The sequence below is a fragment of the Chlamydotis macqueenii genome, chromosome 1 (assembly GCF_036417535.1).
Source record: "Chlamydotis macqueenii isolate bChlMac1 chromosome 1, bChlMac1.mat, whole genome shotgun sequence".
In the NCBI taxonomy this organism is placed as follows: domain Eukaryota; kingdom Metazoa; phylum Chordata; class Aves; order Otidiformes; family Otididae; genus Chlamydotis; species Chlamydotis macqueenii.
The window spans coordinates 105,433,192-105,505,280 of NC_141556.1; the positions used below are offsets into that span (position 1 = coordinate 105,433,192).

Genomic DNA, 72,089 nt, shown 5'->3' on the forward strand with positions numbered 1-72,089 from the left:
ATTTTCTCTGTCTAAGTCTAGCTGTGAAATAACTGCTCTGGAGAAAACTGCAGCCACTCTCTGCCCTTGCAAAGCTCACCATCAAACAGCTGTTGTTATAGTTGTGCACTGGTCATAGTTAGCACCATATTTTTAGTAGGTTTTATTATCTTCCTCTCAGACAGATATGAACATTGTATATTTGTTCTTTATATGTTGTTTGTGCCTGGAAATCAATAAGAAAGTTCAGACTATGCAGTAGTCTTATTTCCTCAAGTTTTGAAACAAAATATCTTTGTAATGCTTGAAACATCTTCAAATGATGTCTTCTGTCCTGTTTACCTTCTAAGGGCCATAATATGCCATTGATTATTTTCTTTCTTCTTTTTTTTTTCCCCATTCTTTTAAAAGTAGAGCTTCCTACTGAAATCAATGGGGAGTTTGGTTAAAAATCAATAGGATGTTATGGCCCTGAAACTTAAGACAGTAGTGGCTCTTTAATCATATCAGAAAAGATGATTAAGATACCACAAACAAACCACTAATCCACAGACAAAGGAACAGGTGCTAAATTAACAGCAACCATTTTTACCAGAGAATAATTCCATTTAACTTCAGTGGGAGCTTTGCCTGAAAAATGCAGTAGCATCAAGTAAGAAATGTGAATTAATGTCATCAGATTTATTAATCAAACATTTGCTGCTGAGCTAAGGTCACTTACCAAGAGCAGGTTGGTCTTTAAATAAACAACACAGGCAACATCACTGATTTCTTGGTTCAAAGAACTTCTGGTCCTTGGGGACTGGGAAAGCAAGAAATAAAGGTGGATGTTCAGAGCATCAAACTGCCTGTTCCCAAATGAACAGGCTAAACTGATGAAACTATTCCAAGTCTTTCTCAAAAGACCTTTTGGACCTTCAAAAAGCTGACTGGACTTTGACAATGCATAGCAAGGATTCACAGAATTACTCCCATGGGAGCTAAGCAAGTGAAGGTACAGATTGCTCCTGGTTATTCCAAACCTTCTCCTAGTCTTAAGGGATTGCATTTGGATTTTTTTTTTTTTTTTAGTAAGCCGAAAACCAATAAATGTCTTTAACATTTCTTACCAACCTTATTTTCATCTTTTTGCAATCTATAGGTCTGTTCCTTGAAATTTCTGTGAGTTCTACTGTTGTTTTCATTACAGCTTCATATCTCTTGCAGGGGACAAAAGCTAAGAGGACCCTGGCTAGGAATTTTTTTTGGTGACTGAGTAGTAATAAAGTCAATTAGGAACTCTTGATAATAGTTTTGTAAGTAGTATGATGAAGACAGAGCTGGCCATATTTAAAAAAAACTGTAGAAACTGAAGACTATATTGCCCCTTTAAAATGTAGCAATAAATTTATTTACAGTATTAAAGATATTTCTGAGAAAATTAGTCTTGAAGGGAAATGTAGACTGAAACTGTATGTGCATGATTGCTCTTAAAGAGGTGGTACTTCTGTTTTCTCTTATATCTTGTTGTATCCCAGCTCTATGCTTAAGGTTAGAAGACTGGTCACAGAACGAACTTGGTTTTTACTACTTCTCTTGGCCACTTTTACTTCATCCCTAAAAGTGATCTTAAAGAGTTTGCACAGTTTTCAAAGGCTGGAAGAAGAATTTGAATCCAGGTTAGCAGTTTAGTCTGTGAGTCAAGAATGATTTATTTTATAAAAGCTGGTTATATTATTTTGCCAATGAATATTGAAGCAAGGCTTTTTTCACCTTCCACACGTGGTCACTACTGTAAATGAATAAGTTTAATTTGCTTCATAAGCTTGTTACAAGAGGCACAGTGTAGAACGAGTGCTGAAAAGAACCTCCTGCATCCGTGGTTTTATTAAAAACTGTCTTCTCCAGAGAACTCTCAGTCTGTCAGATTAAAAATGTAAAAAGACCTTTTACTCTAACAATCTCACAGTTATCCCCTTAGTAAAGTTTGCTTTTGTGATAATTACATTTTACCATCTGTACCTGTTTACTAAATGAACAGCTTTTCTCCGCTTCTTCAAGGCTTGTAGCCTTTACAGTTTTCCTCTGGTAATTTGTGGTTACAATGAAATATTTAGAAATATGTGTTTGCCTTCTGTTTGTTGTTTTCCTTGTTTTGTTTTGATAGCAAATTATTTTGGTTGTGATTCTGGTGATTATGGACCACAGGACTAGCTTAGAAATTATGCCTGAAGTAATGTAGCATTAACATTGCTATTTGCATTGAGAAGAGAACTGCAGGCTCATTCATTTTCCCTGTTAATAGATAAGGAATCATTGTCTGTTAAGGAGGGAGTTCCCAGCTTCCAGGATGTCCTGAAGAGGCAGGACTTCAGGATAGCATCCTCTCCAACACTAACAGATGTTTTTAATGGAAATATTTCATGCGTGAATGTGTGCATGATCTCACCCTACAAAAATTTTGCATTTTTTCAGCTTTGTAGCAAGTAATGAACCTCTGCTTGCATGTCAAACTATAGAATTATTATTACTATATTGAACCATAAAACTTGTTAATACTGATCATTTTTGATAAAAAAAAAAAATCCAAACTGTTTCCTATGGTAATGGCATCATTATTCTTTGAACAAAGAAGCAGATAAAACTTCAATTAGGTCAATCTAACCAGGCACCTCTATATAAAATACAAATAAATATTTTTCTAATTTTAGTTCAATAAAGTTTTTTTTTATATTAAAGCAGATTTGTTTAGTTTTTGTTTTGCACTCCCGCTGATTCCAAGTAATATTTTAGTATAACTGCTTTACATTGAAAAATATTAATCATAACAAACTTGATACAAACCCACATTCTCTTATAAATCAGGATGACTAACATTTAAAATCTTTGAATGTGAATTAAAAGCCAGCTCTAGATCTCTAATTCTTGTGAATACTTGTGAATGTTGTGAGAATTTCTACTTTACCTCTGACACTTAATCATGTCTGCTAATTTCTGAAAGAAGCTACAGAAAAAGAGCTGATAGAGGATAGAATTAATGGGAAAGCACAACACTGTTGGCTGATTAAAAATAAAGTTGGGATTTGAAATTCTTAAAATAAGTATTTTCCTACCTGCACTTCAAAGAGCAGTCTTCTATTGCTGAATGGAGCTGTGAACCTTCAGCCTGCAAAATTCCTAGAAACCTGGGCTATCAGCCATATAGAGTACTGAGTTAAATTTTCTAAAATGATTTCTGTATTATCCTTGCATTTGCAACTTTGCTATTTCTGCAAATGTAAGTCACAATCGTGGGCATAAAATTCAGGTTGTACTAGTGAATTTGTATACTGGATAAATCTGAGTGTGAAGCTAAAAATATCAGGAAAAAAGCACAGTACAGGCTGAGATCTTTTTTAAAAGTTCAACAGTATGAAAGTCCCAGCTGTCTTAAGAATAGGGCAAAAGGTATTTTTCCTAGCAGTGACATATCTAATTGCTAATGCTCTTGTCATCCATATTATAGCCTTTGTTAGAAAGCACATTAATAATTCAACAGTACTGATAGTTGGGCGAGACACATTTCTTCATCACCTCCCCTCACTTTCTCCCCCTGCCTTCCCTGAGATCTTAGTCTAAATGTACTAGGAAGAGTGAATCAGCCTTGCTGAACTCTGTAAAATGAATTTCAAGGCCAGTTACAGCTGTCCTATGCTATTTGGTGGGGAGAGGCGGGGGTGTCATGTAGGGGAGAACAAAACCATGCTGTCTGTGGCATTTTAAGTCAAGCCCGCAGGCACGACTGCATGGTCGATAAAGACAAATGCTTTCCCTTTGCCACAAGGTTATCGGGCGATTCTACCATTTTCCATGTGAAGTCTCAATATGGACTAATGTGTTCATTCTCCCCATCCTCAAAAATCAGTCACAAATTCTCATGCTGAAAGTGGAAGGTCTGTGCTTGAATCTAGGCTTGTGTTAACAAGGACTCAGGAATCTCAGCCAGACAGTGCACATGCTTTGTCTTTTCTTTTTCTTTCTTTGTAATACAAAAGTAGCTGGCTGGATGAAAGCGTTAGCAGTCTAATAGTTTAAGCCCCTAAGTGGTGACACATTCTGTGCTGAAACAAGGAATATTGTGTTTCTTGTGGCTGCTCTCCGTATTATCACCACTGCATCAAGCAAGAACATAGCGGTGGCAAGTCTACATTAAAATCACATTAACGATGTGCCGAACAAGAAAGCTGGGCAATTTGGAGACAAGGCAGTCTCTAATCCCCTCTGCGGCTGTAAGGATTCTCAGCTGTCAGAAATCAGGAATCCAGGCACAGCGCTGCTTAAATGCCACTGTTAGAGGCTGACAACAGAGTATCTGTAAGCATAGGCAGTGTGGAGCAATTTACTTGCTTTTTAAAAAAGCATTTGAACGTTTTGCACTCACTCAGATAGTGATGAACTTCAATTCATCTATGAAAATAAAAATTCTGAACTATTTTATGAGCAACTGATATCTTTAGCCTGATAAATACTGCAGTACTGTAAGTTAGTGCAGATAACCTCCACCCTAAAAGGGCATGCAGTTTAAACAGACAAAATGAATAAAGGCAAGAAATGCATTGTTATTCTTCCCTTTTTAGAGAAGGGGAAACGAAAGCACTGAAAGGTTAAGTGGCTTGTCTGTGGTCACACAGGGAGCCCGTGGCAGGGCTGTGAATTAAATACCTCTTCTTGTAAGAACTGCGCTGTTTCCTTAGGAAAAATGAATAGCAGAAAGGAGGGAAACTACCTAGCACAAATTTACTGTACGGTACTTGAATAACATGGCAGGTAGCACTGGAACTGAAATAATGAACTAATAGCTGAGAGTGGACAAAAATACATTATAACACTGAAGAATGTAAGAAACTTGGTAATTTCTTCTCCCTCTCTAAAGCCTTTTTCCTTATGGCGACAAAACGTATGTATCTGCTCTGTCAGTCCCTCCACTTGCGACTGATCTTTACACAAAGACAGCATTTCTGAGGCTACCACGTTCCTACACCCATTGTCAAAACTCGCCTCCTGAGCAGGGGAGAGAGCCTGCCTTTTATGTCCAGAAATGCTGCACTGAGAGCTCAGTGGCTACGTGTTCTGCTTGGCTGGCCAAACAGCATGCATGGCTGGCTCTGAGGATACCAAGTTCTGCCTCTTGCTCTGCCTGCTGCTCCTATATGCGGGAAGGGTCTGTGTGCCGGGGTGCTCAGGCAGGGGGATGCCCACAGGCATGGGTGAACGAAGCAGAACTGCAAGAGGTCCCTGCAGATGTGCATGAGAACCCACATGAGTTGTCTGGCACAGAAAGCCTCTTGATGGTGATGGGCTGTGGTCCATAGGTGAAGAATGAACAATCTAAAATAATTTTAACCTGTTCCTTATGGAGTCCATTATTATTTTCTTTTCATATGCTCTAGTTATTTTTTTTTCCTTCCTCTGTTGCCCTAGGCAGTTCAAGTAGTGCTCCTAATTGTTTTCACCTCACACAAATAAAAATTCACAGCTTGACATTGAGGCTTATACTTGGTAGAGTTTGGTTTTATTATTTCAAGCAAGGGAAGTTGGCCTAATTTCAACAGCTGCCAAAGCTACCTGAGCTTCAAAAAAATAATTGTATGACTAGTAATTAGCTAAACCTTGGTAACAAGTAGTTTGATTAGCTAGTGTGAAACAACCATATCAAACCAAATTTTTTCCAAACCATCTAATTGAGCTTAAGGCCATTTAAACTTCAGCAACTCTTCTGGCTTCCTGTAAAAACCCTCAGCTACATCTTTTCATATTAGAGTTGCAAATAATATGTGAAACAATATTTTTGAAGTTTATAGACTAGCCAGCTTCTTATGCAAGAAAACAATGTTTTCTATCCAATGTTTCAAAGATATGGCCTTGAACTTCTCAATTATTTATAAGGCATTTTTTCGCTTTCCATTCAGTTTCTGTAAGTCAGACATTGTACAATATGTACATACTTCTGACATACAGTTCTTTCAAGTCATTTGCACAAAACACATTTTTAATGCAAGCAAGTCTTTGTCTCTCCAGAAAACTTACTGAAATAGCTAGAAGGTTATCAACTTTCCAATAATCATTTTCTTGTCAAGATTTTCTTGTTTGTTTTTCAGCTAGAGAGTCTTCCCTAGAAGACTCTTCAGCTGCTGATTATGATTTATGGACATATTTTAAAGATGTACCTTTCAAGAGCCATGTGTTCATGTGAAAACAAAACAGAGCACCCATCTTTATTAATGAAGAAATTTGAAAAGTCAGGTATTTTGTCTTTTATAATCAATTCCTTCTGTGTACTCGTAAACAACATTTTTCAATATCTTCTACAGAAAAATGTGTGATTTTCCTTCTATATTTATAGTTGTGAAAATGCTTGTTTACCTGCACATTTGTTGTGGGGCTCTTATTCATGCTAAGAGAAAGAAACAAAAGGAAGAAAAAAAGCTGAAAAGAAGATAGTATTTCTTCACAAAAGCAGATAGACTGGGGTAGCTTGAAAAACAAGCTTTTCCTTATGAAAATATTATAAGCAAAGAGGAGTTGGATAATTTGGTGCTTTATCTTTCTGCCTACTGTAACTAAACTAAGAAAAGAATTCAATAGAAAATCAGATATGAAATTGCTCTTCCACTTCTAGTAGTGCGAAAAGAAGAAAAAAAAAGGATATGGCAACTCTTTTTCAAGAAGCAATCTACATGTCAAAAGAAACATTATTCAATTGTTTGATGAACAAGCATCAACCTAAATTCCTGGATCGGGTGTGTGCGACCCAAGCTTTTCCTTGTATCCTGTGTGTGAATGTGTACTGTGGAGGCATTTCTCTACTCTGACACATGCTGGCTGCCTGTTCTTTATTGTATCACTTGTTATGCGGAGAAGCATGGTCGCTTGGAGATGAAGAAATGTTATTACTGCTTGTTACTAAAAGATCATCTCAGAATTTTCTTTAGCTTCTCTGTAATCTACTCTTTGCTTTTTAAATGTCCTGGATTTCTTAGCTTGTTTCAACTCCCCACACTAAAGCTGTAGATGGCTGTGATCAAGAGACTTTCTCTGAGAATATGGGCGAAGGACAGTAGGATTGTGCTGGTACTTTTGGTGCTAGAACTTGGAAATTACTGCTTCGTTTCATCTACCAGTTCTTTCAGTGAAACAAAAAAAAAAAAACCTACTTTCTTTCTTGACGTAAAGCATCAGTATTTTTTCTGGTAGAGAATATATCAGAAGCTGGAAAAAACTTCTGTGAAAGTTGTGCCCCTTACACCTCTGTAACATTTAATTATTGTGATCTTCCATTTTTCAAATTTTGTGTGAATCACACAAAATATCTCTTTCTGTTTAAACAACTTCTTAGTAGCATTTCTACATGCTTTCTTGAGTGCCCACCCTGATTTGTCTTGTTTGTTTTTTTTTGTTTGTTTCATCCTAGGCCACAGGTATATTTTGAAAACTGTTTTGTGGGAAATGCTTTCCACACTTTATATAAAGTGACTCTGGGTGGCATAGCCTCTGTGTTAAAATTGGATGACCTCTTCCATGCTGTTACTTCAGCGCCACTTGACTGCTGCTTTCAGTGATGTCTGAACATACAGTCTCAGACCTTTGTAGTAGCATACTTGGACTGAGAACCTGTCTTTGCATGTGCAAGCCTGCAAGTCAGATCAAATGTCTGTACTTAGTGGAAAATTTTGCTGCTAGACACTTGACACTAGTGAAATACACGGAACATATTTCTACATGCCATGCACTGCTTATGTCTGAGCAAAATAATTAGCTTTCTATTTTTAAGAACGTGCCTACCAAGGGACAGCAGAATGTTCCTGGTTAAAAAAGCACACTGCTCTTTCCTCCAGTTCTGCTTCTGGCTGGCAACTTCCAAAAAATGTTTGAAAAGTTTAAAGAATGGCATACTATTATGCACTACAGAAGTAGTTTATTGGCATGCAACTTTATTTAATGTGCTTATACACATGTATACCTGAATGAGGAAGGTTGGCTTTTGTGAGTTTTGCTTTTAGAGGTGCTGGTACAATATGCTGAGTAGAGAGAGTCTGCAACAGAGAGAAAATTTTTTTTTCCTCCTCTTCTGTTTTCCCCTATAGTATACAGATCTCCTGCTGGTTGAAGTTTGCATCTGAGATGTGCGTGTTCAGATCTCTGCTCTGAACTGGGTGGGAAAAAAGGTTTAGATCCTGGATCTAAATGCTGCAGTGAACTCTGGTCACAGGTCATCTTGGACATGGGACATTTCTCTATGAAATTGTTGTTCAATGTTTTCCATTAGAAATTGTTTTGTTAGAAACTAACAACCCAAAAGAAAGATAAAAAACTCTGTTCTGTAACAGTTCTTGGAAATGGTTGTGAAAAGGATGACCTGACAGTGCATTATAGACAAGGCAAGAAAAATTAATGCAAGGACTCTTGAGACAACTGTCCCATTTAATTTCTGTACATTCCTTTTCTTTTCAGTAATGGTTCCTGATGCTGTAACACTCCTAGCTTTTCTGACAGTATTCAAGGAAATGCTTTTCCTGTCTTAACTAAACTACTACTTCTAACTTTACTAAAATTTTGCATCCTAATGATGATTTTCTTGAAATCAAAACTTGTTTCATAAAAAAGAAATAAAATCATTTTTACTTTCTGCAGCAGATAGGCAGTTCATCCAAATGAAACTAAATAGAGAGGGGATTTTGGGGGATTTTTTTTCTTGGTTTTGCTGTTTGAGTTCTAGCCTAAAGAGAAAGGAAGTCATTTTGCCCTCCCTCCAGTCATGTATATGGCCTTATGTGAAATAATGCATGTAACTTTATTTTAGCTACACCTACTTTCTACTTGTTGCTTTTGACAGTTGATCAAATCTAAGCCTCCACTGACAGAAATAGTTCTTCTAGCTGGCTCCAGTACTTCAAGCAGAGCTATACAGATTGCTCTTTTCAATTGTGAGGAACTTCACTGACCTCCTGTGCTTCAGTGAAGATACGAGAGGAGATAAATTTGGCCTATTCTTTTCCTATTGTCATCTTCTGTGTGCAGAGTTCACATGCTCACTTTGATACAACATCCAAAAAATTTACAATTCAGGATATATAAAATCAGAGACTTTATTCTGATATAGAATCATAGGATCAGGCAGCTCAGAGCCCCGTACAACCTGGCCTTGAATATTTCCAGGGATAGGGCATCCACCACCTCTCTGGGCAACCTGTTCCAGTGTTCTACCACCGTCATTGTAAAAAATGTCTTCCTTACATCCAGTCTGAACCTACCTCCCTCTATTTAAAACCTTTACCCCTCATCCTATCACAACAGGCCCTGCTAAAGAGTTTCTCCCCATCTTTCTTGCAGGCCCCCTTTAGGTACTGGAAGGCCACTATAAGGTCTCCCAGGAGCCCTCTCTTCTCCAGGCTGAACAGGCCTAACTCTCTCAGCCTGTCCTCACAGGATAGGTGCTCCAGCCTTCTGATTATCTTTGTGGCCCTCCTCTGAACTCGCTCCAACAGGTCCATGTCCTTCTTAGGTTGGGGGCTCCAGGGTTGGATGCAGTACTGCAGGTGGCGTCTCATGAAATTGAAGTAGAGGGGCAGAATCACCTCCCTCAACCTGCTGTCCACACTTCTTTTGGTGCAGCCCAGGATGCAGTTGGCTGTCCTCACCTTTGACACCTGCATTCATGCAAGTAGCTTTCAGGCAAGCTCAGTACAGCTAGTAGAGCTCCCACCTGCACCTATCAGTCAGGCATATGCTTTGCTCGCATTTACTAGAGAGGCTTCTGGACAATGTCTCATCCTCACAGATTCTCCTTCTTTAGCACTTCCGAAAAGATTTCCATACTCATTCAGCCCCTCCTCTCAGATACAGCAACATCCCTCACTCTGGCCTTGACAAATAGCATTCTGCTCCACTTGTAGCCACGAAGGATACTGCTGAAAAGACCACTTTCTTTCATTATCCCTCTCTCATATATTTCCTTTTTCTGTGCTGAATCAGAAATAACTGCTTTTGCCTTCCAGGTCCTTTAGAGTCCAACCTTATTGTAGCTATTACCACTCATTCACTGTCAAGATTCTGGCTCTTGCCTTTGATCAACTTATTACAACAGCTTCCGCTGCCTACTTGTTAAATTTTTAAACAGCCACTTGTGTATGTACTCCTGAGCTGCCTGTCATGATTGGAGGAGCTTCTCCATCTGGAAACTTAAACTAAACAGACACTTTCCCTCTTTCTGTTTCTAAACTGTAAGTTCAAAGCCTTAAACATTACAAAGCCCTTGCCTGCTGTCCCTAGCATAAGTAGCTAGATCCCTGAAACACCATAACTCACCGTGGTGGGCATTTAGCACCTGAAGCCCTGCATCGCGGCATGCTCCCTCTGGGGCACCCAGCATAAGGAGCATTCCCTCTTGCATTCCCTGGTGTAGCAAGTAGGCTGGTGCTGTGGGAAATTAAGAAGACCATGGTAAGAAGTTATTTGTCTTCTGATGACACCTTGCAATCACCCATTTAAAGCACATATTCCAGCTCGATGTGTAAAGGAATCTCTTCAACAGGCCTTTGTGAAGAGTGATGTAAAGCTGGGCTATGCTTTCCTGTCTTTCACCAAAAAAAAGGAGATAAATATGACTGTTGTCTCTTTTCCCTTCCACTTTTAGTTGAACGTCTTGCATAGCAAGTGCTGAAAAGAAAATAAGAACATGGCCTAACTTTTTTATATGTGATAGACAGGACAGAGGCAACTCCTTCTCTGTTAGATTTGGGGCAGGGGGGGAAAGAAAAAAAAAAGGAAAGAATTATTAACATGCTTAATTCTTGTTAAAGAAAAATAGGGGTTTGTTTATTTGAATGTTAGTAATTTTGTAATAAATTAATAAAATAAAGCCATTTAATTTTCTAACTAAAAATACTCAACAGAAGGCATATTTTTCCTTAAAATTTTTACTTTAAATATAAAAGAAAATCTCATAGATCAAACTTTTTTTTGGCAGAAAAAGTGTTCAGACCAGCACTTAGTCTCAACTTACAGTCTTTATCCATTATGATGTAAGTTAAAATGTGAAATGCTTGTTAAAATGAAAGTCAATTACTGAACGAAAATAAGTATATGTAGTTCTGTTTATTAACTACAAAGAAGCTATGGCTTCAACCAATAATAGACTTACTTCAAAACTGTATTGTGAACAACTGTAGTTAAGGTTGAATTTTTTTCTTTTGCAAACTTGCAAAAGAAAATGACATTTCCAAAATGGTGTAAGAAAGCTTCGTCCATTGAAAAGGAACAATGTTCCTCATTAAAACCAGTGTAAAACATTTGGAAACCTGGGAAGCTGTTGGAGGAGTGTACATTGCTAATTAGGAATTATAGATGCATATGGAAAAGTTAAAGAGAGTGTAACAATGTGGGGTGAAGAGGAGTAAATTCTTTCAGTGGGGTAGAAACATGGAAGGCTAACAGTGGTGCACAGCTGCTACTAGACAAGGATGGTAAAGCTGTCAAACACAGTGCAGAAAAGGCAAAAGAGCCCAATAAATATTTCTGTTCTGATTTGGAAAGAACCAGTGTGATATACTCAAATCTGACAGTGATAAGGACTACTTTCCATTCGATCAATAAGTCGGGCAATTGTTAAACAGCAGCTGTCAGTGTTAAACAGTTTTTTGAATTTACAGGACCAGAAAACTTGCACTGAAGAGTATTAAAAGAGCTTACTGAGAAACTCTCTGAACCATTAATGCTGATTTTAAAGAAACTGTAGAACAATGAAGAAGTTCCAGAGCACAAAAAAACAAATTCAATGCACCAATATTTATGGGAGTAAATTTATTGCCATAAGTCAAGTTGGCAACCTAATACTAATCTCAGGCTAAAACTCTGAAAAACTGACCTGGAATTCAATCAGTAAAGATAAATACATGTACCCTATTGCTCTGTGTTACAAACTGTTTAACTGGGATGGTGGTGGATGTAAATGTAAAGCAGAAACTGTCATTATTTGCTGCTTCATTCTGTCTGGGTTTTCTCTTGGCCCAGCACTGTTCAGTATTTCTATTAATGCAGCAATAAGCACCACTGGGCAATGCTTCCCACGCCAGGCTGTAGGACGACAGGGAGGGGATCCCAAACTTGTGCTTGGAGAGTAGCTGGAGCAGCTGAGAAGTGCCCTGTTGCATGGGTTTCAGTAGGATGTGTGAGGCTTGAGAAATCACTGAAACTCACAGTTTGCTAAGGACTTCTATTAAACTCATTCAGGGAATTGAAATAATTGGAAGTGCAGCCATTTCACATGATCAGAAAATAAATCCACCTCTCATGCACTTCCCACAAATATGCTTTTCTGAGCTTCAGCTGCAGTGAAATGTTATACAGTGTCTCCCTCTTATATTAACCTTTGTACTCAATCCCCACTGGCTTTACACAAACTATGAAACAACATCCTGCTAACTACCTTCTCCAAACAATTCTTAAGTAGGCTATTAGCTTTCGCTGATGTGGCACCAATTTATCTCAAGTTGATTGTGTATGTTTATTTATCTCAAGTGATTGTGTGTATGTATTTGTATGTGGGATCAGATGTACCCGAAAGGATTAAAAAAGCAAACAAAAGTGCAAATGTGTTTTCTTTTCAGCTCTTGCGTGCACTAGCTTTTCAAAACTATCGCTTCGCCCTGAAGGGGTGAGATGAAGTTTAGGTCACTTGGATGCAGATCCTGAGTCAAGATTACACCTGCTCTCAGGAGTTACACTCCTAATGTGCTTCAGAGCTGCTTGTGCTTCACCCCAGAGAACTCAAATAACGTGGGGTCCTGTAATACATCTTTTTCTATGAGTGATAAAATGCAGATCGAGTGAGAGTGGGAAAGACATGGACGTACCCGCTGCTGACAGAGAGACCTTGTCCCAGTCTGGGGTTTGGACACTGGAATGCCTGACTCCTTTCGCTAACGCTCTGGTGTGGTTGAACATAGGGCCCAATTAGGCCGTAAGTTTTAATTAGATAATATTTTGTAAAGTGCCACTACTACAAATTAGGACATTTTTATGGTGTGCCTACCCAGTACTTTGCATTTCATTCCAGATATGTTATTAATAACAACATGATTTTTTTCTTTTTTTCTCAGAGTTTGGTTCTGGACACTACAGCCTAAGCAGATGAACTGATGCTCAGCCCCAGAAATGATACACACAGAAAGGCAAGTCTTGCAACATATATGGAAAGCTTTTAGTTTTGAAACTGTCAGTGCATCTTCTGTAAAGAAAACAGAAGTATTTTTATGTCAGTAAAGCCTACAGCATGTCTCAGTAGTGGATCAAATATTAAAAGTAATTTTTAATAAGTGTGAATCAAAGAGGGATTAGAAAAACTCAGGGGATTTGGAGATGAGACTTCAGTTCAGGGGATTCCACAGCTCAGGGGCATAACAAGTGAATGCTCTGCTACCCATGGATGAGAGACCCGGCAAGGGGGCTGATGAATTTGAGATTTATTATTAGAAAGTAAGGACTGAGGGTATGTATAGATGCAGACCAATTTTGACAGGTATGAAAGGGAGGTTTCAGAGAGGTAATGAAAGTCTCAGAACAAAATTTTAAAGTCAATGCATTGAGTGATAGGAAACAGGTATAAATCTGCCATAGATGAACTAATGCAATTGGATTTATTGCCATAAGTAAACATATGGAATGCAGCATACTGAACAACGGGGTCATTTGTGAATATTATTCTGTATAGTGTATGCCTATTACCGTAATCCAAAAGCTATACAGATGGGGTTTAGAAAGGGGCAAGCAGCACAGAGAGCAGCAGTAATACCTGCCTTACACCTGCAAAGTGGAAACATGTCACAAGTCACTGCTTTTGAGAAAAGCTTTTGAGAAATTAACAGTAAATTAACTAAGAAACCAAAGAAGGATACACAGTTGAAAGTTTTGCTGGCTTCATCGGATGTACACAACTGCCACCAGATGGGAAAACAGAATATGACAAAGAGTACGTAAATGAAAGATGAAAAGGAGGAGGGTGAATTTGGGGATTTGCTTTCAGAAAGCAGTGTCTTTATGTATCTATCACCAGGAATGCCTTCTCGCTCCTATATGAATGTGCATGCCTTTTCTTCCCTTCCCTCCACCTCCCTCCCTCCTTTGCTTTTTCTTTCAGTGATTGACAGCCCATGGTTTGAAGAGAAGCTCAGAGAGAAATCTATACCTTTTTCATCATACATCGTGAACTGAGTAATCTCTTGAGAAAGAGTTTTAGCATAGTGGGGGCCTGTGAAGAATTTGGAATATGGATCCTCCACAAAAGATTTTTGTACACTGTAGTAGGTAAGAACCAGATAACTTGGGTCATTACTGGAACGGTGTATTGCTTAGAAATAATTTTGAGTTATTACTCTTTGAGTAGTCACTCAGATAACATTTATCTAAAGCTCTAATTTATAGTGTTGTAAGTTCTTGTGCATTTTATTACTATTATTGTTGGCTTCATTCTGTCACTGGATGGAGTTCAATACTAGAGAGTTACAGCTGCCTGCTATCACCACTGCCTCCTCTTCTGAAACCCTTCTGTGCCAGGTTTGTGATCAAAGTGTGCAGCATTTCAAAGTAATAAGGTATTTATTTTTGTGAATAACTCATCTCCTTCATATAAAGACTATAATATTCTTTATCTGTGAAGCCTTATGCACTAGTCAGAATATTTTAACATCAGCTCTTCAAGGATTTTTAGCAATACAGTTTGGTGAACCTGGTATCTCCTGAAATCATGATCGAGTATTACAACGTAATTTGTGCTTGTTCTGGAGCAGGTTGCAAGTGGTGATACCAGATGCCTGATGCATCCATGTCAGGAAGGGATAAACACTGAGCTGTGCTTGGTTGCAATTCTACTGCCTTGACATCCTAGAGATACAGTTTTGATTCTCGTTATTTCAGTGGCCTAAACTAGAGCTAGCAAGGAAGGATGGTCCTGAACAGATGATCTATTTGGTCACAGACACAATAATTCCTAGTTTTAATTTCTTACTTTATATACACTAGCACATTGTGGTTAGTAACTTTAGGAAAGGCAGCATGTTATTTTTTTAATTCCTTCCCAGGGTGAAAAACAATGTCCCCTGAAAATGGTCTGTCTGGCATTTCATTTCCATTATCATGCCATTTCGATGCCCCAGTATCACGCACTAGGGAAGTAAAAACCAGTGATATCTTTGCCAATCATTTTAGATCTCTTGATAGCTTTGTAACTCTGTTAACCAAAAGGGGTTTTATGTCCCAAAGGTAAAATAAACTATTGCATAACATCACTTTGTCTTTCTGTTTATAGGGAAATGAGAGAGCATTGCTAAATCCTGCTGGTATCAGAGAAAGTTGGAAGTCTTAAACACCTTTGAGAAACTAGTTTTAATCACTGTCTTACTACTTCCACACCAGGAAAACCATGCAGCTTATAATAATATTTTGACTTCTTCAGTCATTTTTGATGACATACTGTTGACTGGAACAAACTTTTTTGCATCTTGGAAATTCAACCTCTATTAATACTTGCCAAAATGTTGCTTTTGATTAAATTTCCATTCTTTCTTTCTTTTAAGTTTCCTGATTTTATGAAATAGATGTGGTTATTTAAATAACTTAGATAATTTATCCTACAAAGATATTATTGTACTGGTAAGCCGCTGTTCAACAGCTTTCTTTTTTTCCTGAAAATTGAGAAACTTGCAGTCAGTTTATTTCTTGTCAGCATATTTGTGTCTAAAGCTTAGAATCCCTTCAGAAAAGTATTGAAGAGCTTTGGCCCACTTTTGGGAGCTATGGAGCTCTTTAGGATGTTGCTATTAAATATCACGTTTAGGCTCCTGATTATTTGTGGAACTCCAACAGATGGTGTGAAAGGGCAACTTTTCTTCTTTCTGGAAAACTTACAGTGAAAGAGCTGCTGGAATACAGCAGAGACTTGCAGACTGATGAATGGCTAGGAGAAGACAAGTAAAAATAGATTATTTGCCACCCTGTTTGGTGTGACAACATGGGGACAGTAAGTCAACAGGTACCTGGTTCCAAACAAACAATGTGAGAGAGTGGGAGGTGACGGGGGGAACGCATTTGTAACCCAATCTGCAAACGTGCCCTTATGTTTTGGATAGGTATTTTTGTGCAATTGTTTCATTTTTGTATTCTCTGGATACCTTCCTTTGGCCTATCCTGAGATGGAATGCTAAACCATATGGGGCTTAGATTAGATTTGACTTAGTATGAACCTGTAATGATGTTTTATTAGTACTTTGTGCACAACCCTCCTCAGTTGTTCCCCAGATGTGTGTTACAACTGTAACCTTTGCTAACATTTCTACTCCTTCAGTCAGGATGCAGCACATACCTCACTTGATAATTACTGCTTAGCATCAGAGCAATGTAGCATCCAGAAATGGGAAATATCATTCAGGAACACCAGCACGATGCAGAAAAAAGAATGAAACATCTTGGCCCATGGTGAGAATGCACTGAATACACGTCGGTGTCATGTAGGTTACATATTTTGCTAAAACTCATCACTTTAGGACAAAAGGGGTGGTGACAGATTAATAGTCTGTTGAAGAAAGGGGATGTGCTGTCTGCCTGGTGTTCAAGATTTATTTATTTATTTATTTTCCACTTTTTTCCCCAGAGAGAGAACAGTTAAGCAACTCCTTTTTGCATCGTTTGGGGAACTGTGTGAGCATATTTTTAAACATACTGGTGTATGTGTGTGAGTATATTTGAAATATACAAGTAACTGTCACAGAATGAATACATGTCACAGAGTGAATACACAGAGTCCAATTCTTTGGACTTTAGCACACTGAACTGACACAATGAGGAATTACACATGTAGCTGCATTCTGTGCCATTTGAAGTGTGCAACCACATGGATTTTACAGTTTCATATACTATGTGATAAATCAGGTAATTAGTTATGTTATGAATTCATAGTTCGTATGGCCCAGAAGTGAAGGTCAAATGCAAAAATTTGTTAAAAGTGCCCCCAGTGAAAGGGCACGATCAATTTTTTTTTCACATTTTAATAAGCATTCTTATTAGATGTAGATGGTTCTTTCCCTTTTTTTTCCCAGCCCCCTTATCCAGCACTCGTATTACACAAGACCATTTGCCTAACAGTGCTAGCTATGACCTTCAAAAAAAGTGAAATTATTTATTTCTATTTTTCCTTTCCTTCTTTTTAAGGTATACTATTACAGACATTATTGTACTAAACATTTGAATCTTTTAATAGATTATTTTAACAGCATGAACATTACAGCCATTAGAATAATGTACTAGTTTTCAAAAAAAAAAAGAAAAATCAACAAAAAAATTACTATTCTGATAAACAATTAAGAAAACTGAGTTAGGAAAAACACTGATTTCTATTCAGTTATCTTTTGTTTTAAAATTATAATTGTGTTAAAAACTAGACTTTACTGTAAATGTGTACAGAGCAAGAGTTAATAGATGTTGTCAGCTATATTTGCATTTCTAGGCTGGGTTTCATAGCTTGAGACAATATGGTGCTTTAACCACGGTCATACCAGCAACGGACTGATGCCAATCAGATTTTTGGCTTACCTAGTGGCTCTATCTAAACAGTACAATTTAAGCAGTACAGAACTGGACCCTTGCATCTTAAAAAGGAATATATACATGCTAAATCACTGGAAAAGATATCTGTCCCATCTGATTGATTCATTATTTTATCTATTCTTCCTGACGCTCCTTTGCTCAGCTAAGAAGTTAATCACAGAATGTAACTGTGCATTGTACTCATTTCTTTTGTTGCCTGACTTGAAGAAGGTTTAGCATGGGCCACATCTTTCCAATTAGCATAGAGTAGGAAGGATTTTCTCAAATAAGACATAGGTTCTGTAGCGACAAAAAGCTGGCCAACTATCTAAGTAAGGCATTGCTATAATTAAAGTGAAAAAGCAAATCCATTTTATGAAATGTCAAAGGTTTGAAGCCTATTTCATTTTGAAAAAAAAAATGAATGTGAGACTAGGTTTTCACAGAAGAAGAAAGACTTCACACTGTCTACTACTGAGTATTTAAAGCACAGAATGAGGATGGCTGAACTAGATTTTTTGCTTTGCCTCTTTTGGAGCAGAGATGTTTTATTAATTTTTGCCCATTCTGGTTCAAGCAATTGTTATTTCAGATCTCAGCGATTCTTTCCGCAACTTGTCCTTTCCTAGCTCTCCATCCAAGCCTTCTGTATATAAGAATTCATCCTAGCAAATGTTTAATTGAAATTGGTCCATTTTCACAAAACATTTACCTTCAGCCAAATTGCATTTTTTCCTAGCAGGAAATAAAAAAAAAAAAAAAAAAGATGACAGATTGTAATTATATCCTGTACATAGCCATTGGGAAGAAAGTACAGAAGATCACAGTGGTAAATTAGAGAGTCTGAGTTACAATTTTTTTTTTCACTCTCTGCATATAATAATAGTAAACCTCATCTATCTTAGAAAGACATGGCACACATCCAGACACCAGAGGTGGTTTATGTCTCTACATATAATGGTCACATAGAATGATCAATATTGAAGCTTCAATGGAAACAGATTTCATGCATAGCATAATTAAGTTGCTTAGGTGACCAGGCCTTGGATAAACCGATTTCTATTGAGCAGCGAATTGGTATACTTATTTTTAACTTCTCCAAAATATACATGCCACTTATTTATTACAGCTCACATTTTCTTGTGCCAGGTTAAGTTTTATCCATGGAATATCCCAATGTGAGATTTTAGTGAGGAAAGAAGTTAGGCCAGTGCAGGACCCTTAAAAAAATCTCAGCTATTGGAATGAATGGTTGACATTTTAGTCAATAGATTTGTCTTACTTGGTGGTTTGATTTTTTTAAAAAAAAATTATTTCTCCTTCTCCCAACTACTCCCTCCCTTCTTCACAGGAGACTATGTCTTTTTTCCTGCTCTAGGTACGGATCTTGCTATAGTTATTCCAGTGATGTAGTCTGAGTGGAAAACTGATAGGGCACGTGCCAGTGTCTGAATACAATGCAAAAATGCACTGCTGTACATCATGTGATAGTCTCAGGGTATCTTTTGTCAGAACTAATGACAAAATGGTCTTTGATGAATGAATCAGGTTAACTAAGCTGTAAGAGGGGCTCTGCAAGCCTGGGATTGCTCAGCTGGCTCATTGACCTGGTGAAAAACAAACTGTCTACAGCAACAAGTTTTCTTCCAGATTACTGTCCTGACCTGCCTCCCTGGAGAAAACCCTGCTTCTACACACGAGGCGAGCCGGGGGAGCAAGTCAGCAGAAGCGGGAGGTGGAGGGAGGCAGGTGAGGCTGCCTGACCTTCAGCGGATGGGATTAGGCACACAGGAGACTGTATCTCAAGGTGGTGAACACAAGAAAAAAGTGAGCTGGGACTGGCATTCTGAGCCTCATGTCAAGGTGTCGCAGGCAGTCTGTGAGCTTTCCCTGTACCAAGGTACCTCAGGGGGTTTAGCTCTCTCCTGGTTCTTTCCTGCAGCATCTCCTCCCCTGCCTGCTCTGTGTCAGACCTTAAATTCTAAATATTCTTTTATTTTTCCAACTTCTTTCTGGAAGAGGCTGAGAGTGGTTTCTCTTTTCTGTGCAGAAGTCAGGAACAACATGAAAACATTTAGTCTTTCATGCCATTTCAGCTTTAGCTGTTCTGAGCAGCATCACACGCATGCTCTCTCGTGCCTGCAAAAGCTACCTCAAGTGGGCAACTATCAATAGTACTTTTTCCATGCTCTTTCTGTGAGCATAACATTTCTGAAAATACAATATAAGCTATTATATAATCAGGCAGTCTCCCTTTAAGCCTTCTATTGAATAATTAATTACTCAATATTGAGAAGTTATTCAGTATTCTCATTTTGAGGATGCCAATTTTATGGTGCCAGAAAAAAACTTGAGCTTTGCCACACTGATACTACTTTCTACAGGCTGGTAGAATATAAGTAGTTGAAGCTTGAAGTTTAAAAAACACTTAAAAATCATATTAATATGACTTTCAAATGCATAATAATCAAGTTGCAGTCCACTGTCTGTTCTCACCCCAGCCAAGGTGCCAACTCCAGTGTGTATCAACATTATGTGTAATCTTACATGCTAGAGACTTGCATTTTTAAATACTTCAGCTTCTGGGTAACAAGGAGAATAATCTTAAACCTGTACCTACTCACTATCTCATCAGAGAAGATTCAACACATAAGGGACTCTTATGATCATTGATCTAAATTGCCTTTGAGCATAATGTATTCACATACACAGCATCATTTTCTCCTCTTGTCTTTGCCTCTGTTTTTGTATTGCTACCATTTTATATAATTTTGTCTTTCTGCCTTTTTCCTGTTTGCTAGCTATTTCTGCACCTTTCTGTATTTTTGCATTCTTTTTACTTACTTTTAAAATCTTGATTGCCTGCCCCTTTTCTTCCAAAGCATTTAAGCATTTCTTTCTGTGAGCTGTAGTCTGCCATGTTTTCAATCCAAGGAGAGATACTATTTCCTGAAACAATGCAAACCGCTTTTTAAAGATTTTGTTTTGCAACTAAATCAAATTCACTCATAGTAAGAGTGTTTTCCCCACTGCACAACCTGAGTTTTGTCTCTCCATGTTCAATATGACTCTCTATTTTTCTATCAAAACCATTTAATGAAATACAGGTGATCATATTAAGTTATGTATCGGTGTCTAAATTGTAAGTCATAAAGTTTTTTCATATTCAAGGAGATAAACATAGCCTCTGAATGTGGCTTTCTCTTGAACAGTTCCTGTAAAGGAGCTTTGTTCACTGTGCATATGATGCGTATTTTGTTTCTCTTTAGGTAGTTTCACTTCTTTGACTGCAGGCTTCTACAAAATGTTTTCATTTCAGGTATAATGACCCTATCCAAACGTAGAGTACTGCTCAGGCTTTATTTCCTTGTGAAGACTTTAAGTAACCTTTCATGCTATCTTGTATCAACTTATTTCAGTAGTATTTTGCAGATATCTCTTTTTAGCCTTCAGCTGTTTTCCTTTTCCCTGTTCCATAAGCCCTGATGTTTACGAACCAGGGCCATCAGTTTGTGCCCATCTTTTTATTTTATTCTTTTTATTCTTTATGATACTACCTTCTTTTAATAATTAATTAATTGTTTAATAATTTTATTCATCTTAGTTAAGATCTCCTAGCACTCATTTTCTCAGGTCTTGATTTCTGATACCATTGCTCTTTGAACTTAGATTATGATTTCATAGGCTTTCTAGTTCAACAGGACTGGGACTTTATTTCAGACTTGTTGAAAATGCTTCAGAATTTTCTTCCTCAAGTTTCTTGCTCTCTTGATGTTCTCAGATTAAATTATTCACTTTCCAAAATATTTTTTTATAGGAGAGCAGTATTTTTTAATTTTATAGGCTAAACTGGTAACTGGTTTTCATTTTAATTTATCTACAGACTGCTAAACAACTTTTCAATATCTGAAAGACTATGTTAAGAAAAGACAGTTTTCATTAGTATATCTCCACCTGACTTCATAAGGAGACAAACCTCTTACTTTAGTGTCTTCCTGTTGTCTGCTGTACTTCCTAGATTGTATAGATCTATATTCCCTTCACTCTTCATCTTTCTTTTTTGTTCTACTTTTGGATTTGTTCTTCTGCTCCTTCCTTATATTAGAAGTACCTTTCCAGGGTCTGTAGGGACAGAAGGTCTCAGCTTACAACTGCTAGATGTCTGGTAATACAGGAAGGAGGTAACTATGATGAGGCCCCAAACCAGCAGGCAGAGGTGTCTAGACTTCTTTTTTTTCCCCCAAAAAGTGAATGTTCCAAGGAAGATCAAAAGATTTTTATGTTAAAGAAAATTTGTGGGTTTTTAGACTATAAACTAATTGGTTTAACTTAATAAAGAGAGAGAGCCAGACAAGACGAGTTAAGCGGCAAAGGAGAGTAAAGGCTTTATAGTCAACTTTTTCCCCAACCTCAGTGTCCTTGCAGAATGATTTGTCTTTCCAAGCTAGATTTTAGCCAACTTTGAATTGTAGCAAACCCTACACAGCTTCCTCTGGGAGACCAAGAATTTCTTTCTAACAGTAGGCTTTTTGCACCCTATTCTCCTAACATTTTCTGAATTCCAGCATCATTTACAGATTTCTCACTCCTTGCACTTGCTCCCTGCTTCCAGCACTTACAGGAGGCTCAGTGGTTTATTTTCCACTGGAAAGGTCCAGCTGACCCAGTTACTCTTTTTATCTTAACATAACAATATATACAAATTTAGAACAAGCAAAACAGACACAATTATTGCAATACTTAACACACAGGTGACAAGTTGCAAAAGACGCAGAAGCTTTTCTGTGTTAGATTGCTAAAATCTATCAGTGACAGCAGCAGCCCTCTCAAACCAGCTTTCCTAGTCTCTTAAGGCAAATTAACTATACAACCAGGTTAACCATGATATGCTGGCAATTTTCATAGTAGTTGAAAGTACAAATTTGTTCTGCAACAGCATGGTTTGATTGCTGAGGTAGAGGAAAACCTTTCCTGTCTATTTCTTTTCTCATTTTCTGGTGTCTGAAAAGTAGAAGCAGTGTTCTGCAAACAAACAAACAAAAAAAAACCAACCCCAAAAAACCAAAATCAAAACGAAAAACAACAGCGTATTTTTACTTCTTTCATTGTTGTGTTCCAAAGCCCACTAGATCATTGGTTTAAGCAGTGTCGGATCCAATAGGTGGGTATTTTCGTTTGGACCAGTCCAGGAGTTTGTACATGTCTGTCTAAACAAGCTTCCCTAAATTCACTGAGAGTCCTAGGTTACTACTTCCCCTTTGTGTCTTTTGAAAATGAGGTGAAGCTTCTAAGACACTTTGGTATTTTAGAAATTTTTACTCAGGATTTTTTTGTTTGTTTATATTAAAGCAAGTTTTCTCTTCCATTCTTCCCTGATTTTGGTTTCTTTCAGTTGATTTGCTTTTGTTTTTAATTTTTCTTTTAATCTAATGTTTTACTGATTGTTAAAGCAAAGAAGAAAAGAGGAAAACTCGACAATTAGGAATTTGTGATTCTTGTTAAATATTAACACTGATGCTATTTGGCAGGGCTTTTATTTTGAAGATGTTGGGTTTTTCTTCAATGACAAAGAGGATACAAGTTCTTAAAAGGTGAAAAAAAATAGAAGATGTTATAAAATAAAATTGGCAAAGGGGCAAAGTTCCTCTTGTGCTCTATGGGTAGCTGCTGTGTTTTGTAGTGCAGTATGTACTGCAGAAATATTTTAGTTGCTCAGATACAGGTGCTTTTTAACGGCTGTATTATGATGATGTGTTGATAAATGTTTTATTTACATAAATTGAACGAAGATTTATGAAAAAAATTCCAAACATATAAAAAAATTATTTGGATGTGCTGTGCGTAAAACAATTTTGTGCTTAAATGTGGTGATCATCATCTGTGATGGAGAATCTATACCTTCCTTCCAGACACTTCCCCAGAGGGTTCTTGCTGTAAAATTGATGAAATAGTACATAGATAAGACACTTCTAAATAGTCAATAGAAACTATTCTTCAAAGGCAGGAAAGGTCACATAGGACAGGCTTTTGTATGCAAGATACTTAGGAGTTGTTTTCAGCGCAGTTTAGAGTAGGCAGTTGCGATGGATTGTGCATGAGCCAGAGCAGTCACTTGAAGACCATGAGCCAGCTGGATTGTAGGAGCCAAGCAGAGCAATGGTCTTGCCCAACCTAGCTGAAGATCTGTGTAACGGAAGCTCTCACTGACCATCCAGTTTAAGAGATCTTAAACTTGTCTTCCCTGCAAGCATTATTCTAATTATTCTAATTAGGGTTTTTTTTTTTTAATAAAGGCTCTGCCTATTCACGTCTGTGTAACAGGTCTCAGGTATACTACCGTAATCTGAGCAACAGTCTGGGCAGATTCTCGAAAGAGTTTGGAGGCTGATTTGGCATCTAGCAATGGATTTTTAGATTTCAAGAGGTCAGAGAATTGGAAACAGAGAAGACTTGATTTTCTAAAATGAGACCTGTGAAGTGTTAAGCACTTTTCAAAATACACACAACCAGGTGGGAGTTGATCGGTCTGTGAAAATCTGGTGCTAATTGCTGCTGTCCCTGCATTGTAGGGGACACAGGCCTCCAGACTGAGTGGCCGGTTACAATATGACTCCACAAACCAGTTAAGGTAAATGCAAACCATTTAACATAAGTTCCAGAGGATGTCCACTGCTCAGTGAAAAAAAGATAATATGAGATAATTCCTTAGAAGGAGGAATGTTTGAAACTGGAGCTGATGATTACATGTCTTTCAACATTTCTTTTCAATATTTCTTAAATATTTATTTGTTTCTTTAAAATTATTGCTGTTTCTGAAACATGATAAAAATTATTGTATCAATTATTGCCATTATTTTCCATTGGGGAAAAATGCCTCCTGCTTAGTGTGTGTGTGCTGGTTTTGGCTCGGATATAATTAATTTTCTTCATAGTAGCTAGTATAGACCTATGTTTTGTGTTTGTGCTGGAAACAGTGTTGGTAACACAGAAATGTTTTATTTACTGCTGAGCAGTGCTGAAAGTCAAGGCCTTTCCTGCTTCTCACACCACCCCACCAGTGAGTAGGCTGGTGTGGGACACCAAGAAGCTGGGAGGGGACACAGCTGCGACAGCTGACCCCAATGGACCAAAGGGATATTCCATACTGTGTGATGTTATGCTCAGCATATAAAGGTGGAGGAAGAAGAAGGAAAGTGGGAGGATGTTCAGAGTGATGACGTTTTCTGTTCCCAAGTAACCATTATGTGTGATGGAGCTCTGCTTTCCTGGAGATGGCTGAACACCTGTGTGCTGATGGGAAATAGTGAATGAATTCCTTGTTTTGCTTTGCTTGTGTGCATCTTTTGCTTTACTTATTAAACTGTCTTTATCTCAACCCATGAGTTTTCTCACTTTTACTCTTCTGATTCTCACCTCCATCCCACTGGGGGAAAGTGAGTGAGTGGCTGTGTGGTTGTCACAGAAGAAATATTTCACATGGTTATTATTTAGCAACAATTTAAGATTTATTAATTATGTAAGGTAAATAAAAGGTTAAATTTAGCAGCACTTAATCAGTAACCAATTTAAAGAGTAAGAAAGTAATTCAATGAAATATGCTCTGATTAGAACAGTGATTTAATTACAGATTCAAGAATGACAATATTCACACTAACTTACTACAGGGTATCCTAAATCAATATATGTATATATAAACACAGAACACACACAAACACAGAGAGATACTTGGATCCAATGAAATATCTATGTAAAGGGTACTAGACTGCAGTTAAAAGTTTCCTCTTTTCTTGGTATGGGCAGAGAAGTGAATAGAGGAGACTAGCCAATAGTTAAAAGTTCTTGCTTCTCAAGTTTAGAGTCAATACTCACAATGCATTGGCAGTCTTCAATGGGCAATAATTGAGTCTCAAGAAATCAAACTTCGCCCTGGCCTTTTGTCAACTTCACCAGCAGACAGTCCTTAAACCTCTTTGGTCTAAGGAGGCTGTGCCTGAAAGGCATCCCAAGTCAGGGTAGATGTTAGTCACAGCCCGCTGCAATCCAGGAGAGATCAATGGGTTTCAATTAGGGTTGCTATTTATAGGGATCAAGATAACTGACTTTCATCAGGTAGTTTTCCATGTCAGCCTGACTCAGATGGCAAAATATTCTGGTGCTTTTCCACTAGTTGTTTCTGGTATCACACAGCTGAGTTTTGAATTGAGCTAAGATGTGCTAGGTTGCCAGGAGAAAATAGATTGTTATTATTATATTCATTGTTTAAAACACGAATCAGGTGCATCAAGGGGGTGACCTAACCCTCTGATTCACCATATTCATGGTCTGTTCCAGGCTTACCCTAGGTTGGTATGAGGCACAGGAAGGAAGGAATCACACCAAGCACCAAGTTGCTCAGGAGGGGGGCGGAGGGGGGTTGTATCACCACAGTGGTTCTTAGTTGCCAGGTAGGATTAAACCACAATAGCATGGCACAGAAAATCCTATGGTTGCTGCCTAATAGTGTAGAACACACAGTAAGCAATTATAAAATGTCCCATTGTATGACTCCTTCCTCTCTTCTCTGATTAGAGTTATTTTTAAAACTACATATTGATTTCCTTCTTTCCACTTTAAAACTCCCCGGAAATGACCTCCTCTGTTCTGCAAGGACCCGTGTTTATAAATGGTGGCTCAGTTTCACAGTCAAGTAAAAGTCTTCTATCGATCCCTGAAGGACCACTGATGAGTTCCTCAGGGACCTGGGGCCAGAATGGGAAGTGCTGCTGTAACAAGCACCCTTTGAGAGAAATACTGTGTGAAATAAAAGAGAGAACCTGCAACATATCCTTAAATTTATATTCCCATCAGGATTTCAGATAAAGCACACAAGTCTCCTGGACTTTAATTACATTTTTGTCATTTGATAATAGTTCACTTGGGATACTGCTATAGGAAACCAAGAGAATAGAAAGCCGCAATCAACTTAGAATAAATTCTATGAAATCCTCCTCATTTCCTCATTTTAGTCAAAAAAAAAAAAAAATTTGATTCCTCACTTGAGAAGATGTCATTGTGGGAAGAGGTCCAAAAACACCTGGATTCTCAACTTAAGTGTATTCTCATTCTAAAATATAACCTTCCTTGGGTGCTTCTTCCCCCTTTAGTTCCCGGTGAAGATGCTGGGATGTTGTCTAAAATAACAAAGATGGAGTTTGTCATGGAAGACAAATACTTTTTTTTATACTAGCGCCACTGCAGCATCAGCATTAGAAGCCACATATATTTTTATGAATACTTTTTTTTTCCCACTTCAATAGATAAGTCAGAGCTGCATAGAAAATACTGCATGGAGGAAGGACACATGAAGGCGATAAAATTTAGGAGACCCAAATGTTCCGCAAGTATTAAATTTACTAAGCATGTTTTTATTCTTTAATGTGAAGAAAATGTGCAAGTGTTATTGTCTAAAATGAGGTGTTGGAAGGGCAAAAGTGCTTTCATACAAGATTGGATGTGTGTGTGTTTGGTTTTAAATTGACTGAGAATATCTGACATTATGTCTCCTTTTCCTGAGTTTTGTCAGTTGTACTGTGAAGCACATCAGTGAAAAAGGTGATTCCTTTGGAAATAAAGAACTACAGATTTTGTTTTAATCTTCACAAAACTAGGTAGAGGTTAAAATCAATGTATCGAGATATTTATTATAAAGTGAAAAAGAACTGTCCCACAAAATGTTTCCTTCCAGAAGCTGAAAAAAAAAAAAAAGTCAGATTTTTCATTTACAGGAGTTCTTGTGTGCATACATTGGCTGTGTTTCTGTTCCAGACTGAATTGAGAAGTCAACCCAATAGTCTATTCAGCATGGTAATTGGCTTTTGCCATGGCAAGGTGCACTATTGTTTAAGAAACCCAATGGTATTACATGGATTCTAATACTTTACCACCATATGAACAACGTAGATATCACTTTTAAGTCTGTGACCTTGAAAGAAGCGTAAGATCTAAAGATTAACCAAGATGAATAGAGAGTTATATGGGCAGAATCCAGTAAAATGTCCTTTTCATTTTTATGATTGTCAGAGAATGCTTGAAGCAATTTTAAAAAATATAAGACCTTATCATCAATTTCTTCTGCTGGGCAAGGCAAAATATTTTTTTTTGCATGTTTACTAAAGTAATAGCATTTTAGCTTTGGTTATGAGTTTAAATGTATTTAGATTATAGTAATTTATGTTCCTGGGTGTTCTAACTTGCAGGAGTTATCTAAGTATATTGCTAAACTTAGTTGATCAGTGTTTTCATCTTTAGGGGGATGGAAACCAGCAAGAAATCAGGCGGAAAACACAATCTGAAAGTCCTATGGCACAAGACTTCATCAGATGTAAAGTGTTATGGCTCTAAATTCACAGAATCACAGGATGACTGAGATTGGAAGGGTCCTCCAGAGGTCAACTGGCTCAAGCAGGGCCACCTAAAGCCACCTGCCCAGGACCATGTCCAGACAGCTTTTGAATATTTCCAATTCACTGTATATGGAGGAGGGATTGGGAAACAGTGAGGAGAGAAAGGGATTTATTTCTATGTATAAGGGTCTCTCGCAAAATTTACACATCACACTTTCTGTAACTATGGTTAGTGACAGCAAGCGAGCATGACGCTCATAGTCATACGCCTATATGACTGTTAAAAAGCTAACACTTTTAGATAAGCTTTTAAATAGACTCACGGATTGTGGTGGTAAAATGTGTGAGTGAGTAGTGAGAAAATTAGTAGTAAAACTGTATACCTTTAACAAATTGTAAATCCCTTTTAAGTCTACTGAAGTTGACTGCAGCAGTTTTGGTGATAATATGAACTGAGCCTAACAGGAACAGTAGAATGAGACGGAATCCCCCTTCAAAAATTCCTCTTCATTCTTTTAAATGATACTACCAGCAGCAGCATTAGGGACATCTTTGTATTTAGATAGAGTCTGAATGTTTTCTGGAACTGATTATGTTCAGAGATGCCTGCATGGTTGCTGCTGCATCTGCCCCTGGCTGGTGGAGATGCTGTGCTGGGAAAAATCATCCTGAGAAATGCAGCAAGATTCAGGTTGGAAGGGAAATATGGAGGTCACCTGTTCCAGCCCTTGCTAATTGTCTCCTGAGTAGTTGGCTTCCTACCATTACTCCGTTTTACCTGTCATTTGTCTCTTTGCCAGGGAGGACTGATTTCAGAAGCCGTCAGGCTCAGAGATGCCCTCCTATCCAGCTGCACTGGGGACCCAATGCTGCCATGAGGAGTGAAATAGTAGAAACCCTTAGAAAAAAGTTATTGTTTTTGCCAATGCTTAACAAATCATTTCTGTTCAAAGAGAAGTGAAAAACCAAACTGTTGCAAACTACTGAACTGTATACAAAACCATCATATTTTGTAAGTATAAATCATTTAACTTCTCACGTTTCCAATAGTTAAATGGTAATACAATCCACTTTGTATGTGTCTGCTTTGATTTTTTGCTTTTAAGCAGTTGTTTCTTACTTTTTGGTGAAGAACTTTTCTATATCAAAGTAATTAGTTTCGTGGTATCATTAGAATACAAGTACTTTGGTATTTTTTTTTGTCAAATTCTGAAATATATATTGTCTGGGTTAGCTTCCAAGATTTAAAAAAGTGTCATACCAGCAAGTAGCATGCTTGAAGATAATAGCAAATGAATGGTCATGAAGAATTTAGTTCAATCTATTTTAAAAGATACCCCACTGAATTGAAGGGTGCAGCATATCTAGATGGCAGATGGTTGGGAGATGGGTAAACACATGTGAAGGCAGAACATGGCTCTAAAGAAACGTGTGTGTGAGTGACATTCTGACAGGTCTGCTGTAAAATTTCTCTAGCATCATGTTATTATTAAATCTGAAATTGATTGAACTTCAGTCTATTTTTAATATATTTTGAGTGTGTCTAATTTAAAAAGGCAATGGTTAAAAAAAGTCCAGAAAATCTGAGGAAAAAAAGAGAAAAAAGTAAAATTGTTTCAATCTAAACATGTATAAGTAAATAAAGATTTTCGTTTTTCTCTCCACTGCCCCCCTCAAAAGAAATAAATTACGAAAACATGTCTAAAGTAATTACATATTTTCAGCACCATATTGCAGAAATGTAGAATAATATTGTCATTAAGATGATAAATGGTTGCAGGTGTTGTATCTGTAAGGAAAGAAAAAATTAGGCCTGTAGTCTTTATGAAGGGAGAAATTAAGCCATGATGGAGGCGTTTACTCTTCTGGGGGAAGTACAGTGGATGCAGATGCAACAAAGCTGTGGAGAGTATGAGTTTTAAATATGTTGTTTCTTACAGAGAAAATTTTTGATGTCTGAGGCAGAAAAGATTTGAAAGCTTTGTAACCTTGGCTATGTCAAATGCAGTTTCATACATAGGAAGAAAATTACATGCATGCTATGCCTATGTTAGCATGGCCTCCAAAGTTATGTTGGACTGGATGAGATATGAAACTGTTTCACTGTCCTTCGACATTGTGCCTCCAGCCCAGATCTTTGAATAACACTTTCATCACTTCTGCTTCTTTCATGTTTAGAAGAATGTCTTAATCCACATGGTGTAGACACATGACCTGTCACAATCTTTGATGTCATTCAAACCAATTTAATTGTAGGATGCTCTAAAGAGTGCTGTCCATTACTTCAGACTAGTACCTATGGTGGGTTATGGGCTGGCCATTGTCTGACTCGACAGAGGTCAGTTACTTAGCTGAAGAATTTGTGATACAGATCTTGGAGTCTCAGGTTCAGTTTCCCTGCATCAATGCAGTTGGAGATGATAATGCCAGTATTGCTCATCACAATGACATTTTAAGTGCTATGAACTGTGGAGATTTCACCTGCTATGTCTTTCTCCCCTCCAGGATCAAATGTTCCATTGCTCCAAGAAGCAAAATAGCAGCTGCTTACAGCAACTCAGATGAAGCCAACATCCTAGTCTTGATAGAAGCTGGAAGTCGTAGATTTGCATCAGGTGTAGCAGTACTTAGAGTTGATTGCTTGCTGTTAATAAACAGAGGGCAGCTCTCAATTCAAATCAGCTTGGACGTGTCCCTTGCTTTTGTCATTGCCCACGATGACACAATGTTCTGTCTGATGGAGACTGCAAGACAGAGAGACCATCACCAGAACAGTCTGTTTTCCTTTACCTAGCAGGAATGATAAAACAAAGAAAACTATGAGTACTTCCATTTTCAAAGCTCTGTAAGGATTGTTTTTCTGTTCTGTTCTTAGCAGCATTTCGAATAGCTGTAGGAGGTGCTGAGATATTATGAACTTTGACATCAATGATATGCAGATGTAATTTTTTCTGCTTATTCTTTGCAGTGTAGGAAAACATTGTTGCCAACTTAACCCAGGAACTGGCTCGTATTTGTTAGCAGATGAGGAACAGCTCGTTGAAACCAAACCAGAAAAAGGCTGAGCTGCTGCTGGCTGGCAAAAGTGCCCAAATAGGACCCCTGGACATATTCAGAAGCAATAACTGAAGAAATGTTGTTGCTGTTCTGGTGGTATTTCCAGTTTGACTTAGAACAGGCAATACTAAGTATCTGATGAGAACAACTGTGTCTGAAATTTCTAGAATGGCAGAGTAAAATTGAAGTGCTTAAATGTTTTGTGTAAAGATCCAAACTTCTGGAAGCCATCCAAAGCAAGCTTACCTTTTGGGGTTTGTCAATTACTAGTACCGTTTGTGCACTTCTTCTTGAACAGCAGCTTCTACTGCTGTCTAGGATGGACATATATAGTATCAAGTTTCCCAGACAGAAAGGTATTAAAGAAGTGTTCATCTTTTGGTGAACTTACAAACTGTCAGCTTTGCATTTTAGCTGGAGAAAGAAAAGTGAAAAAAAAAATAGTACTACATGGGACATTTTCTACTATGGAAATTTATTGAGGTTTGCTTTGTAGAAGTGGCTATCGTGTGTAAACAAAAGTTACAAACTCCCGAACACCAACCTGAATGTTCTTAAAGGAAAAATGTAATTGAGTTCAAGTACCTAGAATTGACAGAATATGTAGCTTTGAGTGACATTTCTAATAACCGAATTGAAATAAAGCAGTGACACAAGCATTCTCCTACTCAATCAAAGGGAAAATGCCCTTTAACTTAATATAGAGTGGCATTAAGTTAGAAAGTATTGTTATATACATATCTAATTTTTTTTTTGTGTACTTGACTAATTCTATTGATGTTTGATCTTCATGAGATTAATAATTGCTGAAAAATCATTCCTGGTTTGTGGACATATTATAGGAGTTGTTTACATGATCATTCAGTACAGAAAAGGCAATGGGTTATCAACTTTATTTTAAAAAATCCAGTGACAGAAGGGGTAGTAAAAGGGAAGGCATTATGTGAGTAAATACATTTCTGACATCTAAACATTCATACATGTTTAATAAGAATCATTGAGTTCAGGTGGAATCAATGTATTTAGTTATATGTGTGAACTATCTTGCTTTAAATGTGTAGCATATTTTATAACATTTTTCTGCCTGAAGTTTCCTGTACGTGCAATAATATAATATAATATAACATAATATAACATAATATAATATAATATAATATAATATAATATAATATAATATAATATAATATAATATAATATAATATAATATAATATAATATAATATAATAATATATATGAACGTTCTAACCAGAGCTACTATATAAGAACAGTAATAAAAGACTGTGCACACAAAAATGATGGTGGGATTCTGATAACTTGTGAACTTCTGTCTGTGTTTAATATTGTTGTGGTTTACCCAAGGGAAAAAGAAAGTAACATCTAATATAATGTGAAAGAGTACATTTAGTTCTGTGAAGGTTGTCTCAATATTTTGCAGTTTCCAAGTTACATTGTTTTTGTTAGAATGAATGTCTCCTTAATGTTGGGATGTTTCGGAGATAAAACATAGAATGCAGTTACCCTGAGTTACTGCTACCAGTATTTCATACTTTCTAGTGTATATATGTGTAAACTTTGCTTGCAATCTAAAATGACAGTCTAGAGAGTGGAAAAGTAAACTAGCTTAATCTTTATGTGTATACTTAATAACATATTTGCATTATTTATTTGGAAAAAAAAGTTAATAAGAAAGCTGTTCTGAGTCAGTAACCTGTTACTCATGAAGAGGATGCCCAATATTATGCATCTCTGAAATGTATTAGTTGAAGATATAAAAACTTGCAGTGGCTGAAAATGACGCAACTAAGTTGAAACTAATAGTGAGACTTCAAATGTTTACAGTTGTAGTAATTAACCCTGGAACAGATTAAGTAGAGATGTGATAATTCCTCTTTGAAACAGAGCCTGTAAACTGAGAGTGGGTGTCTGTCTGAAAGATACATTCCTATGTCAAGTTCAGCCATGAACTTGACACAGGAATGGCTGAAATAAGTGATATTGCTTCTGTTGCGCACAATGTCTGATCACATTCCCAAAATGGCTGCTTCTAGTTTAAACATCTGTGAGTTTCCATGTGTCTGTCTTGCCCATATGTGAAGAGATGGAATAATACTGTGGCATAAAGAAAGGAAATTCTCTTAGACATTGCTATTAGAAAAATGATGTTAAATAAATTAAATTGTAGGAAATCAGCAAGCTCAAACACCACTCAAAGTTTTAAAGACAGACAGAAGAATGATTGAGCTACTAATGTGATTTAACATGTAATTTATGTTGTCTGCAAGGATATTGACTTGTAGTTATAAAATGTACTTGAAGATGTCTGAAAGTTGTCCAAATAAATATGGACAATTAGCTGTTGGGGAAAAAAGAGAGATCAGAAGTCTTGTCTGACAGGAAGTTAATTTACTTGCCTACATTTTGTGATTGCAATTTTTGTGGTTTTCTGTGTGGGTAGAATAGCATGAAGTAATTTTGCACCAGTTTTAGATAACTACATGAATGCTCTTTTTTAATAGTCTCAAATTTATGGAGAGGTGCATATGATATGTGTTTAATTCTAATCATCCCTTGAAGAATTAGATGATAGTCCTTAGTTAGAAGTGAAATACTGGGCTAGATGTACACACAAGATGTTCTTGTGTTTGCTATGCCAAAATCATGTGTTTCTATGGCAACAGAGTTAATCTATACTGTTTCAATTGGATGAACCCTGATAAATTTTGCTACCTAAAGTAATCTTAACTGTAGTTCCAGTGACATTAGATTACATAAAATAAATTGTCTGAGTCTAGTCTTTGTCACTATTTAACCAACATGAATTAAAGAATTTGAGTAAGGTAACACAGCAGTCCCTATTCAGTACTACATTGTGATACACAAAAACTGCTTTCTCTAAATCATGTTTTCTTAGCTGCTGAAGTAACTAAGTCTAACCAATCTGACTCTTCTTTTCCTTTTATCTGATCACTTGCAATGGATGCATTTTGAAATTTAACCTCTCTAAAAATTAAAATTTTAGTTGAGGTGCTTTGCCACACAGCCTTTCAGAAGTTAGCTAGGAAGGCACCTTCACAATATTTCTAAGCTTAACTCCTGCCACTCTGGTCAGTGAGCCCCTTAGAAAAACACAGTCTTGTATCCAGTTCCCATAGGTATCCAGATCCATCAAAGGCTTCAACTCAGCCTTGTCTAGTGTGCCACCAGTGCAGATGCATTGTAGTTTCATCTCTTAGGAATATATCGTTTTGAAGCTGATAAAGACACTACAGATTTTTATGTGTAAAAGAAAAAAGGAAAAAGGAAAAAAAAAACAAACAAAATGCTCCTTTTCAGTGCAAGGAAATGCAGATCTCCATTAAGGAATGACTGCATATCATGCATGTCTGCTCTTTGTATTTTTTGGCCTTAGGCTGTGGCTTCCTAAGGAGTCAGGGATTTGTTCCCTGTGGCATTTCCTGGGCAGCAGAAGCCTTATTTCCTGTGAAGTTTCCTTCTTCAGATGAACATCTCTGCTCCTGTAGTTATTTCTCTTTCCAGATCTGCTCTTGGCCTTTGTCCTCAAAACATGGCTTAAAACTTAAAAAGGAACTTACACAGCTTTCAAATTTCTTTGTCAAATGACCTTGGATGAGTTTCATCAGTGTATTATATATTTTTTTTTTAAGTGGTTTTTTACTTCACTTTCCCTTTAATTCTTCAGGTCTGGAAGTGTAAAGCAGCAAAGACAACTTCTTTCATTCATAGCTTGTGCCAGTTGGTTGAAGAACCATGAAAATTTAGGGACATCACCTCTGTCATAGGCATAAGATTTATTTTTCATCTCTACTGGATTCTAGCTCACTTGGGAGGAAAAGGACAGCAGACTGGATAAAAAAAAAACCAACTGATTTCCAGCATGAAGTTCATACCCTAATGCAAATACTGGCAAAAACCTAACCAAACTTCATACACATTATATGAGAAGGACGCCTTGAAATACATAATACTCTCAGATACAAGCAACCAAAATACTCCTTAGACCTCATTTTAAAACTGCAATTCAATCAATATGCTCCAGATGGCATATGATGATGATAAAATTATGCATGTGCTACTTTAAAGGATGGAATACACAAACAAAAGTACCTTGTTAACACAAAGCCTCTGGAAGCCGCCTTCAGGACTGACACAATAATCTGTACACACAGAAAACAAACAAAACTTTTGACTCTTTAAAATAGATAGTGTTTTGGGAAAAACAAACAAACAAAAGAAAACAATGCCTGTGCTAATCTCAATTATAATGCAGGAAACACAAATGTTTGAAGAATTACCATCCTTTATATGCTAATAAATATTGAATGGCAGATGGTTTCCAAGCAGATAGATGATTAATTTGGCCCTAAGTTACAAAGAAATACAATATATGTGACTTGTTATGGGTTGATATTACTTGAACAGAATTAGAAAGGATATACAAATAACATCTCTTAAAGACATGCTGTGCTACTTTTTGGCATTCTAAGTAAAAATTCTCCTTGTGATTAGTCCTAATTAAAATGGATGCTGCAAACTGCGAAGGGCAACCGTATCTGAAGATTCATGTGCTTAAATTTCAAGAATAATTCCATGAGACATCATACATGCCTGTGTATAGGACATAAGATAGAAGACAATTTGCTGATTGCATTTTAGCAACTAATCAAAACCCATATTGCATAAAAAATGTACCAACTAAAATTATAGAATTTGACAAGGCTTTTGAATTGTGGGATAACATCTATATGTCGAGTGAAATACTTAATTGTACAGTATGTAAGTGATGATTCTGACTGTGCTGAATGAGGACTGTTTTTGAAAAATTACAGAAATAACACAAAACAATTTCTGGAACTTCTACAGTTTCAGTGTTAATACAATTTCTTACAAAAATTCAGTTATGTTACAGCAACCCTTCAAAGGACTTGCAAATTATCCTTGCTTTGCTGACCAAAAGGCTACTTTCAAACCTTGTGAAAATGGTTTTCCTGAAGCACTGGGCCCATCTTAGGCTAGGCGAACCGTAAAGCAGTTGTCTAAAAGCAACAGAAAATGGCACTCTTAGAGCAGCTTTCCCTACAACAACCCTCTGAAGCATATTTATTTTGAATAGTTTGTTCTGTATTCTAGGTGGTTTTAGATAAATGCCACAGCAATGCTCTTTGTAAATGCACAAATCTAGGTAAGTACTGTATTGTGCGAGGGGGCAAGGTTTACTTTTTGTAGTTCCACACATTGATTCTGATGAACATTTCATGCAAAAGGAGTTTCTGTAGTAGAACATTTCAGAATTCATGAATAGTAATTGAGCCCTTTAGTTCTGTGCTAAACTTAAATCCATTATTCTCCATTTAAAGCAGACACATCATGTTGCTCTACAGAACACTGCTCTGTCAATTCAGTGCTTTTTTTTTTTTCAGTAAGCTGGGCTAGAATATTAAGCACTCTGCTCTCAGTGTTCTTGCTGTGCTCGGCACATTTGGATTCTATTTGAAATAGGCAAATAACAATTCTGTTGTTCGTAATGAATAGCCTATACGTGCATATGCACCTTGCCTTTGAAAAGGGGAGCATATATTATTTGCCACATCTTGAATCTTTGGCAACCAGTTCGCTTCATTTCCTTTCTTTCTTTCTTTCTCTCTCTCTCTCTCTCTCTCTCTCTCTCTCTCTCTCTGTACATAAGCACTGAAATGTAAAATGTAATAAAAGTCCCTGATGGATTTCTGTCTTCTATACCAAAAAAAACCCAGCATTCAAAGTGTACATATTTTTTTCTGTCATAGACAAATTAAAGAAATGCATGTAAAAACAAAGAGTTAAGTAAAAACCATTAAAGTTTCTAAAAGTCCCCTTCCATGCTGAAAATTTTTAAAGCATTTGCTAGAATGTAGCTATTAGTGTGCCTAGGTTTTAGTATGCTGATGCAGCCAGATGTCTGTCCATACCTTGCTAGCAGAGATACAATTCATTCTCTTCCAGTACAACTCTTCTGTTGCTGAAGTTCTATGAATACACAACTTAAACTCTGCGAGCATGTCCTGTTAAGTTTCTGCACTAGAAGGATTTTATGTTTACCATAAGCAATAAATAACGCAATTTTGCTTAAATGAATTATCTCATTTGAGAATGGTGTGCTAAGCTGAATTTTATAAAAGCATGCCAAAATCTTAAGTTTCCAGCCTCTCAATTTTTTCCCTGTTAGCTACAGTCCTGTTACATTTAGATCTCCATTTATAAGGTTTGCCTACAGAGAAGCTGGGGGGAGGAGGAATTGAATAGACCATCTGAAAAAAAATAATCTTTTACTTAACACATCTCCGACATGGATTCCTATGACTAAAAGAAATAATACAATAAAATCTCTCATTTCCATCCTTAGTGTCAAGTAATTCTAAAATAATGAGATTATAAGGAGAAATTGTTATGATGCTTACACGGCAAGCCACACAAAGTGTGATATTTCTCTCTTCTGTACCAGCAAATTTGAAATACAGTTGTATGGAATAGTTCTCTGCTTCTCTCTGAGCCACTTCTTTTCGTATGGGGTTGAGATATAAACCTATTGTTTCTGCCTGCATTAGCTGAGGGTATTTTTTTTCTGTGTATCAAGTAGATGTTAAGGTAAAGGCAATCAGCAAAAAGCTGAAGCTGCCAACATTATGATGATGGTTTAAAACCTAAGGTTGTTTAAAATGGGCATCACAAGGCTTTAACAGCAATTAGCAAAAGTTAGACTGAAATGCCTCTGTGAAACAGTCCGTAGGGAGAGAGTATACCCAGAAAATGTTCTTCAGCATAGCACATGTGGGTTCCAGCTCTCATACCACCCATTTATACTTCTCTTGCAACTGCTGATAGCACTAAATAAGCTACATGTTTTATCTGGAGTGGTAACACAAATGTCCTCAGTTTCCAGACAGCTAGCAGGACAAAGCAGCTTGAGAAGTCTCAATATTGCAGTCTCACCAGCTCAGGAGATGTTAGTGAAGTGCTTTAAGACTGCCAATTATAACTGTCTTGTTTGAACTGAAAGATGTCTGAGGAATGGTGATGCTAGTTTAGAAAATAATTTAAAATGCAAATCACTGTCTTGCCTCACAATCAATTTTTTAAGGAAATAAGAAGGTAACAATTCGGAATTTAAAGACTGTAATTTGAATTAAATATTAATATTTGGACACTTGGATTGCAAAGGTAATTGACCCAGAGCCTTATGTAGTGTACAAAGTAGATGCTCAAAAGGAAAAGTATTTTTTTTGGTCAGAAAATGGAGACATTCCGCTATGGACTGGGTTCTGTTCCTTGCAGAGGTCAAACCAGTGTCTGTTTGAAAAATTCATGATCCAGAAAAGGTAATTTTTAATGAATATTTATGAGAGATGTCCTTTCTTATCAGAGCTGTGCAAGTTTTCAGAAGCTTGCCACTAAGTCTGGCTTCTGATTTTTAGCAAAAATCTTATGAATTCAGTCAGAGAAAACAGTCAGGTTACATTTTCGTCTAACTTTTTCTAGCTTTTTCTGGTATGTATCTTTTTGCATAGTAAGATACATCACTGTGATGCTTGTGTAATGTATAATATACAGGTGGAGTTTTTTTTTCTGTAGGAGACTAGCACTTTAAGAAGGTTAATTTTTTAAAATTAATTCTGTTATTTCAATGTTAATAACTTAAAAAAAATCTTCATGAAAATAAACATAAGTTGATGAGTTTTTATAATTAATTTTTGTAATGAAGTGTGTATAGCTAGAGTTGCTGAAGATCAATAACTAGAAGGCTTTTCTAGAATAGTTTGCTTTTTTGAGTCTCAGATCTTAACTGCAAAGCCTTAGAGTACTGCCAAACTATAGGTACAATGAATATTTATTTTTCAGTTGCTTTTGGTTTAAATATTATTGCAGCATCTAGAAAAGTGTGTTCGTAATGGCTTTTAAGCACTATGTGTCTGGAAAGCTTGTTTTGTACACGGCAGAGAAAAGAGGGGTCTGGAGCCAGAAGTGCTCTGAGGTGCAGTGATTTGCCAAGGCCATGTGACAGGGAAAGGCTGAAGTATTATCATGACCAGATTCCAGAGCAAGTCTTGTTGCCTTTAAATAAGTTCATGCAAAATATTTCAAGAATAAATATTGCTCCTAAATCTAGATAGAATAATAAAAAAATAATTAGATTCTGATTTCCTCTCACAATTATACAATTTACAGTTAAACAATTATAAAATATACAATTACACTTATTTTCCTCTCCTCTCCCTTTTTAATACCTTTTGTGTGTTGAAAAGACTTCACGTTTTTGTGTCACTTAATTTCTCACACATGAGAGGTTTAGCTAACAAGTCCTATCCTCCTCACCTGAAAATGTTTTTTAAATCTTTAATATTTTATTTATTAAGTATTTCATTTTGCTTTATAATATAATGATGTTATTTTAAATAATGCATTTTAAAGCATGCAATTTGATCAGAGCAATGCATCTTTTGTATAATGCCACCTTGCTAGATGTTGTTACTCCTGGTGACTGTCCTGGGGCCAGCATCAAAGAGGCAGATGTTTAAGGTACGTTCAGTGAGGAAGGACTCTGATAATGCCACTGGCATCTGAATTTCTGCTCTGCCTGCTTAATAGTTTCCTTTTATTTCTGACCCTCTGGGCTGGCTCCCCCTGGAATTTCTTTCAGAGTTAATCCCATGTGGATGAGAATTATTCATGACTTAGTTTAATACATGAGTACAATTCTCAGCTGGTATGTAAGCAGACATAGAGGTAGTACATTGTCTCAGGGTTCTTTTTAATGCTCTAGCTGGTAAATGCTGACTTTGTAGACAATATCAAAAATAGTGTTACCTTTCAATGGAGTCTGGCAACATCCTGGCGGAAAACAATCACTTCACAATAAGATTTTGGGTTTCTTCTGACCTTTTGAAAGATTTTAATGTCAATTATGTGTATAAAATATACATTTAACTGAAAAATTAGGGAAATGTATATTAATAGGAGAAATAGAATCTGATTTGAATGTCCAAAATCATAGTTGAGTGTATTTGATATCTTATGGGGAACAAGGAAAAAACAAAACAACCAACCCCCTAAATGAGTAATAATTACAAGTAAATTTTCAAAAATATATAAACAAGGTAATTTCAATAGCATTTAGGATACCCAAGAATCCACAAGCCCCAGTGACTGTCATTGAATTTAGATCTAAAACTGTTATTGTGATGCTTACTTGTGAATACCTAATAAATAGAGAAGGAAGAATCTTGGAGAACAACTGGTTTTGGAAAATAGTGAAGGCAAGTCTGTGACAATCTGTTTTGATTATCTGCCCTTGTTTTAGTTAATTATTTCTAATGGATTTGACGAAAAATATAATAGAGTGTCTGGTGTAAATCTAACCACTATATCTCAAAAGTCACATTGAATTACAATAAAATGTTAAGAGACTAAATCTAGAAAATTATAACAGAGTTAAGGTCTTCTGTTGCTTATGTTAAACCTGGGTGACACTGTCTGTGCCATTTCCTGCCCCCGTTGATTATGTGTTTTTCCTCTTGCATCAATGAATCAATTAATGCATTGGAAAGAGTAGTTGTGTGCCCATCTTAGTGACGGTTTCTCCTGTGCCTTCACTGCTCATGCATAATTTAACTTTGAGAAGATCGAGTAGGAGTGATGGTTAACCTGACTGCAACCTTCCAAAATAGGTTAATTTGATGAGGAAAATCATGAAGCCTTTATTATTGGATTGTTTGTTGGGTTTTTTTACCCCAAATAACTTTGCAATGGTGCTTGTGTTCCTGAATAATAGGAAATATTCTCAAAGTGCAAAAGAAAGCATCTTTTAGAAATAAGTACATAATGAGATAATGCAAGTGGCTACGAGCCAACAGTATTTTTTTCTACCTCTTCCATGTACCTTTCGTACAGTGCTACATCTACATACAGTTTGTTTCTCCTTTATTCCCTCTTGTGCTATTTGGGACTATGTGCCAAAGTTTTGTGCATGGAAAATAAATAGTAATATACTGACAAATCATAATAGCACTTTATTTTTTCTCATCAGTGAATGCAGTTAAGCCTCATCTTTAATTGATAGCTTAACAGATTAGTCCTATTTAAGAAACCATTTATACCAGGTTGAAATATATGCCTTTCCGTACTGGGCAGTCTCTTACTCCATTACTACCTACCCTCCTCCTTCACGCCCCTGCTGCACTGACTTCTTCACTCATGTTTTGGTTGCTCAACTTATTCTGGCTGAACTCTGTAGATACCATTCAATAAGCTGAGAGAAATGTATCTTCTCCTCAGGTCAAATGCTTTTAAGAAGCTGCTAGTTTCCAGCTGAAAAAAAAAAAAAAAAGGTAAAAGCTTTGATACTCTGGGTCTATCTGGTTGGCAGGCTCTGGATAAGCAAAATAACAGAAACACCATCTTTTTTTTTTTTTTTTTTCCTTCTTTTCTCCTTTCTTCTTCTCTACCATCTAGAGATAAAGGTGAAAGGTCCTTTCTTTTACAATTCAACACTATACAGATGAATTATTGCAGTAGAAATGCAAAAGAGTATCTAAACACCTTCAACAGTGACCTGAATTTTTGAAATTACTTGTAGGTTTTAGAGACAAGAGAAATAGTAAAAGTATCCCCAAGAGGATTTTTTTTTCTTTTGGTAGGATCTGTAAATCGCTCTGCCAGAAGCCAGAAGGAGGATCCTCCTTGTCATCTCATTTTGTGGGTGCTCTAAGAGCAGAAACACGCAAACAGGCGCATGTCTGATGATGGAGAACAGTCTGCTGGCAGGAGGACTGGTGACATACACCCTGAAGAAATGGGTGCAAGACCAGTATATGCTTAGGGTCATTAAAAATCTTGCTTTGTTGCTGTATATAGCAGTATGCAGTGTGTTGCCAAATGTTTGAGGGGAGGGGGGAGATCAGAAATTTGGGAAATCAGTGTCAAAACTCAATTGCTAAAGAGATTATGATTAATCTTAACTGTCTTTAATAGCTATTTTTGACTGCAGATTTTTTTTCTTAACATAAATGATTGTCTGCTAGCTATAATTTTAAAAATATTCCTTTAAAATGGAAGTTCTTAAAAAATCCTGTTGGGAAAAGCTTTTGTGCTCATTTTGGCCTCATACTTGAATTGCCATCTGAGTTTTTTCTTACATATACTCATTGTTGAGCTCTGCTCCTGGTACAATGAAATAGTTAAGCATTTGTTTAATGGCTTCACTGAAGTAGGGCTTAAACTTTGATATGTTTGCTTAAAAAAAAAAGATCTTACAAAAGAACTAGTCATTAATCAGCATCTGGAAATCAGTAGCCACATTTAATAATATCAAGGTCTGTGTATCCCTGGACAAAAATGTCAAAGAAGGTCTAGCCTAGAGTGGCACTTAGCGTTTCAGGGGCTTTCTCTCCCCGCCCTGGCCCCCCACCCCCCATTTTCTTCTCTGTATTCTTTTGAAAAGGATAAACAAGCCAAGTCAAAACCCCAAGCACTCATTCATGTCATTCATGTCACTGAATTCCTTAAACATTGAGAATGACAAGCATCTGTACACCCACAATAATATGACTACCACAGGTTTTTTTTGGTTGTTTTTTTTTTGTCTCATGGGCGTCTGCTTCTGGTTTCTGGACAGAAAAATTTCTTTGTCTCCCCCCAAAACAGGCATCCTCGCTTCAAGGCTTGAAGCCAGACTGGACTCTGCAGCCCTGCATCACTTCCCTGTTGTAAGGGAGTTCTGGAGCTCTGAAATCCACCTCGGTGTGGATTTATCTCTCAATTTGATGTCACAGCTTGGTTTTGATGTACCTTCTCCTCAGGGAGCTGCTGGGCAAGGAGTTTATAAACCCCTGCTGAGAGTCCCTCCAAAGAAACATATAAAAGTTGACTTGTCTAAATGTAGTAGCTGCTTCCTTTCTAAAAGTATCACAGTAAAAAGATTGATTATAGAAATTCAGTCTCCCTCTCTGAAAGTAGAAGAGGACATTTTTAGAAACCCCATAGTGTCAGAAGAAAGCTAACTACTGTTGAATGTAGTGAAATGTAATCACGTTGTGAATAACCTGTAATTCACATACTTTACAAAAGGTTTTAAAATAGCTTTCTGAGGTTGAAGTAATTTTCCCCCTGTTATTATACGTACAAATAAAATACTTCTAAAGGATTTTTTTTTTTAATTTAAGGAATGGATATTCTAAGAACACAGTAGGCTGCAAAAGAAGATGCCAATTTATAAAATAATTGAATAATCTTCTTAATATACTCTCTGTTGGGTACTCAGACACATTTGAAAGCCACAGCAAAATTTGATACTCCTCTGCAGTTCTACTGACTCTTCTGTGCTTCAGAAATAACAGGTATTAAGTACTAAAAATTAAAAAGGCAGAGCACAGAACAGAAGGGTAGAAAGGAAATCCCCATTCTGTATGCTGGGCAGATTATGAGTTCCTCTTAAATGAACACAAGAATTATTCCACAGTGCTATATAATCGAAGCGTTGGGTTTCTTTTTAAGCCAGTAACTCATGCACCATTGCTTGATTGCTTGGGGATCCCTGCTCCTATGACAAACTACAGCTGACATTTTGTCTTAGGGCAGAAATCTGGGTGTGGTGGGACAGAAAGCTTAGTCACAGTCTTTCTTAGTCTTTCTTTTCTCAGTCATTGTGGGAATTCCATCACTTACCACGTTTGTTTTCAGCATTCTGATTTTTTAATTGATTTTGTGCTTTGTGACCTTTTGAACTCAAAGAAGTAATGTTTTAACATTGAGAACTTGGGAGGTTTTGTACAGTTAATTGATGCTTGTCAGTACAAGTCTGTCTCTGAAGTAATTGGGTTCATAGAAACATATTGTGTGTGAGGGACATGAGCACAGATTATTTTAAAAATATAAATATGGTAAATGAATTTTGGCTTAACTGAGAATATATGACTAAATAGCTCATTAAAATAGTGAATATATGACTAAATAACTCTTAAAATAGAAAATTTGAGCAAAATGAACTGCTCAGAGGAGCTATCTGAAGAAACATGTTACTGGACAACACTGGATATACCCATGAAGTATATTTGATAAGTCACTATTAGTTACCTATTAACTGGTTACTGAAATGAAAAATATACATACCACAGCAAAACGTATATTCTTTCTAATTAAGCAGGTACTGTTACTTAGAAGAATAAGTGAGTGTTAACGAGTACCCTTTACTTTTGATAAAATGCTGTGTTCATATTTTCAAGAATATTCTTTCAAAACACAGTCTAATCAGTGCTTCTTGATTCTAAAAACTTTTCCGTTCTAACTAAGCAGAAGCCCACGAGCATCAACCTAGAATTTGTATCCCACCTTCTGTCTGGTTTCTCTCTTTGGTTTTTTTCTGATTAAAGGCAGAACTCAAAACACATTGTTGTGAAACTCGGCTATTTCTATGGCATAACATCCCTGTATCAGAGACAGAACAAAATTTTTATCAGGATAAAATGGGATGTATTGCTGAGAATCTCCAATTGACTTCAAAAATGTTATTTTCCATTTAAATAAAATAATTTGTCATCTCTTTAACTCCAGAGGAAAAGTTACTGAGAAGAATTTAGAGAACAAGTGGAAGACCAGCTTCACAATTAATTTGGTCTGATTCCATGGCAATTACATACTAATGAGTTATTCTTGCGCACTCTATTGAATTCACTGCTTGCCACTCTGAATAGAACCACTGGGCAGTTTGTGTTAGTAGCTGGAGTCTGTAGATAATAAAATTTAAGCAAATTTCCTACTGACACTACTCAGAGAAGCACTGAGGGTTGCATAGTTGGAGTTTGGCTCCATGATACACAGGGATTACAGAAAGAGACTAAAAACAGTGAAATGAAGAGAACTATTTGGGGTGAGTAGCATTGTATTTAGGAGTTTGTGAATGATTTGGCTTTAAACCAGTATAAAATAACATGTTTAAATTGCACATTGGACTTTAGAAGAGAACTAACATTTTGTGATTAAAATGTAATATTTTTTTAGTCCTTGAGTTTAGTTTCCTTCTCTGTACATTCAGCCCTTCTGTGGTTTTTTTTTGTCACAACACTATACAGCTTCCAATTATCTGATCCCTTTGTCTTTGATGCGCTGCTCTTTTTCAACATACCAATCCAGCTTTGGAAGCTATTAAAATTCAGTGGATGCCTTTACCTCAGGCCACGTAAAGGGATCAACCAAAAGCCTGCAACTTTGGGCTGCAAGGACTACTTTTGAGTTTCCCATCGGCAGCCTCTGTTTTGTGGAGCAACAGTGACAACCAGCGGCCAGCCACCTAAAGTTGGCCAAGTTATTTATTCTGGAGGTCCTTCAGATTACCAGACCAGCACATCCGTTCTTCAAAGGTAAAGGACAGAGCTAATTTATTTCATTTTACTTGTCTTAACCCTGGCGATGAGTTTAAAAGAAAAGAGTGCTGCTTTTCTCAAGAACAGCAATTCAGTATATAGCTGTCACAGTTAGACTCATGCTGTTGTCCATATTTAAGTAGTGTATGTACGTATGTATGGCCATTAAAAGTTTCAGTGACTTGCTGGTGATCACAGGGATCAAATTTACTGTGGAAAGCAATCATGCTTTATTTCTTCTAAAGAGAGAAGGAAAAGGTTTGAAGAAAAAGCTTATCCTTTTCTACTGATTGACAGTTAATACATATAATACATGACACAAATATAAATAATTTGAGAACAGCATGTGTTGTCTGCATGTTAGTTCACGATTTCTTCCTTGAAAATACAGATTTTTATCTGAGACAGTTACTCCTGGTGGTGACACTGTAAAGGCTGGGGTAATAATAATTGTATCCACTGCTGCTTAGTTTAATGAAGGTAAGTTTCATTTACACTCTGAAGTTAGAGCTACCTGTACTTTGCCAGCAGTCATCTCAGGATCAGTGGGACTATTTTTATAGAGAAGTGCCCTTAACTTGATGAAGATGCTGGAACTCAGCCCAAAGGACTTTGGTTTATGTATGTTGTTTGCAATTGTTCCATGTATAACATTTAATGACTGAATGCAAGGTAAATTGGTTACATCAGGCTGGAAACACCAACCTTCTAAGCGTCTTACAACATTGTTCATTTTGTATATATTAATATCCTTATATTCTGTTATTACTGTAGTTTTCCTTTACTATTCTAGTAAATTGTCTTCATCTCAACCCACGAGTTTTCCTTTCTTCCCAATTTCTCCAAGGGTGAGAGAGAAACTGTGGTGACTTGTGCGAAACCACAACATTGCTCCATACTAAAGAGCAAAAAAAAGGCAAGGGAGGGTGGGTGGGGAGTAATGGGGTGGAGAAGGAAATAAAAACAACAAAAACAACAACAAAAAAAAGACTCTCCAAGCCTTCATTTCCTCTTCTCTGGCACTGCTTTACGAGTACTTATGGCAAATTTGCTTCTGTAATCATAACTTGAAGCCATCTGGGGATGAGATTGGCTGCTAGCTTAGTATTTCCACTTAACATATTCATGATTAGCATGCACAGAAGGAGTAGAATTAGGATGAATGTTTTTGGAACAGTACAAATAAATCCTCATAAATGTAGTACAACAGCTCTGGAAATGCACAGTGCTGAAATGTAACGAAGCTGAACTCTGTAGAGAGTTTGGTATTCTCAGTACCATGCCTCTCCTAATGAACTCATTTAGATTAGAAAATGGATTTAATATTTTGTTGGAATTAACCTGAGCCAGTAAAGAGGATTACAATTTTTTTTCCATAAATATGGTGATATTACAGAGTGAGGTAGCATGTTACATGAATATTAAGCATTTTATGAGCATTGTCATGAAGCCAGAAAGAGCATAATGCAATTAGGTTTTAATATAGTGATACCATTCTTATAATAATTAAATTTCATAAGTAATACAAGTATATTTGGAAATTATTTTATTTTATATTTTGTTGCATTTTCAAAATTTTAAAATGAAAATGATGCCATGTTTTCCCAAACAATTGACTTCAACAGTTTGTTTTTAAACACAGAAAACTAAAAATACGACAGGTCCTTAAGACAGGGAACAAGGCACATTCTGGGAAGAAAGGAGGTAAGTGTGTTCAATTTTCTCTATAACAGTACCTTCCGATGGGAGAAAACATGCAGAAATCAGGAAAAAATCTTGACATAAATGCATTGTTTTCCTTTGTTTTTCAAAGCCTTGCAAAGCTGTGTCCCAGTTTTGCTTCTGTTTCCTAGACTGTGTTTTGTACTCACAAACATGTTCTTAATCACGGTGTGTGTTCTCCTGCTGTTGAAAGTTATTTACTGAAAAAAAAAAGACTAAATGATTGTAGTCTTATTTAGCTTTATAGATTGCACAATTAAAAAAAAAAAAAACAAACACAAAAAGAGTACTGCAAAAGCTTTGTAATGTTGTTTGAGCATTATTGGATGAAATTCTTAATTTTTTAAAATAAACTCTAGGGCCCAAAATTGCCTTTCAATATAGACTGTCTGTAAAAATGAATCTTTTGCATATCTGAATAGTTAGTAATTTTACCAGCAGAAATGCAGTTTATGTTGTGCTGGAGAATACCTCTGAGCCTCAAGGAAGTACCGAACCAATACGAGTAAAGCTAAACAATTCAGAATAGATAGAATTGGATGTATGGACTGACTTCTTGAGAGAATTTCCCCCTGCTATCAAAACTTTTCACTTAAAATACCCATATACACAAAATTTATTTGTAAGGTCACCAAAAAAGATTGGTTCCTTTGTAGGAAACACAGCAATTTAGTTCAATGATGGAGTAACATTTACAGTCTGTTTAAGTTATGAGAAAGATCAACAACAGAAAACCTAGCACAATCAATCCTCAGAGTGATAGATTTTGTGCTGGAAAAAATAATCTTAAATACAAAACATTGGGATGGGAATGTAGAAAGAGAACAATCTCAACAAGTAGGAGCTTTCTGAGGATAGACAGGAAGTAGCTGAGATAGCTAAACAAGAAAATATGTCATGTCATGACTATTGTTACTTGAATAAAATTAAGTAAAAGTTGGATAGTTATATTTAATGTGAAAGAATTTTTTTTTGAGCAGTCCCAAAACATATATTACGTGGCAGCATAGAATCTGCTACAAGGCTACATATGTTGGACGACTGCTGCCTGGCCATGGCTATTTGGTTCAGAAATTCTGAGGCACTGTCCAATAATTCATAATTTTGTTCCATTGCAATCTGAATTAAGCAGTGGTCTAAAAATTCAGATGTAAAAGAATAAGAAAGAAAGAAAAAAGATTTAGCTATGAAATCTCATGGGTTTTCATTGGTTTACTGAGCCCGAAATGATGCTTCCAGAATATGTCCTTTTCTCAGGGCAGATGAATAACAGGAACTCTTATTCTCTGTTGATCTGGGTCTTGTTACACCCAAAACCACCTTAAACATTTTTGATTATCCATTACACCTATGCAGCATGGGAAATATAACTCAGTTTATTCAAGAAAACAAGGTTCCAGTTATGAGTCAAAAAATTATGTATGATGGGAGGAAAATATATTTCAATGTTTTGATGAGTCATTTCAAAGTGCTTTGTATATTGACACTGATCAGAGCCTTAATGTACTCAGGATCCTTTCATTATTCTTAGTATCATGTGTACCGACAAAATCTGGGAGCAGCTGGGAGTTGTGCATACTCCCCCTCAAGGCCAGATCTCAGCAGACCTCAACTTCCGAAATGTTGCACTCTACAAATTTGACTGATCCCTAACTGGGAGGTGATAAATTCTACCTAGGATTTCCACTAGTTTTGAACAAACGCATTTGTATTCATGGACTGGTGAGTCAATATTTTTAATCCTAAAAAACCAAACAAAGAATAAAGAAAACCAACAAAACAAGCAGGAAACTAGATCTCAACATTTATTTAATTTTTTTTTCCTCTAAATTCTGGTGTTTGTTGTTGTTGTTATTATTTTCTTCATTCAATGAATCTCAAATTATTTATGTGCACCACTTATTTTTGGCATTCCTGCCATATATCTGAAGTTCCAGAATCACTTATCTACATAATATTAGTCTACTTGATCCACAATTACCTGTGGGACCAGTCTTGTACATTATCCTCAGTGTTACCAGCCTCAACACTTCCTCAGGGAATCTGCCTTTCTCTCCTGAGTCACCACAATTACCTCTTTTGCCTCTCCAATCAGACACAGCGTAGTGGATGGAAAGCAAGATGGATGGAAAGTAATGAAAAGATTTGCTGGATACTTTCTTCCCTGCCTTCTCTCCTCAGCTTGTTTAAATAAATTAATTTACTTCCTGAGCCATTTCTGACAGCAAATTTTTCCTGAAGAGGTGGGAAAGCAGCGACAACAGTCCGTTAGAGGAGATTTACCTCAAATTCCCTACAAGGCTAAAATGTGGCATATCATTGTATGAGTGTCTTCTCCTTGCAAGAAAATCTCAAGAGATTGAACTTTTTATTGAATTTTGATTTTTCTATGCTTACAGCATAGTCATAGGTGAAGGTATGTATTGGCCATGAACAGTAAGCTAGTGGGTTAATATGACAAATGGTAGAACTAAAATTTTTAGTAACAATGTCTTAATCACAAAACATTGAGTTGTAATTGTCCTTTTTTTTTTATATAAATACATTTTCTTCCTTGGGCTTTTATCTCAGTTCTCACTCAATTTTTTTTCATTTCCATAATTAATTAAAATGGCTATGTTCTATAACCAGTGATTGAATTATATGATATTACTTGCCTAAGGCGATCAAAATTAATCAGAATAAGGAGTGAAAGTTTTGCTATTTTTAATACAGTTGATTTGATTCCTAGGGTTTTTGATCAAATTAAATGAAGGATCAAATTAACCAGTGATTATATTGAGTAAAAGGCACTTTGTATGCCTGAAATATATTTTAATTTAATTAAATTCAAGATACAAAATATTAACTGATGTTTTAAAAATTCATTTGTATTTCACTGTTTTATTCTCTAGAAACTGTTTCCTTCTCAAGGTTAGAATCTTTTACAAGAGAAAAAATATGCTTTTAAAATAATTCCGTGCTTAATCCTTTTATTTTTTTCCCAACACACTTTTATGCTTGTAGATAATCGTTTGCACTCATAAACTCTTATTCCAAAGCTTCTGAACTCAGCCAACAAAGACTTGATATGCCAACGGCCAGTTTAGCAGAAATCTGAGACTCCCCAGAACAGAAGTTGCCAACCTTAGCAGAAGGCTTTGACCCCAAAAGACCTCAAGCTGTTACCATTTAACCCACACATTCGGAGAAGTGTTACCATTTTGTCATACAAAACTCATACGGAGTTTCATTTATGAATTGTTATAAGCTAGTTCGTACCATGTTTGCTTAATAGACTGGGGCAATTTTTTACTACACACCACTACTTGCAAAGAAATTGAGAAATTAGATTCTGTTACGGTGCAGAAATGGTCTGCGTGAGAACAAAATAATTCAGAATTTTTTGATTGCATGGTACAAAAAGACTTGAAACTGCACTCTTGACTCCTACTGGGAGTTTGCACTGACTGATGGAAAGTGGCAGAACCAGCTAGGGCACAACTGCAAGAAGCTGAGGCAAGAGGTAATTTTCTTAAAGGTGATTTTTACTTAACTTTTAACGATCCTCAGTATCACATAATAACACAGCATAAAACGCAAGGTGAGGAACAGGGTCCAATTTTGTGACTTACAATGTTAGGTAAGAGTTACCTTGTACTGGAACACTTTTCTTCTACTCTACTCTCAATAGAAGTGAAATAAAGCTACAAGTGTGTAAACATACTAAAGATTGATTAAAAATACTCGATGTTGTGTATCAAGGCTGAGTGTACTTATGCATCTGAGGCACTTAGAAACTTCAAGCAGAATGTATTGGAGGAGTTTAATCTCATTACTCTTTAAGTCCTGGAAAAGGCATTCTTAAAGGATTAGATCTATTTAGTGTGATCAGCATGGCCAGTGTGTTGCAGCTATTTTTCATTAATGCATTTATTCTCTCAAAAGGAAAAAAGAATGTTTCAGTGGGAGGAGAAAGAAAACAAAGAATGGACACCTAGAGCAGTATGAAAGTACTGTCATACCCTAAGTAGCGTTTTATAGTAACTTATTTTGAAATAACCATTAGCAAGAGCTGAACAACAGACATAAGCTGGATCCTAGCTTATTCTGTGTTTCTGTGCTTGGAAATGATTGTTAGTCAGTGGGAATAGAAACTGTGAGAAAAAAATGTTGGTGTTAGCAGGTTGACAGTCCCGGTAATAACCTCAGGAGAAGTGTATAAGACAGGAAAAGGCACAAGCTGCTGGACAGTTAAGAGATTTATGGCTGACAGAGTCAAAGAGTGGAGAAGCAATGGAAAACTCTAGCACTGTACGGCTTATAAATATCAGGTTTCTGGCCTCAAGGATAAGGTCAGTTTTACTTTATTGGCTTGTCTTACATGTGCTGTACAGGACTCAACCTTTAGGATGCACACTTTCTATGGGCCTCTGCTTAAAACAGGTGTTTTGTGTTGTTAAGATGCACAGTGCCTGCATAAATATGACATGTCCACTGGCAGCATCTAAGTCTGCAGGCACCTGAGGTTTTCCAAAGTGTTTTACTATGTAGAAAAACATGATGTCTTAGAAACTCTACATGCAAGATCCCTTATAGAATCTAAATTGATTTCCTGTCACATTTTTTTATTTATATTTGATAATGAATGCTTAATTCAGTGGGAAAAAGATTTTGAGGTTCCTCTTCTGACCTTGCTAGCAATTTGGAATTAGAGTTTGGACTTGCATTTCATTAACTTTTTCTTTCTATTCATTGATCTGCAAAAATGAATATAATTCTATTTATTTATTTTATACGGTACTTGCAAGACTAATGCACTTTAAGATCCTTGGATAAATGCTGTCATGAAGCAAAGTGCTTTTATGGTGTTTGCACTGTGCATTTTAAATCTGCAAATGAAATTTTTGGAAACTGTTTTTATGAATGTTATCAAAAGTATTCTGAGAAATGCTTGGAAATGCAAACAGAGTTTGATGCAAAAGATCAGGTATAAAACCATATTTCTATTGCATCTTTGACAGCTTTTATATTTGCTGTACCAATTTTAACCTTGAATATCAGCTATGTGACATCTGTGCATTCTTGAACCTTGTTTATTATTTTCTCAAATCTTGCTAATTTATAGAAGTAGTTCTTGAATCAGTAACATTTCCTCCCTTGAACTTATTTCTTCCTATATCCTGCTTAATTTTTAGATCTTTGGTTATTTAAAAAGATGCAAACAGTAAACTCAAGCCTTTTAAAATTCCACTATCTACCTGTTATTCTCTCTCTTTTTCTCTAATGGATATAATCAAAATTCTTCTGCTTCCTCTTTGTGTTATGTTCTTTACATGACATCTAGAGGCCAAAATTGATGTGAGCTGTAATTAATCTTTCTGTGAGGCTTTGTAGACCCATTGATAAACCAGAGATAGGAATCACACTGTCTGCATACATAAAATTTTTGAACATCCCAAAACAAATCTACATTCAGAAACTGTATTTCATGGTATCATCATCCAGCAGGTGTAAAAGTTCTGTTGAGGAAAAAAAGAAGTGTGAAAAACAAAGACTGTATTTGTTTTATATGCAATCACCTGTGCAATTAATTCATAAACAAGTTGTACAGTAATCTAATTAGAGCATCTGACATTTGCCTGTGACAGACAGAACCCTTTAGGTAATCAATAATGCTAATATAAAGTGCCTGATTAAATACACCTTCATTTCCATCTGTATTCTCAAATTGATATGTAAATTCACCTTCTGTATAATTTCTAATTCCTGTCTTCTGATTCTTGCTTTTAACTGCATCCACATGCATCCATCAAAGACCAAAAGGACTGAGTTTTGCTATATAAAGTAGAATAAGTTATACTGTTGTAACTTCATATACTTCTGTGAGCTGCTTCAAAACATCTCATTCAATAAGCTTGAGTTTCATTAAGTCACTATTATGTGTTTCTAAACATATTACTAAATACAGCAAGCATAAAATAACTTATATTTCTTTATGCTTTAGAGATTAAGTTTACGTAGGCTAAATATGGATCACAAAGATTAATTTTTTTTTTTCTGCCTTATTTACAGGGAAGAGTAAAGATTCATTCTGTGATGATGCATGCAGGAAAATACTTCTGTTGAAGAGAAAGATCTTTTTCTGTAAATTGCTGTGCTTCTCAGATCTGGTTTATCATTTTAGACTATATATTTTAGCTTCTCTTTTTTTCCCCCAAAGACTGCATATCAGGTTTACTAGTATCCATATCCTGATAGAAATATTCTCACTAATATTAGCAATTAGCTAAACTTGTTTGAAGTGATAAGCACTTTAGGCCTTGAACTGATGTTTATACTGAACCTTCCTAACTAGTTCATGCTTATTCCTATAGCCGTGAAACTCAGCTGGATTTCCAGCACTCAGCTGCAGGTCCTTGAGTGTGAGAGTGAGGTCACTATCAATAATAGTGATCATCTTCTGTATATCTTTTTACCAAAAAATGTCATATTGCTTTAGAAGTATTTAAAATCAGATCACAGTGAAGTCTTCATTTAGTACTTCTGCTCAATGCCCTGAACCCTTCAAACCCTGTTCAAAACAGCTGGTCTGGGATTGGCGGGACAGTCTGGTCCCACCGTCAGGGCAGGCAGGCATCTGCAAATCACCCTGGAGACAAAAGGAGAAGGTCTTGCCAGTGTCAGGAACTGGAGGAGTTAAGAGCATACTTGAAGCAATTCCTGTGATGTTTGTCTGTAGTCACTGACCCTAATTGGCTACAGTTATCCATTTCTGCAACAAAACACTATTTTAGCCAAAACGTCAAATGCCATGTTGTTTTTTGCATTCTCATGAAGGATAATCATTATCTATGATTGTGCTTCTAAAAGAAATTTAAATTATATTCATTTAGTACATTAACACTTTTTTTTTAACAGCAAAGACTGTGAATATGTTTAATGTTTTGTCTAGACATAACAGCAAAATACTACAAAATTTTTCAAAGTACCTGAGGAAATTACAGGCCTAAATTTTGGTGGTCATCACTCTAACTTTCTCCCCTATGTTACCCAGCTGTCTTTGAAATTACTAACTTTTGACCTGTATATTTCAAATAAATCCAGTCTACTCTGGGGAAAAAAAAACAAACCCAAACAATAAAAACATACACGTACACATATATTTCAGACAAGTTTCTCTCTAGTTTCCCGTCCCGTAAACTAAAAACAAAACCTGAAGATGTAAACCCCCCAAAAAAAACCAAAACCCCACCCCTCTTTCCACTTCTTACTGTGCAAATTAAATCACAGTTTTTCCTTCAGTGTATTCAAATACTTTAGGTAAACAGATGGAATAAGAAAAACTTATATACTAATAATGCATAGGAAGAACGTAATATTACTGTCTCTGTTCTGATTTTACCTATATCTTAAATCATATTTTATTTCAACTTTAAGAGCAGATTCACCAACACACTAAAGCAAGTAGAGCATGCCAGCCAGTTAAGCTGGATTTTGTGTTTGTTTTGCCTCTCCTCAGCACTGCTAAACAGGCAAAGGATGTTGAGGGTACAGAAGATCCCTAATTTAAAGTATCAGTGACATCAATGTGTTGTGTAAGGGCAAAAGGGAGAGCTAAGTCTCTGACTCACAACTTCTACAAGCTCTTTGGGCATGTATGATTACTTTTTTTCTTGATAGTGCTGCTGCCCCCAGCAGAGGGAAATGTGTGAAGGAGAGATTTTCCAGGAACTATTGCTCAAGTACTATGTGGCTATTGTGATTTTTAAATTCCATGAGAATAGAGCTGCATACTCCTCATATTATATTTCTAATGCCTTTATCCAGTCTCCCTCTAACACTTGATATAGCACAAGCACCAGAAGTTTTGCACGCAAATTTGGTTGACTAATTACCTTTGATGTCACAATGACCTACCAGTCTTATTGTGGCTAAGTAAAAATTAACTGATGATAACAGATAATAACTTAACAATTTTATTGAACTAAGGATTATATAAAGCAATTCAACAGTTTTTAAAAATAAACTTCAAGAATGTATAATATTTTCTTTTTGAGATCATTAGTGTATGTCATGGTTTTGTTTAGTAGGGGGGGGCCTAAGGTGGCAGCTTCTGTAGGAAACTGCTAGAAGTCGCTCCCCTTTGTTCAGGGGACTTGGCCAGGCCTAGGGCGGACCCACTGCTGGCCAAGGCCGAGCCGATTGGTAGCAGAATGTCTCGTGATAACGCCTCTGCGATAACGTATTTAAGAATGGGAAAACAGAAAAAAAAGAGAGAGAAGAGAAGATGTGAAGAAGCTGAGCAGGGGCAGAGGCACAGAGGGGGAGGCGCAGGCCTCATGGGCCTTGCAGGCCTCACCCTCTGGCCTCTCGCCAGGCAGCCGACTGGGCCCGACTCAGTCCAGCCCGGCTGCAAGAAGTGGAGAGGAGATGAGAAGTGAATGAGATGTAAAAAGGATCCTGAGAGACATCTACCAGCCTGTTGTGAGGAACGGCTGCAGACGCCAAGGTCAGTTCAGAAGGAGGGGGAGGAGTAATGCGGCTCCTGGCCAAGATTCCCCTGCAACTCGTGGTGAAGACCATGGTGGAGCAGGTTGTCCCCCTGCAGCCCATGGAGGCCCACGGAGGGGCAGAGATCCACTTGGAGCCCATGAAGGACCCCATACCGGGGGAGGTGGATGCCTGAAGGCAGCTGTGGCCCGTGGAGGGCCCGCTGGGACAGCTGTTCTGGAGAGACTGCACCCGTGGAAGAGATGACCCACGCCGCAGCAGTTCCACAAAGGACTGTGGCCCGTGGGAGGGACCCCACGATGGAGCAGGGGAGGAATGTGAGGAGTTCTTCCCCCGACCATGAAGCAGCGGCGTAAAACAACATATGATGAACTGACTGCAACCCCCATTCCCTCTTTCCCCCTGTGCTGCTCCGGGGGGGAAGGTAGTAGAGATAATGTTAAGCTTGGGAAGAGGGAGGGGTGGATGGAGGTTATCTTGTTCTCTGTCTCATTATCCTGCTGTTTGTAGTAATAAATGAATAGTTTTCCCCAAGTCGAGTCTGTTTTGCCCGTGACGGTAACTTTAAGGATTTCTCCCTGTCCTTATCTCAAACCTCGAGTCGTTTTTCCTTATATTTTCTCCCCCTGTTCTCTCGGAAGGTGGGGGGAGTGAGAGAGAGACTGCGTAGTCTGGTCCGATCGGGGCTGAACTACGACAGTTATTTTGGCGCCCAACGTGGGGCTCGAGGAATTTGAGATAAGGATTGAGTTTAATTGGGAGCGGTAACGAGCAAAACAGGGATTGAACTTGACAAAAGAGCAAAATGATTAGGGGAAATTTATGTTCTGATTGTGGTGAAGGGATAAGTGGTGAATTGTGTGTAAATTGCATGGTATATTCACTGTTGGTGTTTTGAGGATATTATTTTGATTCTTGGTGCGGGGAATTCTTTTTCTTTTATGTTGATGTGTGTGTATTTTAATTAAAGTTCTTAAATACGTAATTCGCAGAGGTGAGGGGTGGAATATTGCAGGTGCTCTGGAGCTCCACCCTTTTCCAATGCAGTCTGGATCAGTCCATGGCAAATGGTGGGGCTGTGTTTCCACCCCTGGGAAATCGATTCCAGGTATACTGGACACCCCTCCAAGTGAAAGCAAACTGTGGCCTGCATTCTGGTGCCAAAGGGATGGAGAAGAACGCATTGGCAAAAGACCAACATATGCTAAATGAGCCAACACTTTTCTTAAAGGAGTAAAATTTTAATTAACTTTAACTAAGATTAATTAACTACCTTGTAATTTCTCAGAAAAGTTAATTGTCCTCCCAGGCTGCTTAGTAATTTTGGGGATAATACACTATATTCATCACTTACAACAAAGAAGTCCTTGGAAGATGAAACCTGGTCAACACCAGTAGTGCCACAAAGAGGTTCCCCCTGAGCCTTCTCCAGGCTGAACAGATGCAGCTCTCTCAGCCTTTCCTCATAGGAAGGATGATTCAGTTCCATAACCTTCTTTGTGGCCCTTCCCTGGACTCTCTGTAGTATCTTCATCTCTCTTGTATTGGTGAGTCCAGCGCTGGATACAGTGTTCCTGGTGTACTGGACTCAGTACATCAGTACCAAATAGAGGGGAAGTATCACATAACACAAAACTTTGAGAAATTCAGTTTGATTTATCTGTTAGTGACTCAGGTAATCTTACACAGACTCAGATCAATGAAAAAGCCTCTTGTAACCCCTTTTGATTCAATGATTCTGCTTAGGCAATAACCATAGATAACTGTTCTCCAAGTATAACTATAAGGCCATATTTACCTCCACTTTATATATCATATATAACCTATTTCCTAGAAATCTGTATTGAAAGTCAAGGCATACAACATTTGTGATGAATTCAGTTCCCTATGTGCAGACATCCAGTAACATTTTAGGCAATATAAAATATCCTACCTGGCCTCCAGCTGTCAGCTAGAGGACAGCAGATCTCCCCTGGGTTGTAACTCGTATCTGCCAGGCTTGTATGGTTGTCTTGAATGCGTTCATGGTAATTAATATTATATTTAGGTAACTGAATCCCATCCCTGCTGTTTGGTTTTATAGAGTTTTTTTCCCCTTTACCCCTTAGAAGTTTTATTTTTTTTTAAAAAAAAAGATTTTAGCAAGATTTGACTTTATTTGCTCTTCAGAGCTGTTACTTGTTTTCTTGTAAACTTCCAGGTGTTGCATACTTGTTTGGTTATTTATCCCAGAACTTTCCTAAGGATTGAGGTTAAGTGCCTGTTGACACTTAACAGTTGAGTGTCTGTTCTTAATTCCCTGGACCATATTTTCTTTCTTTTTTTTTTGTTATTATTTTTTGTTTTTTTTTTCTAAAAGAATGTCACTATAGTTTTTATTTCTTGTCTTCTAGGACCTCATCTGTCTTCAGCATATCAAGTATTCTGAACAGCAGCTGACCACAAAATAATTTATTCCTGCCATAAAAATGTAGTGAACTAAACATACCAGAAAGAAGTAATTTGCTGTAAAAAAAGAAAAAAAAATATGTTAGCTCCTCTCCCTTTACCGTATTTTCTTTCCTACATCACTGAATCCAGCAGTGGCACTGCAGCTGTGAACACGTGACTCTAACTACTGGCGTTTGGATGCGTCTTTACTTCTTCTGCATAAAGCATTATATTTCCATAGAATAAAAACCTCAGCTACTATCCACCAGCCATCCTCAGCAATGTTAAAATTATTATAAAGAATAACACAATTTTAGACTTGCATACATGCAGTTATAATGAACCCTGTTAGTAGCACCTTTCTGCCTGCTGGCACCCACAATCATAGCAAATTCTAACTCATTACTAGGGTAGCAATATTCTTTACTGTTTTGAGGCAGCAGACTATAAGCAGTTTCAATCTGAGTAATGATCTACCACTAGGATGTTTGCCATTTATGCTTTAAATATATCTTTAGTGAATAGACCTTTGAGAAATCAATGAACAGCTCTGAAACGGTCATTTTTCAAATGGCTAATCTCTTCTTCAGCTTTTCCATTGTAACAGATATAAAGATCATTTAAGGCTGAAGCACAAACTATTTTTCTCTCTCAGAAAATCTTTCGTTTCTTTTTTTATCTTAAGTTTCTGCTTCAGCTACTGGATTTGGGCAGTCCCTGGAATTTAAATACCTTCCAAAGGATTTTGAATCCCTTACAAAGACACAGAAAATGAAATTATGTTTAAAGATTATAATTATATGCACCTATATCTTGTAGCTTTCGTGTACACAAAGCTCCTATTGATTTCAATATAGACTTATTTTTACCATCTATGTCATCAATGAGAATAATTTTATTTGTAGATTTTATGGAATATGAATTGTAAATTTAGTCCTGATTTGTAGATTGAGTCCTGATATATCACCTTCAGAACAACAACCACAAAAAGTAATATGCCAAAGAGCAGTATAACTCTGTTGAGTTTTGCTACAAACTCTGTACCAGCTTTGATGACAAAGAAGCTCCTCCAGTTCTCAGTCATTCCTATTCATACTACTGCTGCTTTGTAAGTGAAACTTTAAAGATAAGACTATACTTGAAATAATTGCATGTTTACTTCTGCATAAGAGAAAAAGATGTTATAGTATTTGTTACCTACATTAAAAAAATGATAGTTTTTTAAACTTTATTTTTAAATATTAAATATTTTCCAGAGTCAGAACAGTCTCTAGATATTTAAAGTAAACCCCTGGAAACTGAGGCACCTCTACCTTTTTAACTGCATATGCTAGCTTCTTGTTATGTCTTTTGAGGTGGTTCTTGGAATCTGTCGTTCTCTCACACACTGATGGTAACATGGAAATGTGTAGTGTAACTAATACCCTTGTGCTATAATGAGCTGGATGTGAAGGAACTTCATATTCTTTTGGTGCCTCAGTGGAGTCCTTGAACAGAGTCCAGCTGCCTTAAAGTACAAATGGAGAGATTCGTCTTTGGTGGGTAATTGTAGGTTCAAGATCTACACCAATGTTACTGAGATGGTGCTGAAATAATTTTATAATTTTACATATGTACTTCTATACATGTGGTGCAACGTAAATTAGAGCTATAGATTTACCAATTCTTTATTTTCAGAAAAGCAATAATAAAAGCTCTTGTCATTATGATTTTAAAAAATATATATATCTTTGAGTTGCCAGATTCCATACAAGATACAGGGTATTTAATTTTAAATAATCATCAGAAAAGTAATGAAAAATGGCAGTATAAATGGGTAGAGTATATTTGTATCTTCAGTTCGCATATTTCAGCTGTCTTATTCTCATTAATTAGAGTCAAATGTTTCAAAATTTAATCAATTTATGAAGTCACTCCAGGAGTACATACTTGTACATTTCCTTCTTTTTATTATTTTAAAACAGGGATTTATTTAAAAGAATGACTGACAAGGTTAATAATGCAAAAGGAGTATTGTCAGAAGAGTATTTGATTGGACTCTGTAATACTTCCAGTATTAATTATTATACTTGAACTGATTCCTGCAAGGTTTTCTACTATACCTTAATCTAGTTTTCAAGAATTATTTTAAAATTTAAGAGACCATTCATTAGATTTGATGCTTATATGTTTCAAACAGCAATTTTTTTTCTTTTGGGACTGTTTATAAATGGAATTTCTGGGTAGAAATTAGAATTTACCTTCAGTGCATCTATTAGCCTAAAAATAGATATAAATGCTTTACTGTAGCCAGTTTGTAGGATTCCTATGCACAAAGTTCACCCAACATATGATATTTAAAAGCACAACAGTATTTATTACTCTATTGTAGCCTTGCATAAGCAGTTACTAGCATAAGCAGTTACAGTTCCTAGCATAAGCAGTTACCAGCGTGTTGTTTTCCCTTTATGAGAGTCTTACCACCCCAGCTAAGCCGGAGACACCGCCGAGCAGGAGGATGATGATCAGTGGGGTCAGAGCAGAGAAGGGAGGTAGGCGCAGCACCTTCAGGGCATCCCCTGTTGTTCGTAGAGTGTGCTCTGGGTCTTCTCTCTCCCTCTGCACTGAGCCGCCTCTGTTTATACCCTCAGCAGATTCAGTGGCAGAGTACTGACCAGGTGTTGGTGCACGCGTGGCCAGCGCATGCAGCAAGGCTGCCAAGTACGTGCCCTGCTGGCCAACAGCAGTTCCTGGATAGCAGCAACATCCTGCTCAGTAACAACCCTCCCAGCTCCCTGCTCTGAGAGGACAGCTCTCCTAGCTACCTCCACCAAGGTCGTGTTCTCACAGCTGTGTGCAGCTTGTAATTTCCCACAGTGGCCCTACACGGACCATCACTGAAATCCATCACACATGCCACCGCGTGGTCCATAGTTGGGACACTGTGGTATTCCACAACCCGCACTCTTAAGCTTGTAATTTCCCACAGTAGCCCTATACGGACCATCACTGAAATTCCTCACACATTTATATGCATACAGAATACATAACTGTCAGCGCCCTTTTAATGGGGAATAACACACTATGTATTTATTCACACTGGGTTCCTGGTTATAAATGTATTTTCAGGCAATGTATCTTTTTGGGTGAAAAATAAGTATAATAGCAAACTTATCTCATTATTAGATCTTCCATAGATATTTCAGTCCTGTGCACTATAAAAAAAAAAAGATTATAAAAACCCTTTGAAGAACCTCGAAAGGACCAACACTATTGCAGAAAAAAATAAATTATACAGATAAAAGTGAAGCATTGCAATACCTTGTTTCCACAGAGCTAACACAAGCAAATATTGAATCAGAGGCTGAGCCAATTAAAGGCTCAAAGTCATTGCACTGTACAAGTGAAGAGCTGCAAACTGGGAAGCTAAAATAAGAGATATCAAACTAATATTTATATGTATAAACAAACATCTATAACAATCTGAATAGATAAATAATTTACCTGGAAATTGCAGATACAGGACACATTCATGGCAATATCCTAGTCTATTGGTACTGCAAATGTGAAAATGTGTCCATATTTATTTTAATATCTTTCCTTTACACAAAGAAGGGGAAAGGAGGAAGACTGACTTTCATCTGCTAAGTACTGAGATCTGGTCTTGTAGAGTCTAATCTAAAGTTTCAAATTTTCTTGTAAACTTAGTGGATTTTGGATAGGGCTCGTCACCACACAATTTTATCAACTAATCTCTCAATGTTTAAATTATTGTATGAAATCCAATTCTAGTATATGATGAGCTCACAAATACATTAGTATTATGTATCTCATGAATAGAAATAATTCCTGCAACCTTATAAAAGAAGTCAATTTGGTCAAGAACATACGTCACATCTCTATTTTATCATAGAAATTTCAGAATAAATTATTTGATAAGTAACTAAATCTTTCAGGAGAGTTATTTTTAGTCATCGACCTGGTAAACAGTTTAGTTGTTTCAACATTAATATGTTTTGATTCTGTTATTTCTGATTATAAGCATCGATTCTCATTAAGAACATATCCAGGAACGAGACTGTTCACACTAATTCAGTAAGTGTTCTCATTGGCAGATAAATTAAAATAGATAATTTAAAAGTCATCACTTGCTACAAAGATGCCAAGTTTTTGATGCTGGACATCGTCAATGGGTATACCCGGAAATGTTGTTGTGCTTCTCTGATTGTTCACATCACCATGATTCTAATGTCTAGGTGTAAATACAAATCTTGAAACTGCTAGGGAAATGAAAAAAAAAATTTGTTTTAAATTAGGAAAACATTGAAAGAGACTTAAATGCAATAGTGGTCAGAGGAAAGCAATTAAGATACAAAAAAGAATAACAAATTTTCAATGTGTTCTTTGTCTAAATAGGGAGACAAAAATGAAAGATAAGTAGTAACCCAGAAGAAGATGTTGCACTTATAAAGCAAATGAAAGATATGCAAAAAACAGTCTATAGAGATGTTGCATCTATAGACTTATTGTCATTAATATTGTTATTGAATCCATTAATAATATTACTATTATTACAGATAATGAATAATAGTGGGTAAGTACAGCAGGTGATCTTGGAGGTGGCTTTGGAAGTCTCAGTCATGAACAATCAGATATAGGGCACTGACAGATGTAGGTAAGGAAGGAAATTCACAGCACAGTCCATGACCTACAGCATCCAGATGGACACCAAAATGAGAATTTTTTTTTAATGAGCCAGCTCTATGGTTTCATAGAAAAAAGACTAGAAACCTTTGAAAATATCTGTAAAGGAATTGAGATGGTATTTCAGTTTACTTGAAGAGACCTTATAAAGTAGATTCTGAATGCAGCTAACCCCAGGCTTCTCTTTATTGCAAAGCACATTATACCTTGTAGGCTGTGAAGACTCAAGGATTTGAGGAGAGGCAGATGAATTTGACTGCTTATTAGAGTTTGGCAACCAGTGAAGAAAGAAATCCTGTGCAAAACAAATATGCTTTAGCAAGGGTGAGAGGTTTTTCCAGTTTAGGTTTTTATCACTTGATCTTTGTCTGCTTTTGAAGGACTTTTAAGAGTGTTCATATTGTCTGTGAAATTGGTTTGGAAGCAGAGCAGGTCCGTTTGTAGTGATCAGTTAAAAAAAATAAAATACAACCATGACGGAACAAAGTAATTTTGACTAAGTTTCATATTGAAGGATGTAGCTGGAAGAAGTGATGCACAACTCTGTGCAGAATCTTGCAGGGCAGAAGTTCAGCTAGCTGAAAACCTCTATGTTTCTGCAGTTATAGGGAAATAAAGATATACACAAACTTTGCATTATCTTTTGTAAAAGGAATAATCTGCAAGACTCCTGGTATCTGGACACAATGGAACAATAGTGTGGACAAAAGCAAAGTTTAATTTGAATAGGATTATTTTTAAGCACAATTTGGGAACATGATGGAATTGCTTAAACATTATTTCTGCATATGTAGACCATACATATATTATCCGTATATAGACCATACACAGTCAGGAAGATTCCTTCTAAAAAGTACCTTTTCTATGCCTAGACACATTTGTTTTCAAAGGTAAAAGCCTGAAAAAATGTGTAATAACATGCATGTATTAACAAATTTTTGGAGGTAGTAACAAATTTGACTGTTACTGATACTTATAACGTAGTTAATAACATACTTGTAAACAGTAAATAGTGTCTGCAACATTTGCAAATGAAGTTATCTTGAAAATTCCACTGTCTGGGTCATCTTAGAGTAAATAATGGAAAATATTGGAATTTTCCTAGTAGTTATTAATTTATAGGTTATGTTACAAAAAAATGAACGGATATCAATATTCTCTTAGTGCAGTTCATTTTTAATGCATGCTGCATCACAAGCTTTTACCTTACATAAGACTATACCTAAGGTTTTTTAAAATTTTCCGTAGTTCTGTATCCAGTCATCCACAGTATTTTATTTATTTATGGTTTCCCTCAAATAGTCCTTGCTTCACTATCTTTCATTTAAAAATGAAATAAAATTTTACTGGGCCATGTCTGGGAGACGCTTGGGTCTAATAAGTTTATTAGCTTTTCCCTGATGAATTTTGGAGGCTTCAGTTCTTCCACTGAGATGGGTTTATATGGATCGATTAAGTGCAGTCATTCCCTAAGCGGAAAATCAAATTAAATGCAAGTCAGGAAAATAGAACAGTTAAACGATGGCACTCTGATGTGAGTTTGAAGTGAGTATGTGAGGGGGCAGCCATCCCTGGAAAATGCTACTGTGCACTTTTCCTTTTCTTTCTTGCATATATAATCTGATGCCCAAAACGCTGACCGCTTTTGGTACGTTAACATTGTATTGCTACCATGGATAGAGCTGACTTGCTGATTATACTGGGGAAAAAGCCTAGTTGTACCTTGCCTCTTCCCACAAAGGAGTATCTGAAGTATTTTGTTGAAACCTGCTGGGAAAAGCAGTGTGTTTCTTGGCAGTGACCCAGGAAATCACCTAGTGCAAAAGGAATTCCTGTTTTGTTTTCTTGTAATCCATAGAGGAAGGGCTGGTCCCAACAGTGGGACTCTGACTCTGTGTGCTGACTTGCATGGGGAATTCTGAAAACATTTTCTGTGCACTGAGTGAAATAAAACAAAACACTCAAATTATAAATCCATCGAGAAACCAACTGAATATAATCCCATTTTACACATTTCAGGGATTTTTTTTTCCTGTGTTTTAAACGGATTCTGGACACTTTCTCCCAATTAAATAAGTAGCTGCTAAATGTTTAGGACATGTTCTGATATTATGCCACAGCATATTTGAATGTACATGTGAATAAATCATAGAATCATAGAATGGTTAGGGTTGGAAGAGACCTTAAAAAGTCACCTAGTCCAACCCCCCTGCAAGGACCAGGGACATCCTCTACTAGATCTGGTTGCTCAGAGCCTCATCCAACCTGGCCTTGAATGTTTCCAGGGATGGGGCATCCACCACCTCTCTGGGCAACCTGTTCCAGTGTTCTACAACCCTCATTGTAAATACTTAAGAAACCTTAACTAACTGCACCAAGCATTGTGCATTAGAAAATATTGCAAATCTCCCACAAAATTAGTAAAAAGTTTTTATTCCTACAGTGGATTTTTTAGTCTCTATTTGGTACATAAATTCAGTTTGGATCTGTGAGTGTAAGTAAGGCCTTAGGGCTTTTTGGACTCTAGCTGAGATGCCTAAGGCTCTGTGGCAAGGTGCAGGAATTCAGAGATATTATCCACTGATTAGAAAGTAATGTTTTAATATGGGGTTTGGAGTTCAACTGCTCTTTCATTTAGTTTGACATCCTCCTCATGTGCCTTTCTGGTATCATACCACATGAGCTCTTGCTGAAGATTCCCTCTTTACTCAGTAGAAATAAACCTAGGAGAAAAAAAAAAAAAAAGCCCCTCATATTGTTTATAAATGACAGATCTACAATGAAAGGTTATGTAATAGATGTTATTTGCATGATACAGCATCAGAAATCAGTGGATATTGCTGGAGAATTCACAACACATTTACAAAAAGAACATCCAAAGTTCTTTCCGCGTTTCTCAGCATTACTGAAGGGCATAAAATAAATTATTGAACAGTGCTTCTGTATTAAGAGAAATCAATGACTTCTTCTCATTTATAAAGGGAATTCACCTGCAACATAGAAATTGAGAACTGTTTATTTGCTTATCTGGTTTTTACACCTTTATAATACCCAGGTTTTATAATGACCTAAATGGAGGACGAGGTTTTTTTTAACTTACATAATCATCCAGACAATTGGATTTTTATCACAAGATTACTCATAGTTTGGCGTTATTTATAGTTTGGAAACTCAGCTTCTGAAAAGCTGCTGTTCAAAAAAAAGAAAGACACAGAGACACTGAAATACAGCTCCTTCTGAAGGCACAGTGTTGTCAGCAGTGTTCTGCAATGGCTACCACAGTGGCCTCGACTGCAGGTTAAACAAAGGGGACAAGTTAATAGTTAGAAATGTACCAGTGACTTGGGATGCCTGACTTTCTGGGCTACGTACAAATGCATTGTAAACTGGTCTTTTTCCTAAAGCTTTTTTGAGATGAACACTGGAGAAATGAGGTACCCAGAAATGCCACTGAGCCTCATTAAGGGTCTGATCCAAAGATGTGAAGACCTCAATTAATAATAAAAAGACCCAAGTTAACCCCATGCCATAGTGTTACTTAAGTATTAATTTCAAATCTAATTATCCCGTAGTGGTTATATTCCACATGCTGGAACCAGAAATGTTCTCTGTTTCTGAAGAATATTTTCACTTAGCCGTGGATGGTTACTCAAAATTAAGTAGACAAGAAGACTGAATAATGCATAAGATCTGTGACACAAACAGGAATATAATCCCTTTTTCCAAGACCCTAGTCTAGTATCTTATCCATAAGATTATCTTTTGCTGTCAAGATCCTTTCTCTAAAAACACAATAGTAGAACCAGAAAAGATAGGAGGGAAATCAACAGTTACGGAATGGTTTCTGTATGAAGAATAATTTTATAGACAAGGACTCTTCAGACTGAAAGAGAGAGCACTGAAGTGGGGATATGATAGACTGTAAAAACAGGACTCTGATGAAGAAAACAAATGAAGTTTCTTATATAAAAAAAAAGGAGAATGATGGTTAAATGGAACAAAGTAGATGTTTATTCACATAACGGATAGATAAAGAGTAGATCACATTGCCATAGGATGTTGTGGCATTAGGCTGGTTCTAAAATAGTCATAAATATTGATAAAAGAAAAAGCGATCAAGGGCTATTAAATATAACTATTTTAAGCACAAAGATATTAATAAAGATCAAATACTGCTATTTTACATTCAATTTGTCTCAGAAAGTCCATAAACTGTAGAAAACTGGGAGCTGCCAGATAATCCAGCCTAATTTGAGTGCTCTATCCTTGAATGCTTCTCCAGGCATCCTCTGCTGGCCACCGTCAAGAGATGGGGTGCTGGGCTAGGCAGAATGATTATCAAGGATACTGATGACCCATTAAACAAGTTATTAGAATGAGAAATTGAAATTTTTAAACCTAAATGTTTGAAATTAAATATGGAATGAGATAGTATAGCAGTTATTATATCAATAATGTTACTCTCTAAGAAATGACAACTCTTATTTTTCATCCATGTGACCTATAAAATAAAATGCTCATTTAGTTACTGCAACTATTGTTCCAGGCTTATGCAGTGATACTCCACAGGTATTTGAAGACCCTTTATGTGGATTATTACTCAAATCTTAGTTGTCTAAAAAATTATTTAAATTTTCAGTACTGTTAAGAAAAATATCCTTGGAATTACATCAGCTATTATGACAGATATTTTTTATTGCTCCTTCCAAATATAGATTAAGGGAGAAAGGTCTAGTGTTTTGTGACATTGATTATGGTTTTTGTTTTAGTTCTGAGAACTTTGTTGGAAGTGTAAGGCTTTGTTCTTTAAATTACTTAGAGCTTCCAGTCTGGGGGTTTTTCCTAGCTCACTACACCTATTCCTATCTGAAGCAGATTTTGAGGGAAGATAAAGCTACAGAAAAGATGAAGAATAATGTGTACCTTACTAGTGGTGCTAAAACAAATGAGACAACATTCTGTAAAAGCCTGACTATATATATGAAAGAAAACTGGCCATAGATAATAATGTTTTTGAGCTGTAATATTGATATCCATTGGATGAATCCAGTTAATCCTGTATCTTATCTTGAAGAATGACCAAAATAGGCTGCCTGGGGACCAGGGAAAAAAAAAAAGAGCAGGCACACATTGATATGTCCCAGAACACTCTCCCAGTCTCCACCAATTTGCTGCTCAGGGACTGTCTGACGCCGGGATGTCTGTATGTAAGTATGTATTTAATAATTCATTGTGGTCTTCCACTTTTCATGAACTTGTTCTGTTTTCCCTTGGTGTTGCGTAGCTTTTTAGCATCCACCACATTGTTTCCCCTCTTGGCCCTTTCCTCAACATTCACCCCTTTCAAGAGTATGACTGTTCTGCTCAACACAAGGTACAAAACAAAATATGAACATATATATCAAACATTTTAAGTACAACTGACTGTAATTGTTATGCTGAGCAACACAGAACATTTCAGGACAGTAGTGTTAATCTTTGCTGTCAAAGTTCACTTTCCGTCACCACTTTTCATATATATAGAATCAAAGAATCATAGAATGATTAGGGTTGGAAGGGACCTTCAAAGGCCACCTAGTCCAACCCCCCTGCAAGGAGCAGGGATATCCCCAACTAGATCACGTTGCTCAGAGCCTCGACCAACCTGGCCTTGAACATTTCCAGGGATGGGGCATCCACCACCTCTCTGGGCAACCTGTTCCAGTGTTCTACAACCCTTATTGTAAAACATTTTTTCCTAATATCCAATCTAAATCTACCCCCCTCTATTTTAAAACCATTACCCCTTGTCCTATCACAACAGGCCCTACTGAACAGTCTCTCCCCATCTTTCTTGTAGGCCCCCTTGAGGTACTGGAAGGCTGCTATAAGGTCTCCCCAGAGCCTTCTCTTCTCCAGGCTGAACAGCCCCAACTCTCTCAGCCTGTCCTTGTAGGAATGGTGCTCCAGCCCTCTTATCATCTTTGTGGCCCTCCTTTGGACCTTCTCCAACTGGTCCATGTCCTTCTTATGTTGGGGGCTCTGAAGCTATTCTGAAGCTACTCGGAAGCTATTAAGACACTAAGCAGTGCTTCTTCGTACACAGTTTTTTTTTTTTTTTCTTAAAAAGAAACAGGTGAAGGCACAGCACTGAAAAAGTTCAACTTTGTGCTTGGTGACATTAAATGGTTAGCTAACTCTTAGAAGATTAAAAAGTAACAGAATAAGAAATTAACCACAAACAAACCAGCCTCCTTCCCCCAGGTACGCTCTTCCTCTGCCTCTGGGAAGTTTTGCCGTTTCATGCAAGAGAACCAAGACAATCATCTGAAATGAAGTGCAATATGTCACTTTCAGGTGTAGTTTGAGAGGTTGTCAAGGTCCATCACCGGAATATTGTTCATCCCATCAGAACATTTCTTTGACAGAGACAGGACCTTTTGTACCTGTTATAAGGTAGAAAGATTTTAGAGCTTAAATGTGGCAAGCAGCTAAATGCTTTAATCTGAGGTTTAAAAGAAAGAATGGGACAAAGCTGAGTAAGAAAGTCTTGGAGGAAGCAGCATTTTTATCTAGTAGGTTTAATTTAAAGGTTATACTGCAAATACTGTTTGCAATATCCTAAGACTATTAAATGCATATTTGCTAAGAAATTTTGTAATAATTCTTCTATGTGCTTTTTCTGTGTAAAGGATTTTACATATGCTAACAGTGGATTTTGCTTGTTGGGTTACTACTGCTGTTTCATACGGTTGTAGGATGACCAAATTCTAGTTTATTATTCAAAGAAGAATATATGTGGGGTACTATAACGCACATTGAATTCTGAGAAATATTATATACCTATCTCCTCTTTACACAAGCAATACTATGTCTGCAACTATTAAAAGTCTAGTCTAGACTAGACTAGTCTAGATCTATTGCAGAAAAATAGATCATAGTAAATAGTTACATACTGGCATTTCAAATGGCAACCCATATCTGAGTTCTAAACAAGTTTTAGTTAAAAATATACATTCTAAATCACAGGGACAGCAGATGTTTTCATTCTCCCCATACATTTCTAATCATGAAGCTTAGCAAGTTGGCTTTTATAGATGAGCAGGGACAACATTTCACTTCTACCCATATGATCTGTACCTCGGCATTGCAGATCTTCAGTATTTTATATAAATCTAGGTATGTATACATGTGAGAATACAAAGTTGAAGAAAATGAAGGACAGTAGGAAAGATATACCTAGTTTGTCCCTGCTGATTAGCTACAACTCTTTTCTGGAATATAGAATGGAAGAAACTCCTTTCTTTGGGGCTTAGGAAATGAGTGACTATCTTACTTCTGACAAAGGAAAAAGAGTTTTTTTATAAACCAAAATGTCAAGGTTTTGCTACATCTCTCATGAAAGAATCCTGCAGTTCTTCCCACATTTAATTTCAAATTTATAAAATAACTATGCAAAAATAAATTGTTGTTTTATTTCCTCCTTATTGCAAAGTTTTGTGATTTAAAACAGATAAGCAGTTTGGTCTTGTATTTCCAAAATTTCATCCTTATGTAAGTACTTTCTTAGACTTTCTTGATAAATCTTCATTTTTTTCCATAATATAAAAGGAGAGCATTAATAATATAAAATCCAATGTTTCTCCAGTACCAATGCATGCTAACACTGATGCTTATGAAGTAGTTTTATCTGTTGTCTCTCTGGGTACCTGCTGCCTTTTGCAAGTTCTTGGAGAGAATGTGTTGTGGATCTCACATTATCAAAGTAATTTCAAATGGAGTAGTGGTGTAATAATTGAGTTGTTTTCATGGCATGAGTAAGCAACAGGATGCAGAGGCTGAGGAGCCTCTGGCATGGGACTTGGAGGACATCCTCACATCTTTACGTGCGGCATGGGGAGTGTTTATCCTGGCAAAGGCAGGGAACTGAGGAGACTTCAGTTCTAAAACTGCTGTAGTGTAAAATCTATTTTTTCCTTCACTTCAAAACCATTTCCTCTCTTTACCTATTTCTTAATTCATTAGTATGGAAAGGCAAATTAACTTCAGAAAACAAAAGAAAAGAAAACTATTGGCAACTTTTAGAGTGACTAGCAGTGGGAGAAAAAAATGACTTTCAAATATTTACAGATATTCCTCCCTTTTAAAGAGAGAAAAAAATATCATCAAAGACATCACTTAGAATTAGAAGAAATTATGAGTTAGATTTGAAATGAAGTTCATTCAAAGTGATTAGGAGGGAAATACTCCGTTAAGTTAAAACATATCTTCTGTAAAATAATCTTAGCAGGAGATATGATCAAATTCCTTGTAGGATATTTTTTTATTATAGGGCTAAATAATGGAAAATGTACACTAGAGAAGAGTTCTTCAGTGTCAGGACCCAGAACAAAGGTCTTATAGCCTTGGCATGATTCTACGTGATATTTTACAGAAAAATGACTTCCTTCTGCTCTATTTCGTCTAATCCAAAATAGATGACTCTAACAAAGCAGCATGCTGTTCCCTAAACTTCATTTTCTTGACACCTACCCAGGTAGGCATATTTTATTTTCAGCTCTCTTCATTTTACTTCTTAGAGATTCACTCAGGAGACACTCTTAATGTTGACGAAGAACCTGGTGTCACTGAGCTCATGCTGATAAAGACAGAAGAGAGACAGGCTGTTCTGAAACTTATTTGAAGATTAAATACATTTCACATCTAGACTGGAAGGTTTTGAATATGAAACCATGAGAAGGTGCAGTGACTCAGTGTGAATCAGATACTAGGCAGCCATAGCTGCTTCCAGCATTAAGAAGCATTAATCTAGGATGCTGTTACACAGACTTGTACCTATTTCTCATGGAAGTTAAGTTCCTCAAGCAATTAAAGTTATAGAAATAATACTCAGAGCAAGAGGGTCTTAGAGTTATTTAGAATATATAGACATCATGTCATCTTTTAACTCTTAAAATCTAACTTGTATTCAAAGTGAAGAACTGATTTAATTTGTTGGAGAAGTTAGAAATGTAAGGGGTAGACACTGCAGTAAAATATCTAGTAGAAGTCATATAATACTGTTCTGTTTTCATTATCTGCCTTATTATATTCACAATATGTTTTGTCTCTATGAATTAAAAGCTTGAGATAAAGACTCCCAACTTACATTGTTATGAGCCAGAAACAATAATCTCATTTGTATTGCTGGCTACAGATAGAATCATGGAATCATAGAATGGTTTGGGTTGGAAGGGACCTTTAAAGGTCATCTAGTCCAACCCCTCCACAAGAAGCAGGGACATCCTCAACTAGATAAGGTTGCGCAAAGCCCCATCCAGCCTGACCCTGAATGTTTCCAGGGATGGGGCACCTATCATCTCTC

The 72,089-nt window shown here is 36.7% G+C and overlaps 1 long non-coding RNA gene across 3 annotated transcripts; it reads right to left on the reverse strand.

The window, feature by feature from the left end:
* Positions 1-700: 700 nt before the first annotated feature.
* Positions 701-60,641, reverse strand: LOC147602241 (uncharacterized). 3 transcript variants are annotated; one of them, XR_015257500.1, is made up of 5 exons: positions 60,524-60,641; positions 25,441-25,561; positions 10,303-10,407; positions 6,025-6,109; positions 753-781 (listed from the first exon to the last, which is right to left on the reverse strand). It is a non-coding gene; the product is annotated as an uncharacterized LOC147602241 (long non-coding RNA). The 3 variants fall into 3 exon arrangements; XR_015257498.1 differs by lacking the exon at positions 6,025-6,109 and having other exon boundaries at positions 701-781; XR_015257499.1 differs by lacking the exons at positions 753-781; positions 6,025-6,109 and adding an exon at positions 1,653-1,750.
* Positions 60,642-72,089: the final 11,448 nt, after the last annotated feature.